At 34.9% G+C, this 72089-nt stretch overlaps 5 protein-coding genes across 9 annotated transcripts; all 5 read right to left on the reverse strand.

The window, feature by feature from the left end:
• Positions 1 to 1548: 1548 nt before the first annotated feature.
• On the reverse strand, positions 1549 to 4646 carry LOC112034348 (reticulon-like protein B22). Its single transcript, XM_065780914.1, has 4 exons — positions 4323 to 4646; positions 4104 to 4245; positions 3444 to 3513; positions 1549 to 1939 (listed from the first exon to the last, which is right to left on the reverse strand). Exons 1-4 carry the CDS (start codon positions 4541 to 4543, stop codon positions 1830 to 1832), a joined length of 543 nt encoding a protein of 180 aa, XP_065636986.1. The 5' UTR covers positions 4544 to 4646; the 3' UTR covers positions 1549 to 1829.
• A 1064-nt stretch (positions 4647 to 5710) lies between these two features.
• Positions 5711 to 19274, reverse strand: LOC112034336 (pumilio homolog 5). Of its 2 annotated transcripts, none has more exons than XM_065780915.1 (10): positions 19050 to 19274; positions 16272 to 17018; positions 12919 to 14369; positions 12650 to 12791; positions 12423 to 12530; positions 10212 to 10424; positions 10013 to 10123; positions 9724 to 9918; positions 8279 to 8449; positions 5711 to 6015 (listed from the first exon to the last, which is right to left on the reverse strand). In XM_065780915.1, exons 2-9 carry the CDS (start codon positions 16917 to 16919, stop codon positions 8309 to 8311), a joined length of 3009 nt encoding a protein of 1002 aa, XP_065636987.1. In that variant the 5' UTR covers positions 16920 to 17018; positions 19050 to 19274; the 3' UTR covers positions 5711 to 6015; positions 8279 to 8308. The 2 variants fall into 2 exon arrangements, with proteins under 2 accessions (XP_065636987.1, XP_023922918.2); XM_024067150.2 differs by lacking the exon at positions 5711 to 6015 and adding an exon at positions 7054 to 7347.
• Positions 19275 to 31908: 12634 nt separating this feature from the next.
• LOC111987065 (uncharacterized) lies at positions 31909 to 36766 on the reverse strand. The gene is given in 7 exon segments (XM_065780916.1): positions 31909 to 32364; positions 32367 to 32427; positions 33411 to 33615; positions 33780 to 34047; positions 34050 to 34205; positions 35193 to 35663; positions 36144 to 36766. Coding segments are annotated over 6 exon segments (1311 nt in total). The 5' UTR covers positions 35632 to 35663; positions 36144 to 36766; the 3' UTR covers positions 31909 to 32182.
• A 7788-nt stretch (positions 36767 to 44554) lies between these two features.
• LOC136070670 (uncharacterized) lies at positions 44555 to 50012 on the reverse strand. Of its 3 annotated transcripts, none has more exons than XM_065780918.1 (6): positions 49880 to 50012; positions 48515 to 48775; positions 45899 to 46050; positions 45588 to 45755; positions 45248 to 45384; positions 44555 to 44920 (listed from the first exon to the last, which is right to left on the reverse strand). In XM_065780918.1, exons 2-6 carry the CDS (start codon positions 48766 to 48768, stop codon positions 44753 to 44755), a joined length of 879 nt encoding a protein of 292 aa, XP_065636990.1. In that variant the 5' UTR covers positions 48769 to 48775; positions 49880 to 50012; the 3' UTR covers positions 44555 to 44752. The 3 variants fall into 3 exon arrangements, with proteins under 3 accessions (XP_065636990.1, XP_065636989.1, XP_065636991.1); XM_065780917.1 differs by lacking the exon at positions 49880 to 50012 and adding an exon at positions 49494 to 49690; XM_065780919.1 differs by lacking the exons at positions 45588 to 45755; positions 49880 to 50012 and adding an exon at positions 49494 to 49667.
• A 2140-nt stretch (positions 50013 to 52152) lies between these two features.
• Positions 52153 to 56868, reverse strand: LOC111987070 (uncharacterized). 2 transcript variants are annotated; one of them, XM_065780920.1, is made up of 6 exons: positions 56562 to 56868; positions 56346 to 56381; positions 54995 to 55963; positions 54447 to 54647; positions 54020 to 54215; positions 52153 to 52668 (listed from the first exon to the last, which is right to left on the reverse strand). In XM_065780920.1, exons 3-6 carry the CDS (start codon positions 55871 to 55873, stop codon positions 52487 to 52489), a joined length of 1458 nt encoding a protein of 485 aa, XP_065636992.1. In that variant the 5' UTR covers positions 55874 to 55963; positions 56346 to 56381; positions 56562 to 56868; the 3' UTR covers positions 52153 to 52486. The 2 variants fall into 2 exon arrangements, with proteins under 2 accessions (XP_065636992.1, XP_023874533.1); XM_024018765.2 differs by lacking the exon at positions 56346 to 56381 and having other exon boundaries at positions 56562 to 56867.
• Positions 56869 to 72089: the final 15221 nt, after the last annotated feature.

Consider the following 72089-nt stretch of genomic DNA (forward strand, 5'->3'; position numbering starts at 1 on the left):
ATTTTACATTGAGTCAAACATAGCCTTATAGACTTTAAAAATATCTTAAAATAAAAGGTTTCTTTTAAAGTACAATTAAAAGAAACATCGATAGGTCTACTATTTATATATTTTGCTTTCCCTTATAATAAGTGGCACGAAATTCCAGCCTAATTTCTCTCTATAAAGAGAACAAGCTGAAGCTAACATCATTGAATTACAAGATATACATAAAATACTAACTGAATGTTTGATTTGTCACATACTTCATATGAATAAAATTAATTTTTTCAAATAAAGACTTAAATTGGTTAAATTAATCTTTTTGTCAAAATTCAAGGATGGTATTTACAAGATTTCATTTATGAAATAATAAATTTAAAGAAGACAGTGAAAGAAAGAGCATATTATAAAATGCAAAAAGAGCATATCATAAAAAGTACAAAGAATAAAAAAGTTCTTGTTAACAAGCACCTTAAAGTTGTAGGTTGAGAAATAATATATATTTAATAATGAGCCAAAATGTATATTTTTTGAAGATAAAAATTCACTTATCAATAATTAATTGATTTGCAAGTACAAATTCAATGTGATCTATGGGGGGAAAAGGGCCCAACCCAACATAATGGGCTGAAAGCCCATAGGAGAGCTATTTTACGACCGAGAAGAAGAAGATGGAAAAGGCAGGGCCCATCTGGAAGTGGGACCCTCAGAAAGAAGAATTATTACAATCCGAAGAGGATACCTCCTGTCCGAAGAGGTTGTAATTCTCTGACGCAAATATTATAAATCAATTGAGTGTGTGAAAGGCCAAAATGATCTTCCGAGGACTCCACCTGATCAAGATAAGCTCTGAGTATGCTGTGAAACGATAAGGATGGAGAAATATCTAAGGGGAAAGCTGCTACCACCGTATTTAATACACTGCAGCAACTTTTTTGGCCGCATTTATGTGGAGAAGACCTCTGAACAGTGCATCCTAACCTACTGCCACTCACACAGAGCTAAAAGAAGATGTTTGACGTGACATATACTCAAGCAAGCTCATGGATGAGAAACAAGTGGACGATGGGGATGAGGAGAAGGGTTACTATATAAAGGAAGGAGGCTCCTAACAAGAAAGGAGGAGGAAAAAGAAGAACAAGAGAGAGAGAGAGAAAACTTGACTGTAACCCTAAGACCTTTGTTCATCAGATAAATAATAATATAGCTCCTCGAATTTTCAGGTTTTACGTGTAAATTCATGTTAGTTTGTGTTTGAAAGTTGTGATTCGTTGTTACCAACTCAATACTTAACCTAGCTCTTTCACCCATATTCTACAAATTTATTGTTTTGGGCTTGGGCCACAAATCCTAACCCTACGTGATCTTTTAAGCTTTTCTGGAGATGTGTATATAATATTTAGTATATAGTTTGATTTTATTTTTATTTTTAAGAAAATATAAAAACATCATTAAATGAAGTGTCTAATGCACCTTAGCTTGTGCTTGCAGGACACTCATTAACCAAAACTTAAAAAGAAGAAGGGAGAACAGTAGCATCTCCATTGGGTATTAGGATCATCCACATTTAAAATAGCTACATTTCATTGCTAAGATTAGATATTACAAATATAACAATGTATTAAAGTACCACGTTATTTAAAATTTTAAATAATGTGAGACTTTACCCATTGTTAGATCCAAAAATATATCTTATTAAAAAGAAGATCCAAAAAAATAAAATCTTAAACCTGAAATTGGTTCTCTACAGCTAACTCTTTTGTTAACACTTATCGAGTGAGACTGCCTACATGATAAATTACAAATATAACAATGGCCATACATGATAAATTAAAAAAACAAGCAGACTACATGATATCCTGCTCTGAAGTATCTGTATTGCCATTTCTTCCCCTCAGAAACTGAGACACTGATTGAGACGTCTCTGCTAACATGTACAGACAAAACAAGCACAACCCTGATGCAAGAAGAAAAAAAATATACAAATAAGTCGCTGAAATTTCAAGCGAGATTCAAAGATACATAAAAGCTTTGAGATCTATAAATGTAACATGGATATATCAGAAAAATAAGCCTGACTAAAATGGAAGACAATCCAAACAAATGAACTTTGAATATTTTAAGCAAGTTATAATGTCTTCCCTAGCTTATGTATGATTCCTTTTTGAAGAGTTTTTTCTACACTTTTGAGAACCATAATAGGGCTTCGGAATTTTCCTTTAACCTACACAAATATTTTCCTTTAAAAAGACTGCCATAAGACCAACTATGCTCTATGATATTGAATATTGGTTTGTTTAGAAACATGTTCTAAAATAAGTGTGGCTGAAATGAGTATTGAAATGAATAAGTGAAAATACAAGACAGAGATATTCAAAATGAAGAGATTTGCTTAAAGATAGCAATGACCCTTATTAATGAAAAGACGAGGAAGAGTCACTTGAGATGGTTTGGTCGTGTGCAAAGAAGAGCAAAATATGCATCAAAGAAGAAGAGTGAGTTGATTCAAGTCGAGGAAATGTAAAAAGATGGAGGATGACCTAAAATGATATTCGTAGTAAAAAATGACGTGACAGAGAAGGAGCTTAGAAAAAGTGATTTTGCATAGGATAGAATGGCGGGAAAAAATAAATATGGCCATCTTTGATTAGCTTGTTGAGAGCCATAGCTGACCCCAAAGTTTTAGGAGTATAGCATCCAAATTTTAACTGTTTTGTTAACTAGGCATTAGACATTACATGCATGACAGCATGGATGGTATAGAAATAAAATTCTTAAAGCTAACACGGAAAGTTTGATATGGAAACTACAACAAAATTAGACAAGGCTTCAGAATTGGCAGTCATAATGATATCAGATCAAATTGGTGAAATCTAAGTATGATTCCTACACAGCAGGCACTCCATGAGTAGCAGATCAAATTGGCTAGCATCAATATTGATCTAGGACAGCAGGAGGTCCCAACTTTCTAACCTTATTTATTATGGCCAAACATTAACATGCAACATTACCCAAATATATGTATAATATAAAATTGCACTATGCACAGCAAGTCCACATCCAGGAAGCCAGCTGCCTCTCAAGCATTTGAAAAAATGATTCTTCCTTTCATTACACGGTTCCTAGCAACAGTGTAACATATTCTCCAAGAGAAAATGTACCAGAACCATTTCCCACTATTACAAGGTAGCAAAAAAGATGGCATCATAAAATAATACGAGTAGACAATCAGACTCACCACATACATGTACAAACAGAGATTTATACCAGAAAAAGAAGAATGAGCTAGACAGATGAGTCTAGGGCATCAACCACAATGTATCTACAAATTAAAGACTTCATTGCATCTTTGTTGAAGAAAGTTATTAAAATCATGCGCCACCCATAAAAATTTGCTAACATTGATGTAAAACAATTCAGATTGTCATCAAGTTTTGATGTACATGTAAGCAGCGACATACCAGCATAGGCAACCGTAACACCTGAAACTAATCTTCCCAAAGCTGATAGTATGTAAAGACAAATCACCACCTGAAGAAAGAATTACATCATATATAAATTATCAGGTTAGCTATCCACAACAACCATAACTAAAAAGGAAAAAAAAGAAGTTACTAATTTCATTCTCTGATGACATTAACTACAATATTGATAGAATGAAATGCTAGGAAGCACAGACACAGGTGCAGGTACAGGTACGACACGAGCAATTTCTGAAAAATTATAACATGACACGGTGGGTACGACACCCCAAATGAAGTGTCCATGCTTCCTAGATGAAATGAGCCACATCCGCACCTAATAAGAGAAGAAGAGGGGGAAAAGAGGAGGGGAAGGGTTCCTAATAATTTTGAAGCAGGGATTGAGTGCTTCACTAAAATTCCATCTTGCAAGTGGCGCAAAATTCTCACAAACAAATTCCACCATTAAAGTTGATGTTTACAAGTGAACATGAGTGAATATTTGCAAACACAACTGATCCAATCAAGCAAGTGGATTGGACATTCAATTCAATCATCATACAACAAAGTAGACCCCAATTCCGTGCTGCTATTCTTACAAATCTAACAATCATCATACTGTAAAACAAAATATAAACAAAGGAAAAGAGAGAGAGAGACCTTGAAAAAGAGGCGCTTGTCATGGCCAGTGGCAGCAACCCTAAGAACAGACTCGGCAGCACCAATGGTATTAGCTAACCAAGCCACTATGCTATTGGCTGTGTCCTGAGATATCTGCCACTCCAGTGGGTCTACGGGAACCCTATATTTATCAATCAATTAGCAAAGGAATTCGTAAAAATCATAGTAATTAATTAAGCAAAGAAGAAGAGGAAGTACTGGATGGTGAGTTGGCGGAAGAGGAGGCCGAGAATGGCGAGAGAGCAAAGGAGGACGATGAGTACGTCCGATATCAAAGACACGACGCTGGCTCCTCGATAGGCGCAGTGATAGTAAACCAAACTACCGCTTACAATTACTCCAATCAATATCAACGCTCGAGATTTCTCACTCTGCCTCCTCCTCTTTTCTCTCTTTGCTGTGCTGTTGCTATCCATCATCTCTTTCCTTCTTTCTGTTACTCTACTTCTTCTTCATCTTCATCTTCCTTCCTTTCTTCTCCTTCTTGTTTCCACATCTGGACATTTTGGACTCATTCAAACCCCAATATATATATATATATATAAAATGCCGCAGTGGGTCGGGTCAAATAATCAAACTTTTGACCCACCCACCTATGCAATTACATTGCCTACTTCTACTTTTATTATTCAGCCTATCTAATTTTTCATTCTAATATATATATATATATATATATCAAATTTTTAGCTCTCATTTTTCATTTTCACAATAGAGGGAGGGATTTAAACTTGGATGTCTCCAAATTTAAAAACGCTAAGATGTTCCTATCACATTAGCCCAAATTTCAACAACTTGTCATTCTTGTAAGGTGATTTTTTGGTGGTTTCTAATACCAGTTATGTATGAAATTGTTTCTCTTTCTCATACTTTTCATAGATTTGAAGTTTCTCATGTTCATTGGAATAGCAATAGCCTTATTCGTTTGTTGGCAAAACATGCTCAGGGTATTGAGCATTATGTTACCTAGATTAAAGAGAACTCTTGTTTTCTAGAATACTCTCCAACGATGTATTCTCTTTCGGTTAATTTTTAAAAGTTCCAATTTCCTATCCAAAAAATACCAACAACAACAACAACTTGTCATTCTTGTATCTCCAATCTAATAAGCTTTTTATTTACTTATAGCCCATAACTTATTATTATTTACCATTTACATCCATCCATCTCATATACACTTTTATTTCTGTTTCTATTACCATTTCTTTTATTTTTTATTTTTTACATACTGTATACGAAATATACTGTTTCCAAACTATCACATATAAAATTAATTTTTTAAGATTTAGTATATTTTTAAAATCATAATTATATATTATAAGAAATTCATACTTCATTCCATCTCGTCAACCATTACCAACATCATAAATTCATCAAATGTTTGTTCAGAGCCGAAATTGAACATTCCCAATTAATATAGTTTCTTTTTCTAAATTTGATTTATAAAAATAAAAGTCCAACTGACTGATCAACTCCCATATTCGTTTTTTTCCTCACTTCAATTACCTAGCAGCCACGCAACGGCTTGCAAGAACAAGCTTTCCTTTATAGCATAATAATTAACGGAAATTCAACAAGAAGGATAAAGATTATTGCACAAGCAACCACATAATTTCCAGGCAGTGAGATTACTTTGATCAATGATTTATTGATAGTTTCTATACATATATATACATAGACACACTTTGATGATTTTTAATTACATAAATATACTTGGCAGCCAACAACAGCAGAAGCAGCAGCAATAATGGGATTACATTTGAAAAAAAGAATGAGATCAGTTTTTGCCCATCTTAAAGTTTTTCTACTACCGACTATCTGCTTCCCACCTGCATTTAACTTGGAAGCAATGCTGTCCCATTCTGAGTACCTTCAGATTCAGAGGCTTGACTTTCTGCATGTTACAAAATCAACTTGCCTATCTAATATTTCATTCTAATATATATATATATATATATATCAAATTTTTAGCTCTCATTTTTCATTTTCACAATAGAGGGAGGGATTTAAACTTGGATGTCTCCAAATTTAAAAACGTTAAGATGTTCCTATCACATTAGCCCAAATTTCAGCAACTTGTCATTCTTCTAAGGTGATTCTTTGGTGGTTTCTAATATCGGTTATGTATGAAATTGTTTCTCTTTCTCATACTTTTCATAGATTTGAAGTTTCTCATGTTCATTGGAACAGCAATAGCCTTATTCATTTGTTGGCAAAACATGCTCAGGGTGTTAAGCATTATGTTACTTAGATTAAAGAGAACTCTTGTTTTCTAGAATCTTCTCAAACGATGTATTCTCTTTCAGTTAATTTTTAAAAGTTCCAATTTCCTATCCCAAAAAACCAAAAACAAAAAACAAAAAACAAAAAAACAAAAACAACAACAACAACTTGTCATTCTTGTATCTTCAATCTAATAAGCTTTTTATTTACTTATAGCCCATATTTTATTGTTATTTACCATTTACATCCATCCATCTCATATACACTTCTATTTCTGTTTCTATTACTATTTCTTTTATTTTTTTATTTTTTACATAATGTATACCAAATATACTGTTTCAAAATTATCACCATATATATATATATATATAACATTAATTTTTTAAGATTTAGTATATTTTTATAATCATAATTTTATATTATAAGAAATTCATACTTCATTCCATCTCGTCAACCATTACCAACATCATAAATTCATCAAATGTTTGTTCAGAGCCGAAATTGATCATTCCTAATTAATATAGTTTCTTTTTCTATATTTGATTTATATAAATAAAAGTCCAAAAACTGACTGATCAACTCCCATATTCGTTTTTTTCCTCACTTCAATTACCTAGCAGCCACGCAATGGCTTGCAAGAACAAGCTTTCCTTTATAGCATAATAATTAACGGAAATTCAACAAGAAGAATAAAGATTATTGCACAAGAAACCACATAATTTCCAGGCAGTGAGATTACTTTGATCAATGATTTATTGATAGTTTCTATACATATATATATACATAGACACACTTTGATGATTTTTAATTACATAAATATACTTGGCAGCCAACAACAGCAGAAGCAGCAGCAATAATGGGATTACATTTGAAAAAAAGAATGAGATCAGTTTTTGCCCATCTTAAAGTTTTTCTACTACCGACTATCTGCTTCCCACCTACATTTAACTTGGAAGCGATGCTGTCCCATTCTGAGTACCTTCAGATTCAGAGGCTTGACTTTCTGCATGTTACAAAATCAACAACAGAAGATATTTATAATCTTATCAAGAAAGCCACAGTTTAGGTGCAGCCCACCATCCAAGGCAAATATTCGTTTCATTTTTAACATAGAAAAAGATCCTGTGCTTGTGGAGTGCATCTGGGTGTGAGTATGCATCACAGAGAGAGAGATGCTGTTCTATTGAACTACCAATTTCGAAAGCCCAATTGCAACAAAGTGATGTGTGCACAAGCCATTTACCAAAGTATACGCTAAGATGAATAAGATCAAAATGGCAATCAGTATTTACGAGACTTTCTACTAAATGTATCTATTATGTCTTCATGAATGATGGTAAGTTATATTGCATACAACTAGATCAATTGATCAGTCTTTTGACAAAGAATTTTGAAAATATCACTACATCAATTTAAACAACATTGAGGCTAACTGCAACAAGTCAGTTGAAATAAAAAGAGAACCAAGTTAGTGTTCCTTCTTGTTCAGTAACAAGCCTGTATTCTGACTGATCAAAGGAAAAACTGCAGTGTGGAGTTTGATAGACAGCTTGAGCATTAAAAAAAAAAAAAAAATTATAGCATTAACAATTATTCTGACTTTGTCATAGAGGTGAGAGGACAAGCGGATGTAATGGTCAGAGATATGGAATCATACATTAATCGGCCAATACCTTTCTATTGCAACCGATGTAGAACTCATAGTATGTTCAAAGAGGACTCATGATGACAACTATTTTGCATATTTGGACCCCTTTGGTCTGAATGTTAAATAAGTATTTTCGCTCAAGCCATGTTTAATTGTGTGCAAATAAGTGTGTGTACATGTACAAAGCCAAGCTAAGCTTTAGTCCCATTTCCTTATAGATAAAATGGACGCCAAATAATCATGGATTTAAATATGCACATGGATTAAAGAGAGACAATTTTCACACCTTCACCAATGAGTTGTTCAAATCGAGCAACTATGTGTTCCCGTAAGTGTATTTCTTCAATGCTTGTAGATGAACTCTTACACGATTTAGCAATATTTCCCGCTGTTTATCATTGCTCATTTCAAGAATCTTCTGGACCACATAATTTGCAAATTGGTCCTTCATCATTGCCTAGTAAATAAAAATTGAAACAACAAAAAGCTTTAGTACTAGGAAAAAAAGGTTCCAACTTCCAAGATGCAAAATAATGTATTTCCATATTATAATTCCCAAGACTAGCAAACTATGAACAATGTCCAGAAATGTCCATATTTTACATCACAACAAGCTCATTAAAGAGAGAAGAATATGCAATCACACTGAGTAAACCCCTTTTTTTCCCATTGGTAAGTTACACATGCACTCAATGGATCTTAAACCCATGACCACACCATGTAAGGAGGAAGTATTTGAGCTAAAGCTCACTGGTGCACATCAAGTAAAACACAACATTATTTCGTTTTTTCAGCACTTTAAAGAGTTTACAACAAGCTAAGGGAAGAGAAAATGGGTTCACATTAACAATAAAAGTACAAATAAAGTATCATTAGGATATACGGGGAAAAGCATCTCAGCAGTTAAAAGACACAAGAATTAAGTACTCAATGGAATCGGGAATGCATCAGTATTGAAAACTAAAGCAAAACAAATTAAAAGTTAATTAATTTAATGTCAAATTAGCCATATCTAATCTGTAGCTGGTGGAGACATGAGGAAAAGCACCAGAATGGTATATCTTATTTGCTACATTGTGAGATCTAAATTTCTTGGCAGTAGTTCTAAAAACTAATATGGAATTGGGTGGGCCAAGTTCGATTTTTATTTTCCCGATGGGGGACCAGAGAGAAGGGGGTGGGGGGGGGGGGGGGGGGGGGCACCTTGGCAATTTTTCTTAACAAATTTGATTTCTTGAAACTTTTTTTTTATGGTAAGTTACACATGCACCCATTGGGTCTTTGATCTACGGCCTCACCCTATACCTTGCTGATATAACTTTCTGTTAATGTTTATACATGATTCCTGGTAACTAAAAGCACGGCTTAAGAGTTGCCTAAGAAAAAAGGCATGATTTGAGATATCTTCATAGGTAGCATCTAAAAGCAGCAGTTATCAACATGCCTGGTTTGGGGCTATATATTTGCACTAATCCTGGATCCGGTTTCTATCAAAAATAAATAAAAAAGCCTGGAATTAGATCCATACTTAACTGTTACCCTGGGAAACAGTTGAATCCAATATAAACTGGCTTGGGTCAGCTGACCTAAGTGAGTCAAGACTAAAGATCTGGCCAAGCCAAAGTACTAGGTAAGACTATCAGGACTGAATTACGAATGATATTATCTTCCTGTATCTGCTTTTAAGTTGATTTACCCTAGGCCAAAAAAAAAAAAAAAAAAAAGGTTTACCAATAAAGTATCATTTTCCTCAGATTGCCCAATAATCTCCTCAATCAAGAGCTCTTGTTCAGTAGTATCTCCATGCTCCAAACATTTCTCAACAACATTTGAAGCGTACTTATGCTGACTCATTTGTACAATTTTCCCAGACAACTTCTTGATAATTTGACTTCTTGCATGCAGCTTTCCCATCTCCAAAACATGCTGCAACCAGTATGATCCATCATAGTTTCCACGATTCACCGAGGGAAAGTTAATGCTATTTATATAAATTTTTTGAAAAGTAGGTAAGACCAACCTGTGTGACATAATTGCCATACTGATCTTGAGCAAGGACATATGCCGACTCTAAGATTTCATCCACAATAGATTGAATATGCAGCTCATCTGAACAATGCTCCAAAACTCTCTATCACAAATCAAACATAAAAAATTCAATACCAAGACACAACACAGTATGATTAGAGCCTCTGCAACCAGCAAATTTTTTTATTTACCTGAATGACACGGCAACCATAAGGATGGGTAGAAAGTGTGGTGACATGACCTTGAAAAGCAGAAATAATAAATCCAATTTTCTCTGTAGGGACACATTCTATACATTTCTGTATAACATGATTTCCATTTTGATCAAGTACACATTTCATAACATGTCCATCAAGCTCATGCACAAGTTGTATTTTCTGATCAAGCTCAATAACTTCAAGGGCCTAAAATAAAAATCCAGCACAGGATCAAGAGTCAATGAGAATGCTATTGAAGTGGAGACAATTTTACAGTAGGATCAGTGAGGGCCATGGCCCCCAAAGGCCCCTAAATTTTATTTTTTAAGTAGTGAAACTTTATATTAATTTTATTTGAATCCCTTTATAATAATGTTTATACCCCCAAAATTTTGACATATTTCAATATATCCTAGCAACAAATCAATACATTCACTGTGGCACCCCAATTTACAATTTGCTAGACCCATCCTTGGAAAAGTAAGATTGAATAAATAATGGTAATGTTATATAGCATTCAAATTGATTCTTCAAATTCACTCTCAAACTAATACAAAAACATTTTTGATAAGTAACAATGCTTCATTGAAATAAAAACTAAGCTTTACAAAAACCCAGAGCACACAGGCAGTGCACTATGGATATCAGAACAAAAGACTAAAATGCATAAAAATTACAAAAACATATGGTGTATAAAGCGAAAATTCTGTTTTATCACTCCAAAAAGGTAAGCTCAAGAATATAGTATACAACCCAGGATATAGATTACGGGAAAATATTTTCTTTCACTTGTTTACATCCACTATTTTACATCAATATCCACAATTGATGCAGGGGTGTCCACATTTTAAAACATGAAAATGGATGTTAAAAAATGAGTGTAGGAGTATCATTGCCCATTTATTACGATAAACTAAATTATTCAAAAAGAAAAAAGAAAAGAAAAGAAAAGCACTGCAACTATGAAAGTAGTCCACCTCTTTTAAAATGTGATTCCTGAGAAGATTCCTAAGATCTATCTAAAAGATCAGCAACACGATCTATAGATACAAAAGATCATGCATTTTTTCAGAAGACATCATGCACATGATAATTGTGTCAAAAATTATTCTCTATTAATAATATTATATGACAACAGAATTAATAAATTCAAGGGGGAAGAAATGCAGATTCAATTAAAATCCAAATATTAAATGTTTTTAATGTATATCTCAAATTCAGCGATCAGGAACTCAAAGAAACTTCAGGAAAGATATTATGCACTTTTATTACTTCCCCAAAACAAGGTTTCAAGAAAGAAGGCTATTGATGTAATTTAAAACTTCTTGATAAATTACTGATTCTCCCAATAGCTTAAATTGTTAGAAAATGATGAATTTAATCACATAACTATAATTCTAACACTCCCCCTTATATGTGAACCCAAACTCCCCCTTAAAAAGTGGACCCAACACATGGAATTTTTAACATTTCAAATGGGAGGTAAAATGAAGACAAGGATCAAACTCAAACCTCCTGCTATGATATCATGATAAATTCCCGATTCACCCAAAATTTTAAGCTATTAGGAGATGATGAATCTAATCACTTAATCATAATTATAACACCTCTCAATCATTCAAGTGCACCCTGAGGATAGAAGCCATAAAACCAACCTTCCTAGTGAGAAACCAATGACTCATTAATCTATCATAGAGATAGTGAAAAGGGAAGATTAATTAGGTTGACCATTGTCAGACTGTGAATTCAACCAAACATGATTGTCTCTCCAGCAGAGAAACATTAAACAAACTCACTGCCAATCATATACCTCTGTCCCAAGAAAATTCACTAGCCATTATACTAAGCAGCCATTCACAAAACACAAACTTGACAAAAGTAAATTTCCATCCCAAATTTACAGGAAAATTAAATTTCTTTGACTAACATATCTCTTCTTCTAAATCCTTAGGAAAATTCTGTCAGGAAGGAAACTTTAGTGATGCAATCTTGAAATCTACCACTGTTATGGACCCTACATGCTATCTCCATCCCTAAGCTTTTATTGTACCACATGGAGGTCAAAAAGCATCAACTTAGGATTCTTTTTCTTTTTTTGTTTTCCCTCTTTAAAATGTTAGTGCATAATCTTAAGATCCATCAGCAATGGGCAGCACATTTGGTGGAATTATAAGCCTGCACATCTATCATCACATTCTAACATACCTTCTGGATTACACGACAACCATACATCTGCAAACTTAAGGACAACATCATTCCTGCAAGTTGATCTGCAAGTTCCTTTCTCTGCTCAAGACTTCCATGTTCAAAAAACTGTAAAATACCAACATGACTTAATAATCAAGCCAGCCATTCAGAAAGTTAACGTCAAACAAAAACATACACGATTATAGAAATCTACAATGTGATGCACATGAATTTGGAAAGCATACCTTTTGGATAACGTAATTACCAAAAACATCTGTCATTAATTTTGAAGCATGTGGAAGAACTTCTTTGAAAACAGATGCCTTGTCTTCACCACTGCAATATTCCAGCTTCTGCTGAATAAATCGACTCCCATGTTGATCAACACTGACATTAAACACAAATGAAAAATTATTATTTTTAGAATGGAAACGATACATGAATCACATTATTTAGATCAAGGGAAAGAAAAGAACAAAAAATATAATTTAGAATAGATACTACAGAACCTTGCCTGAATTCTACAATACGCCCTGCAATATCAGAGAGTTCAAACTTCCGTGCATTGCTGGACTTCAGCTCTTCAAGAAAAGAGTGCCTTTTGGGTTCCTCCAAGCTGTAGAGTCCTCTTTGCCCTTGCCATCCAGAATATACTCCTGCATTTCTAACTGAACCTTGTGGAAACCTCATTTCATTTCGCCGACCTGGATGATTCATTCCTCCCACCGGAGATGATGGCAATAGTGGACTAGAAAGAGGTGATGCTGGAAATTGTGTCATGATACCCAAGTTAGGACTTCGTAAATAGCCACTATTAGTTGCTCCCATGTTTCTTGGACTCATTATGCTCAGACTTCCATTTGCTGTATGCTGAAGTTTCTGGTCACTCATATAAGAAGCAACGTTTGACTCTTTTTGTAAAGCAAAAGGATCAAACTGGCCCTCTGTGACACCTGTTGATGCCAACCGAGAATGAAACGCAATGCTATATGCATTATCAAAAGGATGCGGATAGTATTGCACATGATGCGCATCCACAAAAGAAGGTTGAAGCATTATCCCTTGCTGCCCATAAGGCCTATTCAGATGTTGCACATCACCTACAAGTGGGAAACCTTCCCCTGTTGAAGCACCAACAGTTCGACGACTAAAGCTTGGGCCAGAAGTGGCATCAAATGGTAGAGGAATGGCACCATTAGAAGTGTATCCAGCCATATATGGGGGAAGATGTGCTGGACTCACAGCATATCCACCCACACTGTATTGAGGAGTAAATGACCCTGGTGGATAAAAATTGGGGTAATATGGATTTCCTGACGTCATATAAGCTGCTGCTGTTGTATATAAGGGAGGTGTGAGTCCAGGAGAATGCAATGAAGGCTGTACCCCAAGAGAGGAGAAATGGGGATGACCATTTGGAACTTTTTCCATAACAACATGTGAACGATTCATTCCTGGAGAAATTACTTGAGCCTGGACCCCCTGAAATTGATATGGAGTACCGCGTTGTGAAGAAGGATGGTGGTGCAGCACATTCCTCCCATAAGATTGTGGCTCTTCCTGTTTGTTCCTATTACTCTCTGCATTGGATGCTCTAGTTTCCTTTCTTGAAACATCTGGCCCAAGGGCTCCACTAATTGACGCATCATCCTTTAAAACAACATCTTTCCTGTTTGATTCATTGCCTTCTTGTGTTGGTGAGTTCCCTATACTGTCAGGACTCGTCAAAGAGGTCACTAAAGGACTATTATTGGATATCAATCCAACAGCATGTGCATCAAGAGCACAAGACTCTGAACAAACATCAGTAGGGCCTGAATTTGTTTCTGGTAGCTTTGAAATATTAACAGAAGAAACATTCAATGAAATTGCAAGGACATCAGAATCAACTGATTCCTCTGCTGTTGCATGGCCTGCTGAACGAGACAGATTATATACTGGAGAAGGAGTACGGGGAAAGTCTTCCTACAAATCCACCAAGAAAATGTAGAGGATAAGTTCAGACAGAAATGGGATACTGTCTGTAAATAAAAAACAAATAGCAAACTATGAATCAAAGGGCTAGTATTCATCATGTAAAATCAGGCATTAAAATCCATTAGCACGACAATATGTAACTTTTTTTGATAAGTTAGCAAGACATTGTTTAACTTGAAATTACAAAAATATGTCACAAATGGAAAAGGCTACAATCGGGTGACAAGAACTGATAAAGATTTAGAGCACCAAATGCTAGAAGTCAAAGTAAATAGACAATTTGACAAGCAAGCAACTAAAATTAATGAGGTAATGGTTGAATAATATAGAACTCGTTATCTTTTGGATGGTTAGTTGCCACCACAAGATCAAAAAACAGAAAACATCAATGAAGCTTTTGTGTTCTATCAATCTCACTCAATCAAAGATCCCAGAACTTCAGAAACCAGTGATGCCAGCTTCTGAAAGATTATGATATGAAAAATTATATGTTCAACTTTATGTATTCTTTTATCCATAGAGCCCATTGAATGTACAGAAAAATCCCAAGAAATTTTTTTTATGGGAAACAATTTCCCAGACTATTTCTTTGTTTCACCCTTCTGCCATAAACAAATGTCAAACATAATTCTGTATTGATCAAAGTATAAAACACATGGCTCAACACCAATAAAAGATCATTAGATCTTCTCAATCTTAATGTAGACTCTGACAATTTCCAATTTGTTGCAAATTGAGTTTCAATCCTAGCTAAGAGATTATCCATGCCAAAAAAAAAATTGGATCATCTTTTAAATGACACCTCTAGCAGTGCACCACACCACACACAGAATGGCCCTCTCTCAATCTTTCTTTTTTGTTGGTGTATGAATTAATTGGGACAAGAGAGGGAGTGAGTGATGTGGCTCGGGCTAGGAACTTTGGTTTTGAGAAATGGGATTAAGTTGCTAAGAGAATGTAAAGTGGAAACACAACTCTTCAAGAGGACACTCTTGGAAAGAATAGTTCTAGGCTGTACTTTTAGAACTCAGATCACAACTGATTACAAAATACAATAGCCTTGCCTACTTATAGTTGGAAAGAATGCATGCTATTGCCTAACCTTACAACATAGGCTCCTAGAATCTGGTTGACTAATTGTGTAACTAACTAGCTAACACTTTTTTTTTTTTAATGACATAGGAGAACTTTACTCAGAACAGTTGCACGTTGCAGAGCATACTATACAACTAACTAGCTAACACTTATCTCGAACAACTTTGGTTACAATATGCACAGACTTAAACCTGTTCCAAAAAATCAAGTACCAGCAGCTGCAAGGATGCACTGCATCAGTTAGATATACTCCTAATGGGCATTCTTATTACTTTCCAATGATACCCTTCTATTTAAGTGCTTTTTAAGACAACTGATAGGATAGTTGTGGAAAGTGAAGCATGATGCCAATGTCAACACTTTCTCTTTTTATAATACTAGAAAACTTAAATTCACATATATCCCAAAAGAACGACACAAATAGATTCTTTTCTCTCTTTTTTTTTTGGTTTTTTTTTTTTGGTGGGGGAGGGGGTGGTTTGTTATGTAAACCATCTATAAGAACAAATACATTTCTAGCCCTCAAATACAAGTTTTCTGAAATTCATGAGGTAATCCATACGAAAGCAAACTGATGGTATTTTTCTTTTCCTATCTCCTTGTTAACTTTACCTACTTGAATTGTTGGATATTAGGAACTTTCTTTTGTGATATTCAAGATGGAAAAGAGGGGAAGGGGTTAAACCCACTTAATCAAATATGAACAACAGAACATTCAAAAGCACTTTAAAGCTTAATGGTTGTTGATTGAGAATAATGCATATTAGAATCCAAAACACTTACTGAATTCTATACCTGTATCAGATCAACCAAACTTTTATGACGACTAGCCAAAGAAACTGTGTTCTGTCCAGGTATATGTGCAGTAATACTTTCAGCCAAATTGTTGGAAGCTGGCCTTGGTGATGTATCATTCTCAGACTCCTCCTTGTGAGTAGAAAGGGAGACCTGAGACAAATGTAAGGATCCATTGCCATTGTCATCTACTGAAGTTAATCTCCGATTATTGCCAAAAACACCCATATGGCGCATCAGGCGTTGATTCTCTTGTGAGATAAGAGGTGGAGGAAGTCTTGGGTTTAAGTTGATGTTAGAGCTGTAGTATGCAACATATGCTGGATCAGAGCGCAGTTCTTCCTCAGACATGCAATTTTCAATTGCACTGCTTAAATTAGCCAAGCTTGAATTCGGATCAGAGTTCTGTTGCATTAAGATATTCTTAATAGCTGCAAGTGAACCTTCCATGCTTGGTGGAGCACTACCACTTCTATTGGGTATTATGTCTGCTTGACCTCCATTAACTCTTTGCACCTTCGAGAGTAATCCCAACTGCTCTGCCGCCATATTTTTCGATGGAGATCCAAAAGTCGCAGCATCCTTAGAAGAGTGCCACTTTCTATCTCCGCTGCTTTCCACCATTCTCACAGGGCTCTCAGTTGTCATCCTGCTTTTTTGATTAAATATTGAGTTCACAGTTTACTTTGCACCGTAGTTGAGCAAACTCAATCCAATGCTCCATGTGACAATTTACAGTGTCTGGCTCTGGCCATATTTTAGCAAATTGAAAATGAAAACGAAAGTCAATTTGGTAATAAACTCACAGATTCTGACAGGAAAAATAGCTAAATATAAGGGTGCAAAAAGAACTATCTTAAGACATCACCAAAAAGGGACACATAACATATGCAAAGAAAGAAATGACATCATCAATTACAAGCCAGTTCATATCAAGCATACTTTGAAGACTTGATCAGAGATTATCATACTATTTCACGACTTTGTGGTGATACTGATGCAGAAATTTCAAAATGTTTATCCACATCTAATTTCCTGATGCATAAACTGGATGGCCAGTGTTCCACAGAGGCAAATTTGTATTACAACATCCACAATAATTCCATCACAATGAGTCTACTCGGGTAAAGACTAATACACATCTAAACAACAGTTACCTTAACAACAGCCATAAATTAATACAGCTTTAATGATAATACCCAATAGCACAAACAAAAAACAGTAATGTCGAAACATAGCAGCAATCCATCTCAAATATGTCTTCTCCATAAAAAAAAAGTATCTTTCATAGCAAGCACTGAATGAACAATCATCCATGCAAATACTAGAATTCACCAGCTTTAGATAGAGTGGTCCACCTGTCAACATTATATTATAAACTCAGTTCCTACTTCATTATATTGTCCACTCTTGAGTTGAAATTCATATTTCTACATAATTTCTATGAAGGTCTAATGTGACAGGCAATGTCTTCATAAATTAATACAGCTTTAATGATAATACCCAATAGCACAAACAAAAAACAGTAATGTCGAAACATAGCAGCAATCCATCTCAAATATGTCTTCTCCATAAAAAAAAAGTATCTTTCATAGCAAGCACTGAATGAACAATCATCCATGCAAATACTAGAATTCACCAGCTTTAGATAGAGTGGTCCACCTGTCAACATTATATTATAAACTCAGTTCCTACTTCATTATATTGTCCACTCTTGAGTTGAAATTCATATTTCTACATAATTTCTATGAAGGTCTAATGTGACAGGCAATGTCTTTTATCTTCCTTTTGTAGGTTACATTGATGATATTCAATAGTAATTCTTTAGGAGAATCATTCATATAAAATTTAACTTATTTTGGTGTGGGCGGGCAGGGTGGTACTCAGTTACTAATCCAAAACATAAATTGGAGAAATCAATTATGATTTCCCCCGGCATTCATATTATCTAGGCTCAGGTCTATCAAATACAATGCCTATACATATACCTCTCCCACAGATATATCATCTGTTTTATGGCACAGGTACTGACATGTGTTGAGTCCGTGTCCGGGCCATACTTGGATTAAAAATAATAACAATTTTTTTTTTTTTTTTGGCTGCGTGCCTGTCTAAGACTTTGGTGCCTGTGTTAGACATGTATTCGATGAGGGTACTCTGCCGAAAATGGCGTGTCTGTGCTTCATTGCTTTGATCACTAATAGTCCATAAGAAACAAGTTCATACATGTTGAATTGTCTCCATTACATAGGCCACTTCGGTTTTGACAACGCTATTTCAGTAATGTTTTCACAATAATCATAATTGGGTCTTTCAACCTTGTTAAGTTTACAGCTATAAAAGCTCCTTAAAATCATTAGGAGCAACAAAAACTCAAGCGAATTCAAGTCAAATTTCATCAACATTTTAACATAAAATGGTCACATAACAGTTTTACATTACCCCACACATCAGTTAAACACCAAAATTTAAAACACAGCCAACTTGAGAGGAAAGTTCATCAAAACAAAACAAAACCATTAATCATAGAGCTGAAAACATAAATCCCATGAAACTATTAATCAACAACTCAAACCCAAAAGAGAAAGAAAAAAAAAATTCAGGAAACAGTAAATGAGACATAATTTGAAAATATTAGAGAAGAAAACAACGTTAACCCCCAAGAAGGCCGTAACTGGTTTGAACAAGAAGAACATCACAAAGAAGAAGAAGTACGAGAATTAAAAGATAAAAAGCAGAACTTTATAGGACAGTCTTAAAGCATTGAGAGAGTCTCACCAGGTAAAGAAGATACAATCCTCAAAGTCAGGAACAAAAACCCCCAAGTCTGTTAGAAGCTCTTTATCTGTATGAAGAAGAAGTAGGGACACGTTTAAGAATTAGAAAGACAAAGTCTTTGAGAAAGAGTTTGTTGGGTTTGGAGAAAATAAGATAACTTGCTTGCCACAACCATAACCAGTTGCAGTTGAGGTTTAGCCCAAGGCAAAGGTGTGACTTGAAATATGAATATCAAAACCTTTTTAATTTATTTTATTACTTTTTCTTTTTTTTTTTGGTGTTGCTATTAAAAAACACAAAGAGGAATAAATAAATGGAAGTAAATAATGGGTGCACAAAGTACGTGAAATGGCATTAATGCCATCCCACACATTTCATGGGTGGAATTGGAAATCGCTGCAAATTTGGGCATGGAGTTGGGGTGTTTTTCGTCATAAAGAAATGTAGACACGCGATCATTGATTCAGCTTTTTTCGATGTTTTTCAGTTTTGAAATGCTAGCTCCCAACACGTGTCTGTGTTGAGTCTATTCCTTTCCTGGCTGTGATCAGTAAGAATGGTTTCGAAGTAACCCTGGACCTTCGTATTGAATTTGTTTGAGGATAGCTTGTCGTTGAAAATTAAAAATTAAAAATATTATAATAAAATAATTTTTAAAATGTAAATAATACTATAAGACTCAATTTTAAAGTTATTTTTATTAAAAAAAGTACTTATGAATCTTATAAACAGTATACAAGATTTACATAAATTAAACACAAACTAACGATGCCTACTTAAAAACGCAATCCAAACTATGTTTTAATTGGTCCTTCAAACCCTAGAATTCCAAATAAGCTTCAAACAAAAGTGATTATGTTACGTGTACTAATAAGTTGTTATAATCATATAAATAATATATAAGCATAGAGAGAGAGAGAAAGAGAGAGAGAGGAATCATTGGAATCTCCCTAACCAACAGTGAGTTGGTCATGAAATAATGTCTCTTTCTTAATAGAGCACCCATATGTTTGTAACAATTTTCGTTTTGAAATTTTATTTACTTACAAATTACAATAAGTTAATGGATTATATGATTAAAATACGTTGTACATCATATGTATGAGCTGGCATGTGTATTTTTAAATTATTTTGAAGAAAAAACTATCACAGCTCAAATTAATATTTTATCTTCTTGTAAATTCTGTTTTGGATATGCTAATTTTATGACATTTATATTATATGGATATTGCTAATTTAGGCCAACCTAAGAAAAAAAAAAATCAAGAAATGAGAAATCAACCAATATAGGATTATGAGAATTCTATGGTTCATTTTTCGTTGTTTAGCATTTTGATGGTGCTAGGAATAGGATACATGTATAGTTAGAAGAAAAAAATATACAATATCCCATTTGATGTATATTATGATTACAAAATTTATCAACTCTAATAGAAACGTATACTTTGACATGACTACTTCAAAGTTCAAATAAGAGCCCTCGACAATTAATATCTCCATGAAGGCAGTTCATAAGTTTAAGCCTTGTAATTAATTTAAATTTATGCTTCCTTCCTATATGAATTTAGATCATTCCCAGTTTCTTCCTCACTTATTGCCTTTGCCCCCATTTGAAATGGTAAATTTATTTGTATATTGCTTTGAAATAGCAAGGCAAACAGTCCCTAAAGGATGTAGATAATGCCCACCCAGTTGGGAATATATATATAGGTAAGTTCTTCATTCATTAAATTGATAACAATATGTCAAATTAGCAAACCCCAGGTCTGAGATTAAGCAAAGCTCAATTGTTCATGCTTAGGGGCAATTTTGTACTTATGGAATATTAGAATATTAATGGAGAATAAACTATTTTTAGATTATGAAAAACGTATGAATAAAGCAAAGGTAACCACAGATATCTCCACCGTCGATCCTGTTTTTAGTCAAATGGTTAACTTATTTTGTTCTTGAGAGAGAATCAATGGCTGATGCTGCATTTAAGCAAAACAGTTCAAGTTCGTCATCCATATTCCATACATGATACAACAACCTACAAACAAAACAAATCTCTAGGTCTAGGGTTGGTACTTGGTACCCCCTGTTTTTGATGTAGGAGGAATAACTTCACCAACACCGTTCACTATATCTTTTATATATATATATATATATATATATGATACTTCTTCATCTTTATTTTTAAACTACTCCTTTAACTCATCCTTCCTGTTTTCAAAACACCATCATTTTATTCTTTTAAATTAAAACCAACAAATTTTCAACTTTACGATTGGATGGGAGGAGGCAAAGAAAAGAGTAGAATCATTGGAACAAATAGCGGTTAAAATATATTACTTAATTATTTGGTCATTTTCCCCCTCTATTTTTCACTTATCTTTTCCTCTCATTTTCTCTTCATTCCAAACATCTAGTTTTTGGTGTAAGAATTACACTCTAAATTTCTTAACTTTATTATCAGATAAAGATACTAATCAATTTTTGGTGTAGGTAAGAATTGAAATTCAGATCTCTTATTCAACTATCAAAGACTTTACTAGTTGATATAACTGAAACCCACGTATAATAAAGGGTTAATAAAAGATGACAACAATGATTGTGTTTTTATTTTTATTTTACTTTTACAATTTGTGTTTATTATATATAGTTATCTACCTTGAAGCTGTAACTTTTGATTATTTTATTGCCTTTCTTATATGAAGCTCAATTATTAGGCATGATCTTTTTAAAGTTGGAACTTGTCAAATAAGAAAAAGGAGAAAGAGAAGTAGGGTTTTCACTATAAATGTCTAGCCAAGGTAAGAAACTTTGCTACCAATAATTTCCATTAGATTTTTTTTTTTTTTTTTTTTGGATAGGAATTTCCATTAGAATTATTCAACTTATTTAGCAAATTAATCTTTTCAAATTGTGTCAATTATGCTAGTGATGACACTTCCTTATCTATTAGTTATACTAAAGTTATCAGATTCTAATATGACTCATTGGTTTGGTGTTAAGTGTTAACACAATATGAGCAGACACTAGCATCAATTATAGTTGAAACGTGTAACAATCATAATAATTGATAAGGGGAATTTTTAATTGAAAAAATAAAAGTTGATCTCCAAAGACCCGTCAGCTCTATTATGCAAGCTGAAGATAGTAAGCTGAAGGTAGTAAGCTGAAGGGTAAGCTGAAGGTAGTAAGCTGAAGGTAGTAAGCTGAAGGTAGTAAGCTGAAGGTAGTAAGCTGAAGATAGTAAGCTGAAGGTAGTAAGCTGAAGGTAGTAAGCTGAAGGTAGTAAGCTGAAGGTAGTAAGCTGAAGGGTTGAAGGTAGTAAGCTGAAGATAGTAAGCTGAAGGTAGTAAGCTGAAGGTAGTAAGCTGAAGGGCAAGCTGAAGGCAGTAAGCTGAAGATAATAAAGCTGACGACCCTAAAGCTGACGACCCTAACGAGGTCGTAGGCAAAGCTGACGACCTTAAAGCTGACACCCTAACGAGGTAGTAGGCAAAGCTGACGACCTTAAAGCTGACAACCCTAACGAGGTCGTAGGCAAAGCTGACGACCTTAAACTGACGACCCTAACGAGGTCGTAGGCAAAGCTGACGACCCTAACGAGGTCGTAGGCAAAGCTGACGACCCTAAAGCTGACGACCTTAACGAGGTCGTAGGCAAAGCTGACGACCCTGATGAGGCAGTAGGCGAAGCTGATGACCCTAATGAGGGAGTAGGCAAAGCTGACGGCTCTAAAGCTGACGGCTCCAATGTATTCTTGACTTGATCACCACGCATGAATGATAAAAAGATGACTTGCTTTCCACGTTCAATATTAGAGTCCTATAAGGAAAGGATTCCGTAATCTACGCTCATAAGGATTCCTATAAGGAAAAGACTTCTACTCCAAGGAAGAGAGGTCCACCCTCTACTACTATAAAAACCCCAATACCCTCACAAGCCAAGGTACGCATAATTGACCCCGCTCTAGCGCTTTAGAGTTGTGAGAAGTTCTAACTTGACCTTCGGAGGGTATTTGGCCGGTACCATACCGGTACTCCTCTTAAGGCCTTCAGCTTTTGTGTTGTGCAGGTGCTGTTTCGAGTGTGCGAGGACCGTGTGGCTCACTGGTGGTTTTTTCGGCATCATCAGTTGGCGCCGTCTGTGGGAAAGATTTTTACAACTTGTAAGCCATATTATCGCTTCCCGGACAAAGAGTTGCATGGTACTTACTCGCTCGATGGCGACCACTAACAACGTTCAAGGAGACGAACCACGCCCAATTGCACTCGAGAGACAGGTGCAGACTCTCATTGCAACCGTGGAACGCCTCACTAAGCAAAACAACGATCTGGAGGAACAGTTATGCCAGAAAAATGCAGGTCACGGCACTCAAGAGCAGGACCAAGAAGGCACCAGTGCCGATAGAAGAGAACGAGAAAGGCTGGAAGGCAGTAATGCTCCTAGTAGACCGGAGCGTCAAAATCTGAGCATGCCATCCCTCACGGATGCAACTCAACCACACATTGCCATGGAGATACAGGCAATAAAGGAACAAATGGAGGTCATGATGAATGCCCTCAAAGGACGGGTATCTAGCGACCTTGACGATCTGGTAAATCGCACGACTCGCCGTTCACTGCAGCTGTCAATTCCTTCCCCCTACCACATAAATTTCGCATGCCGCATATAGACAGTTACGACGGAGTGAAGGACCCTCTGGATCACCTAGAGACCTTCAAGACCTTGATGCACCTTCAAGGGGTAGCGGACGAAATCATGTGTAGGGCCTTCCCTACAACGCTGAAGGGCCCCGCAAGGGTATGGTTCAGCCGACTGACGCCGAACTCCATCAGCACTTTCAAGGAGCTAAGCGCTCAGTTCACTACACACTTTATTGGGGGACACAGGTATAAGAAGTCCACGGCATGCTTGATGAGTATCAAGCAACGAGAGGACGAGACGCTGAGATCCTACATAACACGCTTCAATAAGGAAGCGCTATCGATGACGAAGCCGACGACAAAATACTTGTAGCAGCCTTCACAAATGGGTTGCGAAAGGGTAAGTTTTTGTTCTCACTATACAAAAATGACCCCAAGACCATGTCGAAGTACTCTACAGGGCCACCAAGTACATGAATGCTGAAGACGCGCTTCTGACTCGAGAGAAGAGAGAAAGACAGGAGGATACGCGACAGGACAGAGGGCGGAAGATGGCGAGAACTGGAGATGCTGGACGGACAGAAGCTACACCACCCATGGAACACCAAGCACCTACGGAAGTACTACCAGTAAAAAGGATGGCATGAAGAGCGGCACCCCTTTATTTCTAGTTTACCTTAGTGAATTTTAGTTATACTTAGTTTTTCTATTTACTTTAGTTTTTGCTACAAAGCCCAAAGGGCAGGTTTTCGTTTTAAGAACTACTTTTTCTATGAATGCATGGTTTATTATAATAAGAGGAGTTTATTTAGACATGGCCAAAGTCGCCTACGGGTGGACGGTCACTATGTTAAGTCACCTACGGGTAGACGCATGGCCAAAAAGTCGCCTACGGGTGGACGGTCACTACGCTAAGTCACCTACGGGTAGACGATTACTATGCTAAGTCACCTACGGGTAGACGCATGGCCAAAAAGTCGCCTACGGGTGGACGGTCACTACGCTAAGTCACCTACGGGTGGACGGTCACTATGTTAAGTCACCTACGGGTAGACGCATGGCCAAAAAGTCGCCTACGGGTGGACGGTCACTACGCTAAGTCACCTACGGGTAGACGGTCACTATGCTAAGTCACCTACGGGTAGACTAATGGCCAAAAAGTCGCCTACGGGTGGACGGTCACTATGTTAAGTCACCTACGGGTAGACGCATGGCCAAAAAGTCGCCTACGGGTGGACGGTCACTACGCTAAGTCACCTACGGGTAGACGGTCACTATGCTAAGTCACCTACGGGTAGACGCATGGCCAAAGTCGCCTACGGGTGGACAGTCACTACGCTAAGTCACCTACGGGTAGACGGTCACTACGCTAAGTCACCTATGGGTAGACGGTCGCTACGCTAAGCAACCTACGGGTAGACACGTGGTCAAAGTTGCCTACGGGTGAATAGTCATTACGTTAAGTCACCTACGGGTAGACGTATGACCGAAGTCGTCTATGGGTAGATGATCACCATACTAAGTCGACTACAAGTGGACGACCAAAATGGTGATGAGGTACCAACACTTAGTCACCTCAATAAGTCCACAAAGTGGACGACCCTATTAAATCCACAAGGTGGACGACATTGATGAGTCCAAAGTGGACGACCTCAAACTGAGAGAATGAAAAATTATTAAGTCCACAAAGTGGACGAGTTTATCATTGAGTCTATTGCTAAGTCCACAAAGTGGACAAATTTATTACCAAGTCTACAAAGTAGACGAGCGTAAGTCCACAAAGTGGACGGGCCTATTGCCAAGTCTACAAAGTAGACGAGTTTAATATAAATCCACAAACTTGACCAAAGTCTACAAAGCAAATCAGCCTAAGTTCACAAAATGGACAGGCATATTACCAAGTCTACGAAGTAGATGAGCCTAAGTCCACAAAGCGGACGACCCCTCAAAAATGAATGAACTTATCCACAAAGTGGTTAAATGTATGACTTGTCCCACAAGTGGACGAGTCCATCAAGTAAAAGCAAGCTAATGCCATTATCCACAAATGGATGGATTCGTGAACAAATCCATAACAGGCTGGGAAAGGACGACGCTATCATCTTTTAGGTCTGCCACGAACTTGGTAAGATCGTCACCTTCCTCAAAAATAGTGTCGCCCACGGGTGTTGACTATAGAGGCTCATCCAAAACAGAACCGATCAATTCGGCCACATGCTCAAGCATTTAATAAAGGCTGCTCGAGGCGTCACACATAAGTGACCTTTCTGACGATGTTAACTCCATAACCCGGCAACTAAAGCTGACGAGGTTATGGAGTGGGGGGCAACTGATAAGGGGAATTTTTAATTGAAAAAATAAAAGTTGATCTCCAAAGACCCGTCAGCTCTATTATGCAAGCTGAAGATAGTAAGCTGAAGGTAGTAAGCTGAAGGGTAAGCTGAAGGTAGTAAGCTGAAGGTAGTAAGCTGAAGGTAGTAAGCTGAAGGTAGTAAGCTGAAGGTAGTAAGCTGAAGGTAGTAAGCTGAAGGGTTGAAGGTAGTAAGCTGAAGATAGTAAGCTGAAGGTAGTAAGCTGAAGGTAGTAAGCTGAAGGGCAAGCTGAAGGCAGTAAGCTGAAGATAATAAAGCTGACGACCCTAAAGCTGACGACCCTAACGAGGTCGTAGGCAAAGCTGACGACCTTAAAGCTGACACCCTAACGAGGTGTAGGCAAAGCTGACGACCTTAAAGCTGACAACCCTAACGAGGTCGTAGGCAAAGCTGACGACCTTAAACTGACGACCCTAACGAGGTCGTAGGCAAAGCTGACGACCCTAACGAGGTCGTAGGCAAAGCTGACGACCCTAAAGCTGACGACCTTAACGAGGTCGTAGGCAAAGCTGACGACCCTGATGAGGCAGTAGGCGAAGCTGATGACCCTAATGAGGGAGTAGGCAAAGCTGACGGCTCTAAAGCTGACGGCTCCAATGTATTCTTGACTTGATCACCACGCATGAATGATAAAAAGATGACTTGCTTTCCACGTTCAATATTAGAGTCCTATAAGGAAAGGATTCCGTAATCTACGCTCATAAGGATTCCTATAAGGAAAAGACTTCTACTCCAAGGAAGAGAGGTCCACCCTCTACTACTATAAAAACCCCAATACCCTCACAAGCCAAGGTACGCATAATTGACCCCGCTCTAGCGCTTTAGAGTTGTGAGAAGTTCTAACTTGACCTTCGGAGGGTATTTGGCCGGTACCATACCGGTACTCCTCTTAAGGCCTTCAGCTTTTGTGTTGTGCAGGTGCTGTTTCGAGTGTGCGAGGACCGTGTGGCTCACTGGTGGTTTTTTCGGCATCATCAATAATGGTTCCCAATTATGTATATTTTACTTCAGCAAAAAAAAAAAAAAAAATTATGTATATTGTACAACGAGTACGAACAATAATAATAAAATGAGTGTGATGCCAGAATGCGATGTATTTTTAAACTGCACTCTCCACAAGTCCAAATCAAAGACAACTAATAATGATCAAACACTGAAGCAACTCTATAATTTAAGGCCACCCTTAATTCCCATTTTCAACCATTAAATTAAAACTCATCATATTAACCTTGGTATGTTTTAAGTAAAAAAAAAAAAAGAGTAGAGCAGAACAGATGCCTCTTAACCAAGAGCACAGATTAAAAAAAGAAGACCTTGGCATGCATATATGTATATGCATACCCTTGTCCTAGCCAGCTTAGCTGGAGTATTGACAAATGTGAAATGATTCTTGGATGGGTCCAGTGGAAGGACAAAATGATGATGACCCAAATCTTGAGAAAGTATACAGTATTTTCGTATTACCACATTAGCTGCCTACGAAAATTTCAGGGCAAAATTGTCACTGCAAAAATGACAATTTTGCCCTGAAATTTTTTCAACTCCCGCCAGTTGTCAATCATCAATTGGGTATGAAATACAAAATGGAGTGCTGACGTGGTAATACAGAAACACTGTATACTTGTGTAGGGGAGGGCTCACTGCTCAGGTAGGTTGTCTTCACTTGGGCTTGGTTTGTTTGCATTAATTGCATGTGTGAATTGTGATGGGACTTGTCTATCTTTTTCATAGGCAATGAGATACATAGATGATGATCCTAAATTGTCTTTGGCTAAAGCCTAGCACCAAAAACTTTCGGAAAGCTTGCTTAGATATCATAATTATTGTAATATAAAGGGTTTTGTAACCGTTGACTTACTCTGCTAAAATTAAAAGTTATTTTGTTAAAAGTATATAGAAAAAAAAAAAAAAAAAGTTAAAAGTTGACTTTTAGAACAATGAGACTCATTTAACAGTGCAATATGACTTATTTTATTTTAGGAGTAAAAATAAACTAAAAAGTAAAATAAACTAACTTTTAGCATGACTACAAGAAAAATTAAACTGTATTTGAGATGAATTAATTCTAAATGAGATTTATGTAAGATTTAAGATATATAAGATATCTTCTAGTGTGAAAGGGTTTTACAATAGGGGAAAGCTCGCATAAAAGAGTAAACACATGTTCACATCGTAACATGTCTAGTTAGTGACACTTGCTACTCAACACAAGCCATTTCCATTTAAATATAACAAAATTAGAACATAGGTCTTACTTTACAAAGTAGAACATAGTTAAGTAGGTGAAAGTTCAAATCAATAAAGTGAAGCTAGATCAGCGTAATTGGTTGACCAAATAAGAGCATGATTACCACCATCTACTCTAAAATATGCCAGGTACCTTTGTATCGGTTACAGATGATCACATAGAATATATACAAATCGAGGAACAAACGTACTTATACGCAACACATTCAAATTGGATTAGATTTAACAGCATCATATCAGCATCATTTGTTGGGGGAGATAAATATTTGGAAAGCTTTTTTGAGAAATTAATATAACATATAAAGACATATTTTAATCCAAAATACCTAACCCTATAAGTATGTGCTCAATTATATTATATTAACCACTCATACTTTTCAACATTATTTAATGTGGGATTTTACTTACACATGTAAACCCAACAATCTCCCTCTAACATGTGAGTCTCTGTCTCATTGTGGGCAATGAACAATCAATCATATTCACTCTCCCTTGCCTAATGGGCTTTTTTTTACACTAGTGCATCATTAATAAGCCTCCACTTGCCAACCCTGCATGTCTTTCATTCTTCATGGGAACCTCGCACTTCACCGTTATTTAGCACTATTGGCAATAATATTCTTTTGTTAGGTCTTTTCCCAATATTGTTTGCGTGGGCTTTTTGGACTTGCTTAGTGCAATATATCGTCTCCACTCCAACTACGAAAGGGACCTGCCCTACTTTATTCACGAAAGGGCTTTTAGTACACACACCTCGTTCTCGCTCCAACTGCAAAAGGAACTTTGTTAACCTTGCCTCCTTTGCCCCACATTATCATGGGCTCTGAAACCATTTGTTGGGGAGATAAACACTTTGGAGAGCTTTCTTGAATAATTAATATAACATATAGAAACAAACTTTAACTCAAAAGGCCAAAACCCTATGAGTATGAGCTAAATTATGTTCTATTAATCACTCATTCTTCTCATCATTATCCAATGTGAGACTTCACTAATGTGTAAACCCAACATCATTGACACAGCATAATTTGAAAGCCACTGGTAGTTTGAAGTTTGAACAAAAAAAAGCAACTCCACACTTTCATACTCAATTGCCTAAGAAGTTATAATAAATTGTTTATAGTCTTTTATTTCATTTCTCACTTGTTAGTGTTTTAAATGAAGGTATCCATAATTTGAATTCTTCCTCTTTCACTAATCATTGAATTATCAAATAATATTAAAAAAAAAAAGTCACAAGAAATTAGCCAAACAAGAATAAACTGATGTTAAGGAATAAATTAATTGCATCCATATTAATGAGTAAGATGCAGATGAAGTCCAAAATCAAGCCAAAAATATTTTAGGAGTAGAAAAGTTAAATATTATTTACAATATTTGCTCTAATACAACTATAAAAAGATTTTAAGTTTAGAGCAGTGGTATCACATATTACACTTGGCATCATCACCATTATCACATATTACATTTGGCATCATCACCATTATCACATATTACACTTTACACTTTACCCTCTAAAGTCTAAACAATGTCTCATTTTACACTTACCCCCCTAAACTATACCCCTTTTACACTTAACCCCATAAACTATATCACCTTTAACACTTACCCCTCTAGAGTATGATAGTACGCACTTCTCTAAACAATTATCCATGGGATGGGGGGCAAAGTGTTACACAGGTAATAGTTTATGGGGGTGAGTGTATGTTCTCATAGTTTAGGAGAGTAAGTGTAAAATGAGATATATTTTAGGGGGGGGGGGGGAGTGGAGGTAAAGTGTAAAGTCTAAGTTTTGAACCTCCTTAACCAAAAATCAATTGGTGTTTTGGCTTGATAATAAAAAGTAATCATAGTCAACACCATAGACTAAATTTATTCTATCTAAAAAAAAAAAAAAAAAAAAAACTCTTGATGTAAGAATCTAAGAGTGAAAAAATTATTCAACACAATGAGAGGGCAAACAAATGGTCCTCCCAACTAATACTATTAAAGAATTTTGGATCCTTTGAAATTAGCAGTCGTTAAGAAATGTCTTTTTTATTGGTCAGAGGACAACATGACTATTCTCTTGCTGTATTAAATAACTTTCTCCTAAGGATGCACCATGAGTTAATCACCGCTCTCCCCCCTATCTTTCTTGCCTACTACGAACATCCTAAGTCTTAAAAGTGTTTTTTCAAATAATTTCTCCTAAGGGTGCACCTTAAATCAATCACCATTCTCTTTTCTTATTATTCTTTCCTACTACCAAGACCCTAAGACTTAGAAGTTATAACTTTTTCCTTTTGTATTAAATAATTTCTTCTAAGGGTGCATCCTAAATCAGTTATCCCTCTCTCTGCCCCTATTATTCTTCCCTACTACCAAGACCTTAAGACTTAAAAAAGTTAAAGTTCTTTTTTCTTTAATGGAGATTGATGCTTTTTTCAATTGTGTTTTTTTTTTTTTTCCTTTCCTTCCCCCTTTTCCATTTCTTTGGTTTCTTTTTACTTCCAAATTTCTTAAACGGTTAAACCCCTTTAGCTAAATGTTGCTAGATTTGGTTTTGGGGTGTGTGGTGGCAAAGAAATGCCAAGGAAGAGGAAGAAGCATGATCTTTAAAAGCCAAATTGTTGAGAGAACTTACAAAATAAGATGTTTAATTACGATGATTTTGAGGCTTTGGACTATAATCATTATTAATTTAAAAATAGACCAAAAGTCTAGTGGCTTAATAATACATCCAATTATCCGAGAACATATTTTCAAATCCCTCCAATTGTTGTAAGCCAAAAATAAAAAAAAAAAATTGTAAGAATTAGCAAATCAAAGGAAAAAAAATGCAAACAACATTCAAGTGAATTTTCACAGCTTCCATAAGAAAACTACATGAAAAAGAAGAAGAAGAAAACATCACATTCCCAACCCCAAAAATAGAAAAATAATGCCATTTCCTGAATCCTAATTGAGATAAAAGAACTTGTACTTGAAGTTTGAACCTCATTTAAAGCCGAATAGGCTAGTTGGTGTTTTTCTTTCCTACCAGAAGCCCAATATCCTTTCCGCATGCAATTGATGAAACCAATGTAAGGTCACGAACAAAAAGCAAAAGCCCAAGATCCTTCTCGAAATTGATGCAACTAAGGTTAAAGCAAAAGTCAAGAGCAAGTTACAACAAACAAACAAACATAAAAATACAGAAAGAAAAAAAGGTTAAATAAAAGTCTAGCCTATTGGAAGTTGTAACTTTGCATGTTGGAACCAATAAAACCTGCAACTAAATGTTGATCTTCCTTGGTCAAAAAAGTATCAAAAGAAATTTCGTTACAAAAATTTGTGACGGGAAGACTACCATAGCATTCTCTTTTTATATAAAAAAATATAGTCTCTGGAATGGTGAACATATCTCATGCATCAAACAGTTGCAAGTCTCACAAAAGCTCTACTAGGACCCGCCACATGTTATGAGAAGAATGTTATGTTACTTACACCTCCCGATACATGAGATAATTACTGCCACAAATGAAATCAAACCAGTTGATTTTTATATAATTTAGAAATTTGTTAGCAACCACCTAAAAATAATTTTGAAAAAAAAGGCACTAAATTATACACTACAAGAAATATCCATAACAATCATCTGCACTGCAACACCAACATGGTTATACAAAAGTTACATACTCTCTAAACATTTTAACGATTTTGTCAGATGATACACAGCAGAGAGCCCTTTCAGCTAAAACGTTAGCCGTTCCTACCAGGAGGATATGAGAATTCCTTTGCAGCATTAACAAAAGGACCAAAATGGGGTTCACTTGCAGCTAACCATCAAACAAAAACAAAAACAAAAACCCGCTTTCTCTACCCATCTTAACACCACAGCTAACAGCTACTATTATTAACAAGGGAAAAGGGTGGGAGAGGGGTCTCTCCTTAACTTCCCATCTGATAAATCAAGCTTTTTCATCTTTTCTTCACACCAAAATAACTGCTCTTTGGTGATCCTCACCATTCTGAGAACCCTATATAAGACTTTCACATCGACGAGGCTAAACAATAGCTGAATCTCTTCATGTGTCTGGGCCAAGAGTTCTTCTTCCCGCCTTTCCTCTTTTTTCTTAGTTCCTTCAGTCTTATCCCTTTCTGCAGTTCAACGGACACAATTATAGAAAATATTCCAGCCATCAAAAGTTTTAAGTTAGTAAAGCAAGATGATTTTTAGCAAATTTTATTCAACATGCAAANCACACCAAAATAACTGCTCTTTGGTTATCCTCACCATTCTGAGAACCCTATATAAGACTTTCACATCGACGAGGCTAAACAATAGCTGAATCTCTTCATGTGTCTGGGCCAAGAGTTCTTCTTCCCGCCTTTCCTCTTTTTTCTAGTTCCTTCAGTCTTATCCCTTTCTGCAGTTCAACGGACACAATTATAGAAAATATTCCAGCCATCAAAAGTTTTAAGTTAGTAAAGCAAGATGATTTTTAGCAAATTTTATTCAACATGCAAACAGTTACTAGCATGGATTATGAACTTTTAAGTTGTTGCTTCATGTCAAAAAGGAAGATGTTATTCATTCTCTAAGTTAGTGAAGCAAGATGATTTTTGGCAAATTTCATTCAATGAACTTTAAATTTGTTGCTTCATGTCAACAAAAGATGTTATTCATTGAATGTTCAATGACCAATGAATTTTTAATTAGTTTGTTTTATTATTATTTATACTCTTTTCTGGAAAATTTTACATCAATTGTTACTCAGCTCAACCAAAAGCAAGTTGCACCATCATCCAAAATATGTTATAAGCACTGTAGAAAGAACTTTAGTATATTCAAACATTGGTACAAGAATTGCAGAACTATCGTGTTGCTCTTTGCATTTCATGCAAACTGAGAACAGGTTGAAAGCAGCCATTCAAACAAGAATTAATGATTTGAACAAAGGGCAGTGTGACTCTCAAACAAACAGTGCATTTAATAATACTGATAGGATATTACATGATTGGGAAGGTTTAATGACAACAAGCATTTCCCCACTATTACTCCTAAGAAGACTTGCTTATGGTTATATCGGATAAAGATGTTAGCATAGAAAGTTGAAATACAGGATATATCGTAACCTTACCTTCTCAAGAGCAGATTGAATCTGTTGAAGAGGGGTTGCAATCTGGTTCTGATTTCCAAACAGCTGAAGAACACCACTAGATTTTTTCTTGTCCATCTTCAGGAACAAGTGGAAAGTGAGGATTGAGCTCTCAAGGATTCTGATGAGATCTGGGGCGAGGACTGTCAGATCTGATTCTTCTTCATCCATTACTTTCTTACTGAACCTGAACAGATAATTGAAGCAATTACTTAACAGCCCAGTTTGGCAAGTAAAGCATACTCATTTGCTAAATATGATCTAGTTACTGTACCAAGTGAAGCAATAATCATGAAAGAGTCACATCATCTTCTCGAATTGAAATGATCAAAGTTTTATGGATTAATTCACAAGAATTTACCTTTTATATTTGGCACCTGGAGCAGTTTAGGCAAAGTATTCCTTGATCGAGCATAAATTTCTGCCCTGAGACCTTCCTCAAAGGGTTCATTCTCAATAAACCTTTGTAATAGAACCTGGAATTGTTGAAACTGCTGAGCACTGTGAATATAACTGGTGGGATTATCAGGTTGGCATGTGATTTTCTGACTTAGTTGAGTGTATTGGCAGTGAAGTGCTTCCCAAGTCAAGCAAATTTGAGCTACATATGCTGTTTCAAATCTTGGTATGGGTCATGACCTGGCTGCTGAAGATGCTCGGTTTCATCATCAGGTTCTTCAATCTTCTTCAAAGAAAGACAGCGAAGAGGTGATGGGAGCTTCTTAGATGCAGATCTTGGTGATGGAATTGCAGGGGTCTGAGATCCTGGAAGACAACCTTTATTTGTGAAGAGGATTTAAAAAATCTGTCTTACAAAGTTACAATTACAAAGCAAATTTATAGGAAGCTGGAGAATAAATTAAATAAACTGGAGATGATTTATGACAAAAGCAAAAGAAAGGTAATACACATCAATATCATATACGTAATTTTTTTATCAGTAAATTTTTCATTACTTATCAAAAAAATTATATATATATATATATATATTAGGTAGGTGACTCTACGGAGCAAACAGTTGCAACCCAGGTATGAAAGCAAGCACCAGATAGACATGCTTGTTTGTTTGTCCAATGTTGTCAAGGGCAAATTCATTCTCTATATCCCAGAAAAGGGCCAGGAAGCCAAAAAGGTGCTTTACTTCCAAAATGCGTTTTTTAAATCGTTTCAGATGTTTTAGTATGTCTTCCTGTCCCTCTTACAATTGCCTTCTAGACTTAAATCATAGCAAAACCATTTTTTTAATAGTAAATCAAAACAAATCTATTAAAATCCAGCTTCAACATTAAAGCATAGGAACGAGCATTTACACCTTTTCATGATTCAATTTTCAAACAATCTGATATCGTGTTTTATTTGTGAATCCCATCTTGCACAAAATTGATGCCTTGGTGAAACAGCATAGCGAATTTAATAGGTTTTATAATGATACTAAAATTGACTAAACAATATTTGAAACTGGAAGCTCAATTGGATTTCATCAAGTCCGACTCTGAGCTCACTCCAAACTCATGGGAGCTCAAATCAATCAAGTTTCTAGTATTCTGAAGCTTGTCTAGTCAGCTAAGTTTGATCAATTCTTTGAATACTATTACTATTATTTCACCGGGCATTAAATATTTAGAACTCACAGATGGCACATGTAAGAAAAGTATATATTTTGCTAATTAGAAAATACAAATAAGTTAGTCACTTTCGAAACAAGAAATACCACTCGTTAAAGAATTGATGCATTCAAAGACATCATCTATAAAAGCAAGCTACCTTTACTAACTTCATTGAGCTGCTGCCTGCTCATCCGATCAAAGAACAACATCCGATCACAGTACTTGTCATACACAGCATCAAACCCACACCACCACTGCCGAGCTTCTGCTTCAACATCCCTCCACTCACTAGAGCTTGTCTCACCTTCCTCCTCCTCATCCTCTTCCTCTTCTGCACATGACTCTTCTTCTGGAATCAACACCATGAAACTATTTCTTCTCAGCTCTTTTAACCTCCTCTTCACCTCATTTGTGATAAAATCATCATCATCGTCCTCGGCTTCAGCAACAGGATCAGCATTAGCTGATTTATTCAAATCATCACCAGCATTGTCTTTCTTTGGCTCTTCATACTCTGGCACTGGCTTATCCTCTAAATCTTTTTCTGGGACTGGTTTGTGAGCTTTTCTGAATTTTTTTACTTTAAAGAAATCCATGTTCAGCTACCGTTCTTCACTAATAAGCTTTTCTGTTGCCAAGAGTATCAATAAGATTCTTTCTTCAAAATCACACTAGTACACAAAAGCAACTTTGTAGACACAGAACAATTTTCTTATTCTAGGAATAAAACGTCTAATAGACCAAACGTGAAACCCTAGAGTAAAAAATTTGCCTAATTAAATCATAAACAAACAAATCCCCAAGTTTTTTTTTAATGGAAAATCCAGAATCTGATAAGCAAGAAACCTTTCAAATCCAAATTCCTCTTAACAAGGAGTCAGTGATCAAATACCAGAAAAACAAAAGTACACTTACTTTGAAGCTGACATCAGATTCAAAATAAATTCTTTTGAGAAAGAAGGCAACTTTCCCAATTATGATGCAACCTCAAAATACAAGTAGATTTTTATGGGTCACAAAACTGAACTAGAGCACAATTGGTTACAGAAAATACTAAGTACTCAATCCATTAAATGCTTGAAAGACTCAGAATAGATGAAGCATTTACCTTTTGGTGAACAATGTGAATGTGGGTGCACTTACAGAGACCACAACCCAAAGGACTTGTCAAAGGTTTGCAGATCCCTCCAGCATTTTATTGCTTAAAGGAGAACACTTTTTGTGAGCAACAGTACGCAACAAACCTCTACAATGATCGGCATTGACAATGATCAGAAACAAGATTTCCCAACTTCTTCACTGTTGAGTGCTCAAAAGGCACATCTTTGGGCAGCATTGCACAGAAAAGCAAAAATAACAAAAACCCAACAAGAACCCTCAATGCCTCTCACAAAATAAAAAACCCATTTTGTGAGAAGAGAGAAGTGAAGAATGGCTTGAAAGAGAAACCCTAGAAGAAGAAGAAGAAGAAGAAGAAGAGTAATGAGGGAGTGAAAAGACAACAGTGAATGTGAAGGTGTTGTAATGTGTTGTGACAGTGAGCAATAAATTGAGTTGATTTGCATTTCCAATAAAATCTTGGTTTTTATAGTAATAGGAGAAGTGTAAGTAATTGAGTTAAGTAGTAATTAAGAAGATAGTAATAAAAATTAAAGAAGCTGGATTTATTATTATTATTATGGTAAAATGGAGTGGAGTGAGATTGAAAACACAAAACCCAAAGAAAACAGAACAGTGGACAGGACTGAGACAGAGTCCTCGTACAGAGAAAGAGAATATTGTCAGAAAAGAAAAAAGAAAAGAGAAAAGATCCACTACACTAAAACTACTAATACACTATCATTTCTTTTCTTTTTTTTTGAGAAACTATCATTTCTTATTATTATTATTTTGTTATAACGAGGCCGTTTGGACCATAGTTATTGATTCCGTTCCGTTCCGGCCGGAACGGCCGGAATTTTTCGTACCGGTATGCAAACCGGTACCGGAATACTTACATTCCACCTCGGGTCAAATTCCGGGTCATTCCGGTCCATTCCGGCCATTCCGGTCAATTCCGGCCAATTCCGGCCGAGATGCAAATTCCGGCCGGTACCGGATTTGGCCTATTATTAAAAAAGAAAAAAAAAAAAGAAAAAAAAGAGTAAAGGTCCAATGAGTGTTGGTAATTCTTGGGAGTTCTTTTGATGATGAATTTGATCATTCTCTCATGGATGATGATGAGGAGGAGGAGTAAATCTTGTATTTTTTATATTTAGTTATTGTCTTGTAAATCTTCTTATTGTGTGATTATATTGATGTTTAAGACTTAAGAGTTAAGACTAAATGATTTGTATTATTTGATATTTAGTTATTTATTTATTAAAATTGACAATTTTATGTTCAACAAGAATATATATAAATTATTTTTTAAGAACCCCGAAACACCCTGAAACGGTACGCCGAAATCGGCCGGTACCGAAATATTCCATTCCACTGGACAAACCGAAACGGGGTCCGAAACGGTATTATAACAATGGTGGACTCAGCGTTTTGCTGAGTCACGTTTCACGTTTTGCCCTTTTTTTTTTTTTTTTTTTTTTTTTTCCGGAAAAGTGAACAGTAAAATCACATGATTTTACTGTTCAGAGACAAAAACACTGTTCATGCACTGTTTTGGCACTGTTCACGCACTAAAAAATATTAAAAATGGGTCCCACGGTATTATTTACACATTTAAAAATTATTTTGCTACAGTATTTTCAGTTTTCAGTTTTCAGTTTTCAGTTTCATCAACAATAAGTTCAATCCAAACAGACCCGTCTCAAAAAAGCCGCGCTAATAAAGGCGTTTTGATTTGTGTCCGGATCTCACCAAATGACGCTTCTGCCCTTCCTCTATCTCCTCCAACCCAATCAAATTCATGCCCATTGCCATTGTCCAACTTGTTTTCGAATGAATTTAGATCATTTTCCGCTATGCTTAATTCGTACTTGCTTTTTTATTTTTTATCCATAAAGTAAGGGTGCAATTTAAGTCCCTAACCAAAGTGATGGACGAACTTACACCCAAAAAGTTCAATACAATGAATTTGTAGAGAATGAGTTGGAAAACTGGGTTTTAACGAGTTGAACAACAAGAATAATGAATTCAGGTGACAAGAAAATGAAGATAAACTGATTTAAGCTAAAGAAAATCGTTTTCAGCACAGTCCGAGGAGATCAGTTCTTATATATTGATTCTCAAGTTTGATTACAAGTTTTGTTCTTGGTTGTTATAGTGTTTTTTCTCTCTCTAATTCTCGATCTCTTTCTCTCATTGCCACCTTCTTCTTTTATACTCTCTTTCCCTTTCATCTTTACCTTTCATGTGCAGGCCTGATGGTTGGTGTTGATACTTGTCCCATAAGCATCTTCTTGAAGTCTTCATGTAGTAGCTGTAAGGCTGAAAACCATTGTTAAAGTATCATTAATGAGGGTAGAGGGTTAGCTGCAGAGCAATTAATGCAGTGATAGCAGCTTTCTCCTTAAATATTTTAGGACTCTCCCTTGTCCTATGTAATGCTTATCTGTACCAACAAAATTTCCAAGAGCGTTCCCTTGGACGACAGACCACCTCTTCGAACCTTGGCTTTGGTCAGCCGAGGAGGCATTCATCCTCGGCCCACCCTCTTGGGCCCTTATGACTAAAACTAACTTTTTCATTTACTAACACAGACTCCTTTGACAACATTTACTTCTCCTTGGACGACTTTTCGTCCTCGGATTAGACTCTAGGCTCAATATATACATAGATAATGANTAAGGAGAAAGCTGTTACCATCACATCAATTGTTCTGCAACTAACCCTCTGGCTGCATTAATATAGAGGTGATACCTGAACAGTGGTTTTCAACCTTATAGCTACTACATGAAGTCTTCAAGAAGATGCTGATGGGACAAGTATCAACACCAATCGTCTAGCCTGCACGTAGAGGATAAAGATGAAAGGGGAAGAGAGTATAAAAGAAGAAAGAGGCAATGAGAGAAAGAGATCAAGAATTAGAGAGAGAAAAAGCACTATAGCAATCAAGAACAAAACTTATAATCAAACTTGAGGATCAATATACAAGAACTAATCTCCTTAGACTGTGCCAAGAACGATTTTCTTTAGCTGAAATCGGTTTATCTTCCTTTTCTTGTCACCTAAATTCATTATTCTTGTTGTCTAACTCATTAAAGCCCAGTTTTCCAGCCCACTCTCTACAAAGTCATTGTATTAGGCTTTTTAGGCCTAAGTTCGTCTATCACTTGGGCTAGGGACTCAAATTGCGCCCTTACACATACCATCTATATTTGTACGATGATTTTTTTTTTATAGACTTTTATATGATTTAAAGATAATTTTAAAATTTAGGTTTAATAGGAAAAAACTTAAGAACAATTCAGTAAAAATATATCTCCAACTATACTTAAAATGCATATAAAATAGGACACTCTCTTATTAATTCATGTTTTCAAATAAAACTTTTTCAAAATTTAAAAAAGAAAAAGAAAATTATGAGACAAAAAAAAAAAAAAAAAAAAAACCAGTATCATTGGACACGTAAAACATGTATGATAAGGTTAGTGTGTGTGTGTGTATATAAACGTAACTTATTTATTTCACTACATAAGAATTTAATTTATCTCCGTATAAGAGGGGGAAAAAAAGAAAAAGAAAAACGAGAGATATCACCTTATTGTACTTCAAAATATGCAGGAAAACCTTAGTTATTATTTATCTATCATTTTCCAAAAAATTAAGGGTAACCATGTTGTAAAAAGCGGAAGCTAAAATTTACCGAGATTGATTGTGAAAATATTTTAGGCCTAAGAAAGATTTCCAAACAAATAATAGAAATGAAGAAAATTAAAGAAAATAGACACAAAACATCTTACATGGTTTAACAATAGCTTACATCAACAGGCAACAACAAACAAATTTCACTATAACAAATTTGGGATAATACAAATTGGTATAGAGGTATTCTCATAAACCCAAATCCCAAATACACCCAAATAACTCTTTCTCTCAAATACAAAACCAAAGAACCAAAGGTTCACAAATACCAAATATGAATTGCGCACAAACCAAAGAGAGAGCCATAAATCAAATCCAAAAGTTGCAAGAAACTAAGAGAGAGCAAATCATCAAATCGCAAAACCAAAACTAAGCGGCAATAAACCTCTCTCATTATTCCAAATTGCAACCCACAAATATCAAAGAACCAAAACAAGAGAAAGCCTCTTTATCTCACACACTCTTTGCATAGCAGCACTATATATAGAAGACTTGAGTTGGCTAGCATATCCAAATCCAAGAATGACTAAACTTATTTTCCATGTACAAAAGGAGAATCACTCATATTCCAAATAGAACTCTAAATCAAGTGGTAGACAAGACTTATAATAGATCTTGATAACTTCAAACAACAATAATCCAAAAAGAATAAAATTCATTTCTTATCCAAATCCAACAAGGAGTTGAACTCCTAATTCAATCCATATTCTACAAACCAAGTTGAGGTAGTCTCTCTTAAGACGATATACACCATTTACATGAGACTTTTTCCTTTTTATTTTAAAAAAAAACAGTAGAATATTTGGTAAGCCATTCCCAGATACTACAACAACAACTTGATTAATTTAACCATCATATTACAAGTCTACATTAGTAAAAGTAATGCAAGAAGCTATAGCACACATTCATTGATACCCAAGCTTGACCAGTTTAATTATCCTCTTCTAATTAGACTCAATAGATTTCCCAACTTCTTCACAACACAACACAACACAACACTTTAAGATTTTGGGTTAGTTTATCTTTATCCAACAACTCACAAGTCTCCTTTGTGAGGAAAAAATATTTTTATGTATGTCTTCTATCTCTATCTAAAGCCACTCCTAGGGGCTTGGAACACATGATGGAATTAATCTTGGGTTTGGGCTCCGCATGATAGTTTCGTATCATGAAGAAGAATATAAGTATAAGCTATCCTATCCCTAACCAACTACACTACAATGGATTTGTGAAAATGGTTTTATACCATCCATTTCTATTTTTGAGAATTTGTAATTAACTTGCAAGTGTCAATTATAATTATTATTGGTAGCCTTTTAGTTTGTTTGACAAGTAAAGTCTTCACAAGTACAAAGCGACATATTCACCATCATTCAATGGAACAAATAGGATAATTATAAGGAAGGCAAGGCTCGTAGTCCTCCCCTCAAAAGTAATTATAACTATGGGCTCTACAGCCCTAAAATAAAATACAAATTCTCCAAGGATCACGGCTTATCTTAGCATTTGAACTCTAATTATCACATTAAATGTTATGGACATGTCCTGTTCTTCTGCATATTGGGTCTATTACTCCGATACACGAGAAAATACACATTATTTCAGGTGCATGTTTTCTCTCACTCACAGTTGGTGGGACCCACCTAGCTGTGAGTGGGAGGAAGTATACACCCGGATCAGGATATACTTCCTCCTAATATACATCCCTTTTATTGGCTTCACAAAACAAACAACTGACATGTCTACTACCATGATTTAGGTCAAGTCAATGCCAAAAATATCTCTCTATACTTTATAAATATTCCCCCACTATTGAAATAGGCCTAAGAAGCTCTATGAATTGAAACTCTTCCATTTTTCATCTTCTCTACTAATTTTTTGACTTAATCATCATAGCCTTTTTGGCCACCCGCCTTCAGGTGACCTAGGTTGGTTTGAGACCATCTTTTTTAGCAAATGATTGGCTCTGTTAGGAGTTCATCACAATTCAATTGTATTAGAAGTTCTTCCTGTTCCATTATGTCCCTCAAATTTCATCCACCCACAATAACAAACCTTTAGTCTCAAAATTTGAAATCATCTATACAAATGATCCACAGACTTATCAAGGTTACTTTAATGTATTCTTTTATGCCATTATATCTTATCCAAAATTAGACATTTTGCTGTTTAATTAGTTATATTGTTCATTATTTTTATTGTGCTGGTGTTATTTTAAATATTCTTAAATCCCTTTCATCTTTGTGACTTGAATCAAATCACACTTCCTCACTAGTACATTAATTGATTTTATTTGCACATGATAAGTCAATTATGAGGGTGTCCCACTATAAATAAATAAATAAAATTAATTATAGTCGCATATTCTTTATTCACCCACCACAACATATTCCCTTGAGCTCTTACAACCACACATTCTCTATTCATCCACGACCACATATTCCTTTAGACTCTTATGGTCACACATCTCTCTATAAAAAGGAAGATCCATTTTCCAAAAGGGGGGGGGGGGTTCTCTCTCTCGGGGTTCTCTCTCTCTCTCTCTCTCTCTCTCTCTCTCTCTCTCTTTAATTCTACTAGGACTCTAGCCCTCTTAGGAACTATCTTTAACTTGCCCAAGGTGATCTTCTGGAGTATTCTCTTTAACCCTTTTAGATATATACTCTTTAACTTGGCCGAGGAAACTATCCTGAGGATTTCATTTGGCCGAGGAGACCTTTAGGAGCACTCTCTCTAACCCTCTCAAACACACTTTTTAACTTGGCCAAATAGACTAGCTTAAGGACTTCCTTTGGCTGAGGAGACATTCCGGAGTACTCTCTCTAATCCTCTCAGGTACACACTCTCTCTGACTTTGCTATGGAGACTAACCGGACAACTCCCTTTGGTTGAGGAGACCTTCTTAAGTACTCTATTTGACTTTCTTAGATACACACTCCCTGACTTGGCCGATGAGACTAGCTGAAGGACTTCATTTGGTCAAGGAAACCTTTTAGAGTACTCTCTCTAACCCTCTTAAACACACTCTTTGACTTGGTCGTGGAGATTTGCTTGAGGACTCCCTTTGCCCGATGACATTTTCCCAAGGACTATCTTTGATGCTCTCAAGTACACACTCTTTGATCCTCTTGAGTACACTATCTTTGACCCTTTCAAGCACCTTCTCCCGAGGACACCCCCCCAATGACTCATGATGTACTGAGCTTCAGTAGACACTCCTTCAATTAATAAATTTATTGTAGGAAAGTCAACCAAACCAAATTTGAACCCACTACAATATATATTGGTATTTCCAATTATCAAATTTAATATTCTTATTTCAATTACATTCATTTTATGGACACAACTACTTAATAGCTCATCTTTTCAAAAAAAGAAAAAGAAAAAGAAAAAACTTAGTAGCCCAACATTTAGTATCAATATAGCATAGCCTAGTCTTATAGCAATCACATGAAAAATTTTCTCTAGCTTAATAAGTATTTTATGATCACATAATGCTCCTAATGCACTTTTTAACTATATCCACCATGCTCTTATCGTATGATTCATACAATTTTTAATTCCTCCATCCTTATGGATTATTGATCCAAGATATCAAAAACATTAATTCATTGAATTCTCCTAATCAAGTTTTACAACATTTCTATCTTTGTTTTTCCTTGTACTAAACCTACATTAGGTTTTTTTTCATGTACTCTGTTATAAATGTTCTTAACCTAAAAATTTTAGATTCTAAAACATTCATCCAAGTTTCCATCTTAAAATCTCTCAACTTACCCGTATTGCCTCGCCCTTAGGTGAAATTTGCCACAATCAATTTATAAAATTTGCTCCCATCCCACACCCTACCTAATACTCATGCACATGCATAGACATGTTCCACCCTGCCTGACTTTGGATAACAGTTCTTTATATCATCTGTCCCCAGAACCGGCTCTAAATTTTAGCCAACTGAGACAATTGCTTCAGACCCCAGGTGGAAGAAAATTCTAATGCCTGCCATATCATCCGTCTCCAGAACCGGCTCTAAATTTTAGCCAACTGAGACAATTGCTTCAGACCCCAGGTGGAAGAAAATTCTAATGCCTGCCATATTTTTACCTTGATTTATTTTAGTAGAAACTTCGTCCATAGAAAACTACTATGTGATAAATATCCTAATTGGAATCATACTAGCTTACTAACAACATATTATACCTGCTTTATTTATCCAAAAAGAGGAGGAAAAAAGTGTTATATGATCATCCCACAATTGTTGATAGTTGCTAAAAAGGTTAAAATATGTATATATATATATATATATATTTTTTTTTTTTGTTGATAATTTGATTGTTACAATGAGGGAAGAGAGATTTGAACTTTGAACTTCTTTATTAAGAACACTAGGAAGTGTTAGTTGAACTACAAGATTCTTGACAAAACATATATATATATATATATATATTTCAGTTGAAAGTAACCAAAAGATGGTTATAACCTTAGACCTTTGAATATTTTCCGTACAAAAAACTTAATATGATCGATATCTATCTTAGGAAGACACTGAAGTAGCAACTACAACTGATGGCACCCATTCTCTTTATCACAGAAGCCTATTGAGGAACTTGTCGAACAAGATTGTTGAACGTGTTCCACAAAACTAACTAATGTGCAAATGCTTTAGCTAAAATAGGGACTCAACAATCTTGTAATTTTGTTGTTTATGATAACCCACCATACTTGGAGAATTTAATATCCTTTGATAGGCTAAACTTGTTCGTGTTTAATACATTTTGAGTCTGTTAACCAAAAAAAGTAGCAACTGCAACCGATATACAGTTTCTCTTTTCTCTATACATTCATTGTATAGGGATAAGCAAGAGTTATATTCATATTTACAAATATGTGCGTGATCCAGGAATATGAATTTGAAGTGGGCTAGTAACCTAACCAAGCAGATGGTATAAGCTGAAACTTGTTCTTGGCACATGCCAATACATCATAGTAATCTACATGACTAAAGCAGTCTCGGAAATCGGTGAAGAGCTTTTCAAACACCCTCCATTGGACTTTGGTTGATCTTGAGTACGGGTATGGGAGAAAAACCTGCAAGTGATAGAGGCAGAGTAATCAACATCTCTATGGATTTAATAGTTACAAAAAGAAAATACGTGGGACACATTAAATTATTGTGATTGTAGCAACTAGCAACAACAATGTGCACATATTTATCTTTGCAGCACAATTTATCCATCACCTTCTCAAGGGAGAATCCTCTCACTCTCTCCATATATATATATATATATGTGTGTGTGTGTGTGTTTGTGTACAGTGTTTCATTATTCTACTCAAGAAATCTCAGTATCTCTAGAATGGTTTTGTAGCTACTAGTATGTCACAGAAAGACACGAATTTCTGAAAGGTATAGCTTACATCACCCTCTTGTGCAAAACTTTTAAGCAACCAAAATGTGTTCTCGTTTTCATCCAAACTGTCAAGAACAGCAAGCCAGATTTGTGAAGCAAGCTCATGGGCCATGTCATTTGATTTCCCACAAGCAATAAATTGATCTGCCAAAACACAATGAGATCCAGTTAGTGAATATTGAGCACTCAGGGTTCTGGGCACCCCATTGAGAAACTAATGACTGTTAAGTCACTGATGCAATGACTTTTTTTTTTTGATAGATATCACTGATGCAATGACTTGAGATAACAAGTTACATGAAGCCTAGTAAAGGCTTGTTGATGAGTGATGACTGGATTTCACTTACAGATTTGGTCCAAATTGTCTTTGTTAAAACAGACATTATCACTAAATGGAACATACAAGGATGATGGGCTTGATAAGAGACGGAGATACAAAGCAATAAACTTCAGAAATTTGGACACTGACAATACAAGTACATCACGGCAAATGAGTGGAAGGCAGAAGCAAGGACCTTCAAAATCACATTAAACAACATGCAACCATAAGGAACAAGCAGGTGCTGGCTTATAAGATGTTTATCTGACATACAATGGATGAAATGCAAGAAAGGAATTGACACTTAGCTCAACTCATAAATAAAGATAGAAGACACACCAATTATGGTTCCATGAAGGATTGCCGACGGAGGTGCCATAGAGGAAAGTTCAAGTTGCTCCTTCAAAAACAAATAAGTGTGTCCAACAAGCTCGTCTATGTCACCATCAAGAGCAAAGCTGTGTTTACTTATGTATAAAGCTGTGAATCTCCTGAAGAAATTTAGTGAGGCTGTTATAATGCTAGTAAAGCTTATAATAATAAAATTTTGGTGCCTGAAAGCAACTATTTCCTGTTATTGAAACAAATATAAGAGAGAATGTATATATTTTTCATTCTCTGTTAGTCTATTTCTTTAGCATCTTTCATTAGTTTTCATTATGAGTGGTGCTTTGCTTCGGGGGTTACAGATAGTACTTCTGTTCAAAAAATTTCATAGAGTCAATTCATATGTAGATATTTTTTTCCATTTGTAATTCTTTAGGTTACTTCGTGTCATTTTTCATGAAGTAATCTCTTTTAAATAAAATTATTCTTACCAATCAAAAAAAAAAAAAAAAATTATAATTAGTGGTAAAGCTAGAATAATTCTCCAAAGAGAGGCCAGTGTTATACATTGACATAACAAATGTTAGTTGACATTGATAATAATGTGACAAGGTGACAGGTGTTACAAACTGATCCACCCTAACGTATATCTTGCATAAGTTTGAAATTGATGAACACTACTTATTCAAAAGGGTAGCAATTAACTATCACTTCATTTAATGGAATGCATAAAAATGACATTGATAGTTTGAGAAGAATATAATTATAAGAAATATATTTTATTTCAAATATAGGACTGTAATATGGAGAAAAGTTACCTTTGAATTGAAAAATACTAGTATGATTAAAGGAGGTAATGTATCAGGGGAGAAAAAGAGGGCCGTGTATTTTTATAGAAGTAAAATGGTCAAAATCATGACTAAGGGGGGGATTCAGAAAGCCAGGGGGGTCCATCCCTCCAATTCCCCCCTCCCACTTTCATCTTTTTTTCTCTCCCCAGCTACTGACAACCGTTCCTAAGATAGGTCCATAGAGATAGAGTATATGTTACTCAAAAGAAAAGATGACTTGCAAGCAACATGCCACCGAGCGTTGTAAAAGCTATGAGAGAAAGGAAACTTCTATTAGAAGCTGACACAATTTTGGGAAGTTTCCTAAGAGTATCTAGCTTAAGGAGCTGGAACCAATACTGTCAATTTCAGCTTTTGATTTTTTGGGTAATTTTCTGTTTTGGACTTGCAGTGTGTTTCTTGTGCTTGGGTCAGTTTGTTGGTCTTATAAATGTCCTCTTAGGTCCAGGTATAGTTGATTAGGACTTAGGAGAAACTTGATCAGCAGGTTAGTTGATAGTAGCCTATAAGTGATGTATTGGCTAATGAAGAAACATTGAAATCCCAGCTACTTCGCTTGATGTGCAATGCATCTTTCTTAATTCTAATTGTGATCAATAAGAACCCTCTAACTCTGATGCCTAGACCTTCGCTCTTTACTACCCACCATTTTTATCATCTCCATTTCAAGTTTCCCACAGCTAATATTTACTTTCCAGCTTGTTTTCAAGCAACATGCACCCAAATCCCTGGCAGTTGACCTTTATTCAACAATTAACCTCAATTATAAGACCAGTCTCAAGATCCAGACTTTGTTAATCTGTTGCATCTCATCTTACTATAGGAAGAACAAAATTTTAGTCCAAATCAGTATGATGGAAAATTCCTCTAACTCACTATGTAGAGATTCAAATGATCATCCACGCATACTTTGCTTTGTTTAAATGGCTCAATAGATCATGTGATTAAAAAACACTTGAATGGTTATTTAAATTGCCATGTAAGATACTGCAGATTTCTACAAACCGAAATGAAGAAAATTTTGTCCCTACAAGAATGCAATCTCATATATATTTTGCACAATAGAGTGAATTTGCAAAACACATTACAAGTGTTCGTGTTTATTTTATTTTTGATAAGTAAAGTGGTCGTGTTTTAAACAATTGATTCCATTTCACAAGTAGTGGGTCAAGGTCAACTTATGAAACAAGAAAATTTATATTGTAGAGTGATGTACTAGAACAAGTAGACTTCAGAGATAAATGCCTAACAAGAAGTAGCCATTCTCACATGATTAAATACCACTAGATTTTTTCATCTTGAAGAGCAAGATGTCCATCAAACACCATATCAACCAGGGGAAGCAATCTTTGCATACTTTTTGTAATACTATATTTCCTTAAATGACCTTTCATGGAGACAAATGGGGTCCAAGGAGAGACAGGCAACTTTTAGTTTTGGAAGAAAAGGAAAATCCAAGATACACACAATATATCCATTACTGTTACGACAGTGCATCTTCATTTTTATCATACGCAGATAATCAAAATTTAGCCAATCATGCTCTATCAAATACATTAAGATAATCAAGCTAAGCCTAAAGGCCCTAAACCATCAGCCAAAATAATTCCTAGCTGCATGCTAGAATATTGGAAGCTCATGTCCCGGAGAAGGCAATCCATATTCTATCAATTTTAGTCTTTCTCCAAGCCATTAAAATAAAAACTAAATATTGCAACAAGAATTTCTGAGCAATGATTTGTCATATGAAGAACACTAACAAGCAACTCAACTTTACCTTCTGCTCAACCCTCGAGGGATAGGTCCAGGCCACCTTTTAGCTTGGCCAGCCAATGGATAAGTCTTGATTAGAGCAGCTTGCCACAAGCATTCTCCACGAAACAGATTAGCCCATTGCTTTTTCACACAAGATATTTGTGCCCAATCTGAGATAGGAACTCGAATGAAAATTTCTATCAGGAGATGATCAGGAAGCTTTTCAACTGAATTATCAACTGATGTTATAGTGTCATCATCTATCTTATCTGTCATTAGAATTCTGCAAAAAATGAGCCAAAGTCAAAAGTATATAAATACAAAAGAATTAATGTGCCACTCGAAAAGTTTCTACTGCAAGTTCAGATTGAGAAAAAAAAAGGGAAAAACATTGCTATCCAAATAGGCCGTTATAAATGATGTGAAAGAAGAAGTTTAAGATAATTGTTTTTTCTTTTTTAAGTAAAAAAGTAGAGTTTCCATGTTTACCAAAATGGGGATAAAATTTCCATGAAAATGACTAACAAGAAAAGAAAGAAAAAAAAAAAATGATGGATTTTTTTGAGTTCCACAAAAATGACTATATATTTAAATTTCCTTTTGAAAGTCATAAGGCCCCAATTGTATCATGAAGTGACATTTCAAGCTGCTGTCAGTACAAAGCCTTAATCTGAAATTCTGAATCTGAACTGATTGGGTAAAAGCACCACAGAGATGGCTCCACCCCCCCCAAAAAAAAAAAAAAAAGAAAAGATAAAGAAATCAATTCCCAACTAAAGATTATGTTTCTAGTTTTTCATTTGCAAGACATCAAATACCGCACTATTAAAATTTTTTATTTTAATCTCCAATTGTAAATTTATTGGTTTCTTTTCATTTCAAGCAGAGGGGATTAACATATCATATGAAGACTCATGAACTCATTTCTATAAAAGATCTCAAATTTAGCTCCTAGAAATAAGAATATGGAAAAATAAATCAACTGAAAACTGGACACATACCCTCCTGACATTTAAACTGAATTACAAAGAACCCATGTTTTGTTTGATCAAATAAATCCAAATTTTGCTACTTTTCCACAAAAAACACCAAACAGTTCGCAAGAAAAACGAAAGAAAGAAAAACCCATTAAACAGAACAGAGGGATAACTCTTGTAATCACATGGGAAAGTGGAAATATTCAAAAACTATATACAGGAAATGAATCTTAAGTACCCACAAAAGAAAAATTTACACCAACCAAATGAAAAAAGAGAGACGAGAGTTCTTATGATTTTCATAGAATTATGATGACTCAATGGCATAAGTTGAATAAAACAACTGGGAAAGCGAATTATTGAAAGCAAAAACCAAATTGAAAATAAACATTAAAACTATGTACATGTACCTGAGAGAAATAGGCAAAAAGCTTTTGAGTTTTCAGCTGAGAGTATGCAAAGCGGAAGGCAAGAGACAAAGAGTGGCAGCGCAGGTTATATGACGTGAGTTGTGTTGGTGAGGCTCGAGTTTTTTTTTTTAATTATATTTTCTCAATTTTAAATGGACTCCTATTTTTTGTTGCTCATATTTTTTTTATTGAATTGATTAGTTTTTTTTATTCATTTATTTTCTCTTTTTGTATTACTAGTCAAATGTCACTTTGGTCATCAGAAAGGTGAAAGGTGCATATCAATTTTAATCGATAAATTAACCCAAATTTTAAAAACCTTTTAATATAAACAATGACACGCAACTACCTAAAGAGAACCCCTTTATGTCAAGCTATAAATTTTGCAAAAGACATGTTCCAAGTTTTAAAATAATAAAACCCTCCATGTTTTGGGAAGCCTAAAAACCTTTTAAGCCCTTTTATCATCCATTTATTTGGCAAATTTGTTTTATATTTGATTAGTTTGTACAAGTAGATGAATCAACAATTTATTGGATATGGGTTCACAAATTATCCTTGTCATCCATATTATAAGTCGATTATAAACAATATTTGTTACTTCTTCAAATCGGCTTGATGTAGAATAGACACTACATGCTTTCTTGGAGCAGCATGGGTACAAGAAGTCACAACGCAAGATCAAAAGAGAGTACCAGTAGAAGTTATTAGAGTAACAGTGTCGAAATTGCATGAAAATTGGCAAATTGAAAGGAAATAGCGTTCTAACCCAGATTCATGATGCCATGATCGTCGCCAAAAGTTAGGTGAATTCCTTCATTAAGGCCCTAAAAACAATGTTTTTGCTATTTATAGTAATATTTGTTTTTCTTTAATAACTTTTAGTTTAAAAGTCAAAATAAAGTCTCGTCTGCTTTAGGATGATCTTAAGGTCAATAGTTTATGATTTTGTATTTAACTCAATTTTGCCATTTCTAGTAAATTTTGGTATTTTGTCACCTAATCGCGTAATTAGTGCGAATTAGGGTTTTAGACTTTTTTTTTTTTCTCAATATTTATCTGTTTTGTAGCCGTTAGAAGCAAATCATACTATTATCAATAAACGTAGACTTTGTCAAATTATTTCTCTGGTGATTAACTACTAGGAACTAATAGTTTAGTTTGTGTCCTACTAAGAGAGCATCGTGTGTGCTTTATTTAATCTTCCATGACATCATCGTGTCAATATTTTTTCAATTAATGAAATAAGTTGGGACTTAGGAATGCATTTGGCTAGGATCAGTATTTCCATATATTCAAGAAAAGTATGATTTATCCTAAATCAAAGATAACTAAACAATTTAATCAAAAAAAAGAAAAAGAAAAAAAAAAGATAGCTGAGCAATATAATAAGAAGATAATGTTGCTCGTATTACACAAGTCATAGGAGATTATATCAAAGGTGACAGAGCCAAAATTATACATTAAAAAAAATGTAAAACAGCCAAACACATTTCACTGAAATTCACACACTCCAAAAGATGAAAAGAACGGTATCATGGTAACATTGATATCAAACGGATAGGATCCAATGACAAAGTCGGTGGATTTATTCCCTACAACATTACCCATTATAAAATTTAAGAATGTGATATGTATAACATTAGAATGCATCAACTCAAACATCATTCATCATGAATAATAAATTTAAGCTCAGGGCTAGATACTTATGAGGTGGACAGGAGTGACTCAAGGCCTAAGCCACTTAAGCTTAGGCCTTAGACCCCCTATTTGTCCCAATTTTTTAAAAAGGGTTTTAAGACTCCTGTTAAATAAATTAAACGTAATATTCGGGTAAATAAAACAACTTGTGGAATCAAACTTCTACATGTAATATTTTTTTGAAATGCAAATTAAGCTATTAGAAAATCTCCATTTATTAACCCCAAAAAAAAAAAAAAAAAAACTATTCGTGTGGGACCTTTTTTTTAACTTAAAGGAGACTTCTCAAGCTGAAAACTAAAGCAAATATTTGAGCCAAACACATTGTTAGTCAAGAGAAAAATAGAAAATAAAAAATGAGACATGGGTTAGAGTTTTGACTGATAGGTATTGAATTTGAAAAACTGAGTTTCGAGCAATGCTCAAACCAAACACCCCTAAGCATCTTCACACTCTTTTTATGTCATTAGTAGACAACTATACTTATACACAAATTATTTTTCAAACAAAACAGACAACTGAAAATGAACTCATCCAAATACACTAGACAAACCATTTGATAAGTACTAAAGTAATATTTGAACTTGAAATATTTGATTCATGCCAACTAAATTTAATTTTTATTATTCTGTTGCATATATACATGTAGAAGTCCCAATGAATCTTAGTATATTTACATCATATTATACTTACTGGTTTGACAATCACAGATGAATAGGATTAAGATAGAAACAATAGACTAAGTTGCCTGTGTGGCATTAAGTATATCCCTTTAGACAGATAGAAGATGAAACAATCTGAAATAGCTTTTTTACAGTTATAAATCTAAGATGTGGAATCTGTATCAGAATCCAGACATGTCTGTGAAGCATCAGAAAGATGCCAAATTGCAGACAACTAGAATTATCACCGTAGACTGGAGAATAAGTCTTCAAGTGCAGCATACAAGGGCTCAGCAGCCTTTGGTCTGCTCACCATCCCAAGAAGAATATCTGATGTGGAGAGATAAGGATCACCATAAAAACGTAAATTGGTATCCATCCTTGTTGCAACAACATTCCCTTCCAATGACACTCCCACAAATGCGCCTGCCATAGTTTGCAAGTGTTTATCAACTTTCAGGCTACCGCAAAATTACTTTAAAATGCACAAATCATACTAGAATGGGGAAAAGTACAGAAAGCAACATCCTTGAGTAGCACTATCTTGCAAAAATGAATATTTATTTATTTCTTTATTTTAGGCTGATCTCTAAAACTAAATATTTTGGTATCTTCCTCTAGTCTCTTCACTATTTGCATTTATTTTAGGCTCTCAATCTTTAAAAAATCCTTACGCTTCCAATTCAGTTCAAAACTTTAAGATGTTGACAACTATTAAAACAATCAAGAAGATTTAATCTTAAAAGAATCAAAGATATAAAGCAGACACGAAAACAACAAGAATAAATTAAGTAATGCTGTTATGGTCGCATAGGAGAATACAAGATAACCCACAATTTAATGAAATTAGAAATATGATATATATCTTGCCTCCCTCACGTGAAAGAAACTGTCCTAACAGAACCATGCCTTCCCCCACCCACCCCACTACCAAATGCCAGAACAGAAACATGTGGACATCTAACTGTTGTAATTCTACCACAAATCACTAGAATATAGGTAGGTTAGTATTGACTAATGTGCTAGCATCCAATTAAGATATTTTTCAAAACAATTTCCTTTAGTTTTAAGTCCAACAATTCATGGAGCCAATGCCCAAACTTAATCAATTGGATTAAGGTTTAGTAAAGTCACTAATTGATATGAAGCCATAAACAGGAACCATATGAGGAAGCAAGTTCCAATGTTCCCACAATTTTTCTCCCTTTTCAAGAGATTGCAAAATCAACAAATAGCAGAAAATGATTGAACAAAAGAAGCCTACGGCATGCTTTCAATAGCCCAAAGAACAATCCTTAGCCATTTGGATGTCAACTGTCAGTAGATTCCAAGGATTTGAACAAGATTTTAGAAACATTCAGTGCTGCTTTTCACTCTCCCCCTTGTTTTTCTCTCTTACACTTGTTTGATCATTGTATTTTGAATTGATTGTACTTCTCTCTTAGTACACTACCGGTGTACTAGGTTTGCTTTTTTCTAACAAAATTTTTTGTTTATCAAAAAAAAAAAAAAAGAAAAAAAGAAAGAAAGAAGATTTTAGGAACATTGAGATCACGCCCAATGATAATATAATAAAAGGTTCGCAGTTTGTAACCTCTAAAGATCTTCATTTTTTCTTTTTATGTTAAGCCATCATACAGAACCTCTGAAGATCTTCATTTTTTCTTTTCATGTTAAGCCATCATACACAATAGCACGTTAAATACATGTATAATTCTAATTATTCATATAACCAAAAGTCACAGACACACACAAAGCTTAAATCATGACACAATACCTTTGCTACAACTGTATGTATAGCACATTCCAGAACCTCTATCTCCAGCACGAAGATCTGCTTCCAGCACTCTCCCTACAGGTCCGGCTGCAGCACTACAACCAGCACCAAGAGAAAAATGCATGCGACTACAAAATGTCTTCACAGCTTTTGAATCATGAAGCACAATTATGAAGTCCATGAGCTCTCCTCCAATCTGGGAGCACATAATAAGTACAATGATTAGCTGTAACATAAATTGAAGAAGTCTTGATAAACAATTAGAATTTCTCAAATAGTTAGAAGGAACTCTTGCCAAACTTGTGCATATCCTAGATTTTTTTTTTTTTCAGGCCTTCTACCTAAGATTGACACTTACAAACATTATAGTAGTAATAATAACAAAAAGAAATGAACACTAGAAGTAACATGACAATTTTGTTGTTACCTGAGCACCCCATCCTAAACCAACAGAGAATATGGCTGATGGGGCAGACCATGATCCATCTGACCTTCGAGAAATGACCAAGCCTGTGCCAAGTTTGTAAGCAAGTAGAACACCAGCTTTAGCTACAGTTAAAATTGCCAGGCCTTTTGCTCCTTTCAAAATTGCTAAGGGTATCGACTTGTCAGGATTCAACCTAGCAACCTGTCAATTCCAATCAAAACTATAAAGTTAGGAAAAAAAAAAAAAAAAAAAAGAAAAAAGAAAAGAAGGAAAACCGCTTTACAAAGGACTGCATATTTAGAATGTTGATGCAAAGTATGAATTTCTAAAATACCATTATAGTCCAGTTGACAAGTAGGTGAAAAGAAGCAAAGAGTAAACACAGAAACAAAGCTCCAAAATAGAATCTATGACCTAGCAAGAACTACCCGTTAGAATTTTGCAATCCTATCTCTTTGACATTACAAAGCAGGAAAGAGATGTTAGCTTTACAAAGATAAAACAAGTTGACATGTAAAATTAAGCTGAGATGCAAATGAAAAACAAACCTGGCAATAGCTTCTCAAAGTATTGGAGGCCTTGTATATCTCATGTTCCATAGACAAACCAAGTGGAAGATTCAACCATCCTCTTGTGCAAGTCCAATCTATCACATCATGCTTTGCTACTTGCACGGCATTGCTGATGCTGTTAATAAGAACACCCTGTAATGGATCAAGCCTATCATAGCAGGCATCACAGACCCTCTGGGGATCCCTCTCCCTGAACTTAACAGGTAACAAACACCTCCCCTTGGTACATACCCTGCAGAAAACTCCTCCACAAAACCGACAATGATGTCTGCCACGAGTAAGTGCAGTGAAAGGAGCAGTGCACTGCATGCAAACTGTAGTAGAACTATCCGGCAGCCAGTCAGGAGGCTCAGCCTCCAATACATCCTTGTAAACACTATAATTAACCCCACTTGATCCACTGGGCTCAAGGAGTGGTGGGGCACTAGGTATGTAAACGGAGGAGTTCAAGAAGGTATCACCATCCTTTGCGGACCCAAGAAATGAAACATTTGAAGTAGGGAGTAGCGACTGCTGATTTGGAATGAAACTCGGAAGTTTGCCCCGGCCAGTCACAATGGCAAATATACCATTGAGCACATTCTTCAAGTTAACCTCAGGATGATGCATGCTATTATTATTATAAGGTTGCATCGAATTACAAGTGTCATCGCTTGAATCATATCCTTCTTCTCCATCAACAGCAAAATCATCCTCATAAAACGTGTGATCCGGTGGAGAGGACTTTTTTGAGTTTGAGTCCCATGGAGAGTCAGCGTAGTCATCAACATAGTGGAATTGGGCATTATTATTATCCTTTTCAACAACCTTAGAAAGTGAAGAATAAGAAACCCTGGTTGAATCAAAGTTTGCCATGGCCCATACACACGCTTTTCTTTCTTTTTCTACAATTAAAAGAAAAGCCAACCCCAGCAGACAGAGCTCAGCAAAGGCCTAAGCAAAGCACTGAAATTTGAACATAGATGCCCCTCTCAGCTCAGCAACAAATATAATAAGACAAAAATTATAAAACAATAAAACAAAGCAAACCCATTAAATTCATAAACCCAATAATTCAGATGGGGTCGTAGCCTAGGATTGGAATTATAAATTAAAATTAATTTCCATAACATTGGTGCCCATCTCATCTACAAATACAAGACAAGACAGATTCAATAATAAAGCTTAGTATTCAATTCAATTCAAATGAGCTTGGCAATCATGTTAAGGTCCTAGAACAAGAAGAACATAGAAAGAATTAGGGTTTTGAAAACGGTAGAGACATCCCATCATGTTCTATAGACTGACTGGGGTTACCTTAATTTCAAGGAAATTAAAAATACGATACCTTATTATTAGACTTGGAATTCGATGAATCCGTTTTCTAATTCTCAGTGCAAAAGCAAAACACAAATAGAAAGAAATACAATCAAGAAGGATCAAATAAATTCAGATCTAAGATCCGAATAAGAATGAGAAATTAGAAAATACGAACGAACGAACGGAGACAGCAAAGCAAAATCGGAATCAAAGAGATAGTTTGAATTTAATAAAGAGGAAGTACCTGAATGATGTGCTACAGCAGATTTGAGGTTGAAATTAGAGCCTTACACCTTTGCCCAGACCCTAATCCTAATTTGTGAGGGTTTTGGTTTTGTCGCAGTTGGAGTTGGGGAAAAGAAAGGGAGAAAAAGAACATAAAACTACTGAGAGGTGAGGAAGAAACAAACAAAAACAAATTTCTATGATTTGGTTAAGAATCGAATAGTTTGAAAACTAACATGTGTGTTACTGTTACGTGAGCGAGTGGTCCTATTTTCTAAACAGTGTTTTTTAAAAAAAATCCGGTCCAAACGAAAGGAGGGAGGAGAAGGATTTTAAGATTTCGATTATGTTGACCACGTTGTCACAATTCCTTTTTTGTCGAGTTTTTTTCTTCCTCCTCTTTTAGAAAAGATAATTGCCAGCCAAAAACTATTAAAAGTCTATCCAAGTTAGATAACGTACCTTACGATTTCTTTCTTTCGTTCTACACTTTGTAGAGTACTACACGCCAAGCCTGAGTCCTTGGTCTAGGTCCGCTATTACAGTTACTGGGCTACACTTTAAGGGCCCATTCAAAAAGCTATACCCAAACCCAAATCCAAACCTTTATAAGTCCGTCCAATCTTCCCCTCTCTTTCTAAAAATATTTGTTTATTTCATGCTCGTTGGCTTTAAATTGCTTCTTTTTGTTGATTCCTGGACTGAATTACTGTTGTTGCTTCTTTTCAGTTCTTTTGCTAATACTGTTGTTGGGTATTGTTTGATAGTTTTTTTTTTTGGATTGAATTTTGTGAATTCTTATCTGGGTTCTTGTGAATTTTATGTTTGGACATAAACAAAGAGTGTGTGTTACTGTTATCTCTATTGTGACTTGTAAAACTAATTAGCAAACATGTCTGAGTTCTTGGGACTGCCATCATAGTATCAGCAATTAAATATATAACAAGCATGCTATATGACCAGATTGTGCTCGTAATTGCAAAAACAAAGCCATATGATTCTTAGCTGATGATTTAATCAATAGTTTCACTGTCAGTTTCTTGTGTAGTTCCAATCAGCTTCGGTTTTATATTTTTGCACAATGTTTTTGAGAGCCAAAACCTACTAGATTTTGGCAATAAGATCTTGTAGATGAATTAGCTGTTTATAAACACAAATGAATGTTCTACCTTGGATCTCTCTCTCGATATACTTGATGCAATTTATGTGCAAGGAGTTGTAATACTTATATGTCAACTTTCTTATCCTGACAGGCAGGAGGAATTTTTGAGGGATGTAATGCAGTTTTTGACCCTCTGTGGACATACTCATCTCATTCCTCAAGGTGGGTTAGCTGAGTTCCCTGATGCCGTTTTCAATGCTAAGCGCCTTGACCTTTTCAACTTGTATAGAGAAGTCAATTCTTTACCTTATTACAAGTTATTGAAAATATGCCAAGAATTAGCTTTTAAAAAGTTGGTCCCTCAAGTGGTTTCACGAGGAGGCTTTCATGTTGGGAATGGCTTCAATTGGAAAGGACAAGTTTTCTCAAAGATGCGTAATCACACATTGACCAATAGAATGACTGTATGGTTTTTCAACTTCATTGTTTTCCTCTTTATTCTTGAGATGCTTTATGTTGCATGATATGCAATTGAAGTTTAGACCTTAATTACAAAATTAATATTATGTCACATTGCGTAGTAAATGCCTTTTGTGATTGCAAGCTAGCTTATTTAATTGGGAAAATTTGAAGTATCTGGGAGATGGTGTTTGCTAATGATGATTTTTTACTACTTGTTTTCAAAATATTCTTGACACAAATTTATTTTCAATATTTTCTGTTGAGCTTTATGACAACTTGAGGGGGCTATATAGGCTGAAAGTAACTCTGGCAGTTTATTTATATTTATTTTTAAATTGCGATTTTCTCTTGGGATTGGTTTCATATGATGTTATTCTTTCATACTTCAAATTTCATTAACCTGTTGTAACTTACAAGGATTTTGGAAAACTTTTGGACGACTCAAGTTGTATTTCTGCTGATAATTAGGGTGTGGGAAATACACTAAAAAGGCATTACGAAACTTATCTTCTAGAATATGAACTGACTCATGATAATGTAGATGGAGAATGCTGCTTGTTGTGTCACAGGTCTCTCTCTCTCTCTCTCTCTCTCTCTCTCTCTCTCTCTCTCTCTCCATGTTGCTGTTTTAAGAATCGAATAGTTTGAAAACTAACATGTGTGTTACTGTTACGTGAGCGAGTGGTCCTATTTTCTAAACAGTGTTTTTTAAAAAAAATCCGGTCCAAACGAAAGGAGGGAGGAGAAGGATTTTAAGATTTCGATTATGTTGACCACGTTGTCACAATTCCTTTTTTGTCGAGTTTTTTTCTTCCTCCTCTTTTAGAAAAGATAATTGCCAGCCAAAAACTATTAAAAGTCTATCCAAGTTAGATAACGTACCTTACGATTTCTTTCTTTCGTTCTACACTTTGTAGAGTACTACACGCCAAGCCTGAGTCCTTGGTCTAGGTCCGCTATTACAGTTACTGGGCTACACTTTAAGGGCCCATTCAAAAAGCTATACCCAAACCCAAATCCAAACCTTTATAAGTCCGTCCAATCTTCCCCTCTCTTTCTAAAAATATTTGTTTATTTCATGCTCGTTGGCTTTAAATTGCTTCTTTTTGTTGATTCCTGGACTGAATTACTGTTGTTGCTTCTTTTCAGTTCTTTTGCTAATACTGTTGTTGGGTATTGTTTGATAGTTTTTTTTTTTGGATTGAATTTTGTGAATTCTTATCTGGGTTCTTGTGAATTTTATGTTTGGACATAAACAAAGAGTGTGTGTTACTGTTATCTCTATTGTGACTTGTAAAACTAATTAGCAAACATGTCTGAGTTCTTGGGACTGCCATCATAGTATCAGCAATTAAATATATAACAAGCATGCTATATGACCAGATTGTGCTCGTAATTGCAAAAACAAAGCCATATGATTCTTAGCTGATGATTTAATCAATAGTTTCACTGTCAGTTTCTTGTGTAGTTCCAATCAGCTTCGGTTTTATATTTTTGCACAATGTTTTTGAGAGCCAAAACCTACTAGATTTTGGCAATAAGATCTTGTAGATGAATTAGCTGTTTATAAACACAAATGAATGTTCTACCTTGGATCTCTCTCTCGATATACTTGATGCAATTTATGTGCAAGGAGTTGTAATACTTATATGTCAACTTTCTTATCCTGACAGGCAGGAGGAATTTTTGAGGGATGTAATGCAGTTTTTGACCCTCTGTGGACATACTCATCTCATTCCTCAAGGTGGGTTAGCTGAGTTCCCTGATGCCGTTTTCAATGCTAAGCGCCTTGACCTTTTCAACTTGTATAGAGAAGTCAATTCTTTACCTTATTACAAGTTATTGAAAATATGCCAAGAATTAGCTTTTAAAAAGTTGGTCCCTCAAGTGGTTTCACGAGGAGGCTTTCATGTTGGGAATGGCTTCAATTGGAAAGGACAAGTTTTCTCAAAGATGCGTAATCACACATTGACCAATAGAATGACTGTATGGTTTTTCAACTTCATTGTTTTCCTCTTTATTCTTGAGATGCTTTATGTTGCATGATATGCAATTGAAGTTTAGACCTTAATTACAAAATTAATATTATGTCACATTGCGTAGTAAATGCCTTTTGTGATTGCAAGCTAGCTTATTTAATTGGGAAAATTTGAAGTATCTGGGAGATGGTGTTTGCTAATGATGATTTTTTACTACTTGTTTTCAAAATATTCTTGACACAAATTTATTTTCAATATTTTCTGTTGAGCTTTATGACAACTTGAGGGGGCTATATAGGCTGAAAGTAACTCTGGCAGTTTATTTATATTTATTTTTAAATTGCGATTTTCTCTTGGGATTGGTTTCATATGATGTTATTCTTTCATACTTCAAATTTCATTAACCTGTTGTAACTTACAAGGATTTTGGAAAACTTTTGGACGACTCAAGTTGTATTTCTGCTGATAATTAGGGTGTGGGAAATACACTAAAAAGGCATTACGAAACTTATCTTCTAGAATATGAACTGACTCATGATAATGTAGATGGAGAATGCTGCTTGTTGTGTCACAGGTCTCTCTCTCTCTCTCTCTCTCTCTCTCTCTCTCTCTCTCTCTCCATGTTGCTGTTTACTGTATGCATGCACACAAAACTGAATGCCTTAATAATTTGAGTCTGCATGATATAATAGTAGTGCAGCTGGTGACTAGTTGAACTGCGGAATATGTGGCGAGTGGGCTCACTTTGGCTGTGATATGACATCAAGAGACTTTATCGAGTTAGCATAACTTTCACATGCATTCTCTTTATTTATTTCTCCACTAGTGTGGAAAACACTAAAGGCTATAATGGTGTATAAACTAATCAAGTTGTTATTGATTGCTTAATCAGCTGCCAGAGCATTTTCAGGTCCAAACCTGTCTATTGGAAGCCATATCCTTGAAGTCATGTAAAAAGTTTATAATTATCACTTTGATCCAATTGCCATTTAGAGTTCAACTGTAGAGGTGATGGCTGAAGTTGCTCTCAGTTTGGCTCATATTAAGGCATACTTCCATAACATATTTTGATACAACTTATAGAGCACATGCTCTTGGGCATTCTGACATTAATCCACAACAAAGTGAAATAGACATTTTACTATTTAAAATATAACAACATTATCCATATTATTCACCTAGATTGAAACTTCTAATAGTTCTGTTCATACTATAATTAAAAACTAATTAGAGCATTGGCATCATGTGTGCCAAAAATATTTGGCATTTGGCACACTAAACACAAAAAACCATGCCTCGTGAGGTGTTAGGGAGCTACTCATTTGATAAGCATTGCTTTTAGCCATTTGATAAGCATTGTATGATTAGCATTGTTAATTGAGTAGTGGCTGTGCTGAGTTGTGTTCAGTTAGTTAGTTGCATTCTGTTAGTCAATTAGTAGTTGCTGTGCTGAGTTAGTTAGTTGCATTGGTTGGGTAGTTTAGGCGAGAAAATGAGATTGAATTGTATAAGAGGAGATTTCAGATGTTGAATGGGGATTATCCAGAAAATTAACCACTTGCTCTTCCTAGTTCTCCCTAAGTCGAGATAGATAAAGTGAGTTGTGTAAGAAATAATAAAAAATTAATAAAGAAATAATATTTAAATGAAAAGCTAAAGAACCAATAAATTAAAAGTGAGTTAAATTGATTTTAATAGGTTTTTCTTTGTTGGGATTTGTTGCTTGCAAAAAGTTGAGACACAAATAGATTTGTTTCCTGTAATTGGGTTTATTTCATTTTTAATTGAAAGTGGGTCTTGATTTTGAGCTTTTATACTGTAACAATTTGTGACATATTATTTATCTTCATTATTGTGAGTGGGTTCCTTAACTGGGTTGATTTATCTTTTGTTTTGATGAATTCCAAACAAATATTTATTCATTATGTTGTAAGATTAGAGAAATTAAATGACAAAACAAAAAGCTCAATTTTTTTGTTTCTCTAATAATGTTGTTTTTTCGATGACAGAGATGAGAAGAGTTGTTTCTGCAGAGTTGTATAGATCATCATTATTTGAGCTTTTGGGTTTATTTTGACTTTTCTATTGTATTTTGCTTGTATTTAAAAGCTTTGTAAATTATCAAGTGATGTAAGGTTACACTCCATTAAAGTAGAAAGCTATTTTTATTTAGAGGTTAGTAAAACTAAATATGTTTGTAGGGTGCAGTATTTTGGATGAAATATACTTGTTCACCTTGTTTTTACTAATGTGTAGAGTTTCGTTCCACGTTTGGGAGATTGCTGATTCAATTATTGTACCTTCAATTATCTAGACATGATTGTTATCTCTATTTAAACGTGAAATATGGTGAGGGGGTAGTCCTTGATGTTGTTCCCAAACAAACTCTTAGTATAAAAATCCTGTTTGTTTGTTTGTTTTTTTTTTTTTTTAAATTTACTTAACCACTTGTCAAAAGCTCACATCAAATTATCTATAGATACATAAGCTGACATAGGTGTCTTTTGGGGTTCATTAGGAAAATTTTGGGTCTTATGCTAACACATCGCAAACACTCGCCATTCTTATTTTCATATATATTTTTTAATGCTTTGTCTCTCTTCTTTGTGTGTACTTCTACTGATACAGCAAAATTTTACAAGAAACTTGAGTTATCAGCTCGTCATATATTGAAATAAAATAAGATTATATCAGAGCTCATTACAACTCAAAACAAGATTGTTGCGAAAATGTCATTAGATTTTATTGTGTCCCTATACTGTGTTTCTTTATTCATTTTTCACATATTTGGGTTGCGTAAAAATAAGGGGATCTCCAAAGGCAACTCAATGGCATCGCTTGTCTTGTTCATGCACCCTTATAATGGTACATGAATGATTGATGATTGACAACCTTTAACATAATCTGCAAACACAACACGACTAGTCAATGTTTATTATATAAGTGTTTTGACACGGGATGATGGCTCATGAGATTGAACCATCAAGACAAGGATCGCCCCTATTAAATCTCTTGCATGAACTGCAAGATGAGCCCTGATTGGAAACATACAAGACAATGTAGGGAGGACACGTAAAATCACAAAACAAACAAAAAAAATTGCACGTTAGATCTGAATGATCAAGTAAAAGCAGTTATTACCTGAGTCATATTTTCCTTGCTCCATGACCTTTTCTCCAACTCCAGTTTTAGTTTACCATGTTCAAACTAGTCAGCAAAACTGAACTCAAACCTCCTCCCATCATCAAGCCCTTAGATTACTCTTAACACTGATGGTAGTGTCCTAGCCAATCCTGGTAATAAATAAATAAAACTATGCCTTTCGTTTTTGTACTCCCTATATAAATAAATAAAACTCCCCAAACATAAAAAATGCATTCTTTTCTTATTACATTATATGCAATAGGTCCCCTACTTCTCAATGGCTGACCCCATCAAGATTAAGGTAGCGAAAATGTTTAGTCGATTCCTCGATGGCTCCTTCCTAAATTCCCATCACGCACTCCAAAAGATGAAAAGAACGGTATTATGGTAAAATTGATGTCAAATGGATAGGATCCAATGACAAAGTTGGTGGATTTATTCCCTACAACATTACCAATTATAAAATTTAAGAATGTGATGTGTATAACATTAGAATGCATCAACTCAAACATCATTCATCATGAATAATAAATTTAAGCTTAGGGCTCTTATGAGGTGGATAGGGGTGACTCAAGGCCTAAGCCACTTAAGCTTAGGCCTTAGACCCCCTATTTGTCCCAATTTTTTAAAAGGGTTTTAAGACCCCCACTAAATAAATAAAATGTCAAAGTTGTACAATAAAACCCAAATTTGTAATTGATTTTTTTTTTTTAAAGAAAAAAAATATATAATGTTGCATTCTTTCCTCATCCTCAAAAAGCCCCTAAAATATTTAGCCAATAGAAATTCAACACAATTGAAATCTTAAATTGCTTTAACAAGAAAAAAAAAAGTTTTGAGTTTGTCATAAACATTCCAAACAATCATTGATAATCAATTTCCTAACAATTAGTAAAAGAGATATTAATAAAATTTAAATACAAAAACTATACAAGCAATTTTACATCTTAAAAAAGGTCAAAAAATATAAAAAGATGAATAAATAATATTTAAATATTAAAAAGTCTACTAAATTTTTCTCTCTAGTTGGAGTTGCTTTGTCCCCCACCCATTATTTGACAACTCATAAAACCATCCATATATATTATTTAAAACAAGTTATATAACTTATTAAATAGGTCATGTATGTAAAAATACATTTACATTATTTTATTAATTGCCACGTAGTGGGTTGAAGGAAATTCCCTCCAAAAGTTAGGAGTTAAAATTTTCCTCTCCACCCTAGAGTTTTCAATTACTTATAAAGTCATCCGGTGAGTGACTGATATTTTTAAAATTGCTTTATTTGTTATGGTTTCATGCCTATAATAGATAGTCTTCATAAATATGAGATGCACATATAAAAACTTATGGATGATATAGTGTTCTTGAAGAACTAGTTTCATATATTATGTTGTCTTGTAATTTCTCTAACTTATATTGCCATTTCTTTTGTTTTACAACAAAAACTCATTGATGTGAAGATTTGTTGAGAATAAAAGAAACTTTATATTTATTAAAAATATTATTTTAAAACCAACCATTTTAATTGACTTAAAATTCCCTTATTGCTGTTTGTTATGGTTCCAAACTTCGAATAACTAAATTAAGGATAAATAAAAGAATTTATTTCTTGATTAAATATATATTATTTGGAGAGAGAGAGAGAGAGAGAGAGAGAGAAGGACCCAATCCATTTCCCTTAATAATTCCCAACAAAATTGTAGACACAGAAGAGAATGATGGGCTCTTCCACAATACAAGAATCAGCCCAGTGGGCCAAACCGTGGGTTGCAAAACAAAAGCTTAATGTGTAGAAAAATATATATTGTGTTTACTGTTTGCTCTATTGCCATGTTGTGAGAAAGGAAGCTGTGGTAGAGATGGAAATGGGATGGGGCAGGACGGGGCCGAAGGATGAGATCTTTGCCCCCCGCCTCGCATGTATTTTTCTTATCTTATCTCCGTCTTGTCCCGCATGACGGGGAAAATTTCTTGCCCTGTCCCCGCCTCTTAAGGCCCTGTGAAGACCTTCCCTACACCATAAAACTTTATTTCTTATTGATTTTTCTTACAACTATTACCATTTTTTCAAATAAAATGAAATGTTTCAATAATAAAAATATACTTGAAATTATAAATACATTTATCTTATCAAATCAAACTAATTTTTAGCAAAAACTAAATAATATTATCTAAATGTTTAACAAGATAATATCACAACAAAAATCTCATAGTATGACACAATAAAATAGTCCAAACTCCTAATACATAACAAAATAAAAATTGCCTAGTTCTTCAAAAAGAATCTCCACTTTCTTCCATCATTGTGACACCACTTTCTTCTTCATCATCATAATCATCTAGGATATTTTGGAATGTATCTTCAATTCCATCTATGGTAGATGAAGAACCTTAAAAAAAGATAAAATAAATTCAATCAAACAATTGAAAAATATAATGAAGAATGCAGCAACATAAATCATTGCATAATTAAACTAGTAAATTTAATTACCATTAATTTCAGCCCATAACCAATTTTGAGCACACATTAATGCCTCCACAGTCTTTTGATGAAGTTTACTGGGATGTGGACTTAACAATCAACCACTTTTGCTAAATGATGACTCTGAGGCAACAGTTGATACTGGAATGGCAAGGATATCCCTTGCAATATGTTGCAAAGTAGGATACTTTGGCCCATTAGATTTCCACAATGCCAAAATATCAAAATCCACAGTTCTTGGCATTAAATCATCCTCAAGGTAATGGTCCAACTCCAATTTAATATTCCCACCCATTTTTTTTTCTGACTAAGATATCTTTCTAAGTCCATAAAGGAGTCATCAACTTGCAAATCCTCTCCTACGCAAGGGCCACAAGTACATTCCCTACCCATTCTCTCGTAACTGTAGTCACGAATCATTTCATAAAAAATATCTCTAACCCTTGGAATTTCATTATCAGCTTCATCACCATAAATTATTGGAAAATAATATTATAACAATTCAATTTTATATCTTGGGTCTAAAATGGTTGCCACGTCCATAACACCATGAATCACATTCCAATAACAATCAAATTTTTCCAACATTTTAAATGCCATACACCTAATCACATCATTTGCGCTTGTAAACCAAAAATTCAAAGCTATTTTTATTTGACACACCTTTTGGTAATTTGCTTTTTTAATTGTTAATCTCCGGTTACTGTCCCACATTAGGTAACATGCGGTAAGCACAAGGCCATAAGACACGGTATAATGAGATTTACAATTGATCAACTCCATAAAAGAACATAAATATTTACATTATTTAGCACTGACGTTAAGCGTCAATAATTTTCAGGAATCTAGTAACTGGGACAACCTAACATAATGGTTTAGGTAAATGATTATTATTATTTTTAAATATTCGAAGCCGAGTATCAACTTATCTTATCAAATTAAAAATAATAGATTAAATAAAACTTAGGCACTGTAACTTAAGTTCTTAAGTTGAATTCAATCATATTGTTCTATTGATCAATGCATTAAAATTAGTGTGGTTGTTTTTTTTTTTTTAAAAAAAAGAAAAGAAATTTAACCATATAATTTATTAGTCAACAAAACCACAAAAATTGAATTCAATTAGAGAGTCTAACAAACAACACCTAAAATAAAAAAAAGGTTTTGATGGAATAGATTAGGCTAACCAACACTCACTCATGCATTAGCTTACTGTAATAGTGGGAGAGTTTGTGCATTTCAATTAATTAGTAAATGTCACTTCTTAAAGCATTACAATAATACAAGTGGTGTTAATTAACATCAATCTTTGACAAAATCCACATGCTCAATTTTATCTTAACACACCTTTTCAATTGAATTAAAACAGAGATTAACTACAAAACAGTTTAGGATAACTAACACTCATGCATTAGTCAGTATTTGGCTAACAAATATAGTGGGAGAGTCCAAATACAACATAAAAATATTTCTTATAACTATTCCTTTGCCAAAAGTTCTGTGCAACGATTTTGTTCACATTGTCTATGCCGAAGTTTCACCACCTTAAACGATGGAGGAACAATCTCTCATCAGAAATTGAAACACTACATTAAGTGGTACATATAAATTGAGTTATCAAGTGAATATGTCTATAACTGATTAGACATCTGCGTTTATAACGAATTTTTGGACACTAGCTCAGACTATAATTAATGGCTAATTAAGCCCAATCTATCTCATAAAAAAAAAAAAAAAAAAAACAAAAAGCCCAATATGACTCAAAAAGAAATTGCGCCCCACTCTGTGAGATAATCTCTAATATGAATGGCCGCGCTTTCACTTCATTGGGGTCCAGCTCCTCATGTAAAGGTTGAAGAAGGGGGTACTATGTCGGACATTAGGTGTTCTTAAGAATCATAACTTTTGTGGCACACCTTTTGAAAAATTGGTATGTCGGCAAATTGTGACAAATTATGAGTAACTGTTTATTACTTTTATATAATTTATATTATTTAATATAATTTAAATTTTTTAATAGAAAATGTTAATGAATATCAAAATATTTAATAATCTATTTAAAGAAAATTTTAACACAATTTTTATGAGAAATGAAAAAAACTTTCTTAAAATGGACTGTGAACCATTACCTTAAGAACACCCGTTAATCAGTGGCGGCTCCATAAATTTTTCTCAGGGGTTCTTTAAGAGGTATAAATTATAAAATCTAATAAAAAGAGATTCATATATTAATAACAACAACAATAAAAAAAAAAAACACACACACACACACAAAAATATATAAAGTTTACAATTACCTTTTACGAGTTTTTATATTTTGAAATCGATGCATGATAGTCTTATTATCAATACTACAAATTACATCTCTTTTAATGCATACAACCAAATAATCATTCATCCACTGAATGTAAAACAAATTATGGAGTAAAATTTAATTTTAGGGGAAACTGCACTTTACCCACCTGTGGTTTGGCCCGTTTTAACAGTGCCTACCCGTGATTTGAAATTTGTCACTTAACCTACCTGAGGTGACCTTCGTTAGACCCCCGTTACCCATCTCTTCCTTTTCATCGTTAAAAATAGGGGTAAATGTGTCTTTTTTATTATTTTTTTTATGTCTCTCTCCTTTTTTCTCCCCTTCTTCTTCTTCTTTTTCTTCACAATCAAAACCCAGAAATGTTCACAGAAAAAAAAAAAAAAAATCCAGAAATGTGCATTTAACATTCTTACCCAATGCCAATTGCAATTGCCAAACATATTTTTACAATGACAAGAAAATCAATACACCTATAGTCAAATCAAAGCCACAAATCCATGTGAACATATACCCACAGATTCGCTAGCCTTCTATTGCTAAATCCAAAAATTGACTGGATAATTCTTCATAGAACAATCACGAAATAAAACTCTAACTCTCTTTCTTTTGCTGGGTTCTCTAAAAAAAACCCAGATATTCAAGTAAAAAAAAAAAAAAAAAATCTACAAAAAAACACCCAGCAATCTGTTCAAATTTTTTGGGTTTAATGGATTTCTCATTTCTCATTAATCTAAGAACAACCATTATTCTACATTTAAACATTAAAAAAAAAAAATCAATCTTTATTCCAATACCATAGTGGCACCCAACTCCTTGAGCTTAGCGAGAATGGGATAAACCTCTTCTTTGGTGAGACCTTTCTTCAATGCCACAGGGACTTTCTCAACCAATTCCTTGGCCTCCAAACCCAAATCCGTGAATGTCCTCACCTTCTTTATGATTTTTTCTTTTCCTTTTCTTCAGTTTCTCAGCAAACAAACAGAGAATGAAGAAACAGATCTCAACCCCTCACTCTTTGAACCGATTCTTGAAGCCCTAACTCGAGCCGACTTCAAGTTCTGCACGCCGGTCCAAGCCGCCACAATCCACTTACTCTGTAGCTACAAGGACGTCGTCGTCGATGCCGCCATCGACTCTGGCAAAACCCTAGCCTTCGTGGTCCCACTCGTGGAGATCCTCTGCCGCAACAAAACTCCTCCTAAACCAAACCGGGTTTGAAATCAATTGAAGCAAGTAAACTAATCACATTTAAATTTCACTGATATAGTAACCTTTTATTCCTTTTCCTCCATTTTCTCAGGAAACAAACAGAGAATAAGGAAATAAAATTTCCAAAATCTCCCCAAAAACTTTGAATAAAGCGACTGAAACTAGCAAACTAATCAAACTTAAATTCTCACTGACACACATTAACTTTCTATTTTCCTTTCCTTCAGTTTCTCAGCAACCAATTAAAGAATAAAGACACCGAATTTCTGCAATCTCTCTAAAAGCTTCTGTTGAAGTTGCGGGAGTAGATGAAATCAGCAATGGGGGCAATTTCGTAGTTAGATTCCAAGTCCATGGCCGAAGATCAAGTTGATATAGAGGAAATGGGTTTGAGGCTCCAAGGTAGAGAGAGGGAGAGAGCTCCTTTCTTTTTTTTTTTTTTAGGGTTTTATTTGGGTTTTAATTTTGGCTTATATTAAAGAAGATTTTTTAACAGAAATGGCAGAAGTGGGTAATGAGGGTTTAACAGAGGTTACCTCAGGTGGATTAAGTGACAAATTTCAAATCACAAGTAAGCACTATTTAAACTGGTTAAATTGCAAGTGGGTAAAGTACAATTTCTCCTTTATTTTATTAGGCTTCGAGTAAAAGAAGAAACAAAAGGTGTGTCAATATCAGAAGGATCTCGAGATGGGAGGCAAAGGCTTAAAGGCAGAGAGAGCCACGTGCACATTCAAAGCCACGCGTATATATCAACTGCATGTAGTGTCTCTGAGAGTCAGTCAGAACTAGCGCGTCACCGCTAACTTTAATTTTCACCAACCACGTGTACAATATATTGAGTGTCAAATCTCACACCCCCACGTGATAGGTGGACGCGTGGCTGTTCCTTATTGATTATTTTTTTTTTTGGGGTTCAAACATTCATGGAGGGATATTCAACTCACTCTCACACAAGCACGAGCTTGTGTTATGACTAATGTCCAGTGGTTAAGGGAGAGAAGTCCGTGCGGTTGCCGGTTTTATTGTTGTTTGTCTTGTTTTTTTTTTTTGTACCGACCTTAACCATTAGGCAAAACCGTTAATAGAGCTACCCTAATTATTGTTACAAATTTATTTGTGGAAAGGAATCAATGTGGTCTATATAAATTCTGGTTTGTTTCGCTTCTAATAGGATAATCTTGTGTGTGAAAATGGAGAAATTATAAGATCCACATGGTAGACAAGTGATATGGTTCACCATTCTACTAAAAAATTGCCACTTGTTTAAAATTATTAGTTAGAAAATTTTTTTAAACAGAAATTAATTACTGACTCAGCAATTTTAAACAAGTGAAAGTTTTTTAGTGGAATGGTGAATAAGTGACGTGGTCCACCAGAGGACTCTATAATTTCTCTTGAAAATGATTGTGGTGTTTTGTTCTTATTATTCTTCATCATTTTTGAATTCTAAGCATATTCTTATTTGGTTTTAAAATGTAAGAGCAATTGCATAAACACTCTTATATAATAGAAAAAAAATATTATAAGCTCAAAATTCACCAACATTAAAAGCCATGTAATTTTGTAAAGTTGTATAAAAATCACTATTGTTATAGTAAACGTGTAACTTTGCTTTATTTTAAAAATACATAGTTATTATAGCAACTATGTATATTTACACTAATACTATTAATTGTAATGCTTTAAGAAGTGACAATTACAAATTGAAATGTAGCTTCGTGAATATGTCTATTCCATCAAAACCTTTTTTTTTATTATTTATTTTAGGTGTTGTTTGTTAGACTCTCTAATTGAATTCAATTATCGTGGTTTTGTTGACTAATAAATTATATGGTTAAATTTCATTTAAAAAAAAAATGACTACACTAATTTTAATGCATTGATCAATAGAACAATATGATTGAATTCAACTTGAGAACTTAAGTTATGATGTCTAAGTTTTATTTAATCTATTATTTTGTAATTTGATAAGATAAGTTGATACTCGGCTTCGAATATTTAAAAAAAAAAAAATCATTTACCTAAACCATTATGTTAGGTTGTCCCAGTTACTAGATTCGTGGAAATTATTGACGCTTAATGTTAGTGCTAAATAATGTAAATATTTATGTTATTTAATGGAGTTGATCAATTGTAAATCTCATTATACCATGTCTTATGGCCTTGTGCTTACCGCATGTTACCTAATGTGGGACAGTAACCGGAGATTAACAATTAAAAAAAGGAAATTCATTTGGGGGAACAGCAGGATCAATAAAAGAGAAAGGATGGGAAAATTCTGCAAAAACAGTAGGAGTAATATCTGGAACAGAATTCTGAGGTGGAAAAATAAGAGAAGAATTGGAAATAGAAGATATGATAGGTTTAGAAGTCCAATGTTTGATAGGAAAAATGAACTCCTTAAAAATGACATCCCTAGACAAGAAAACAGTCTTAGAAGCTAAATCATACAATTTATAACCTTTGGTACCAAAAGGATAGCCAATAAAAATGCACGCTTTAGCTCTAGGATCAAATTTTGTTCAATGTCTAGTTAAGGTTGAAGCATAACGCAGACAGCCAAAAGATTCAAGATGATTATAGGTAGGAGGATGACCCAAGAGTTTCTCATAAGGAGTAAGATTTTGTAACAATAGACTAGGAAACCTATTAATGAGATATGTTGCTGTCAAAACACAATCTCCCCAAAATTTCTAAGGCAAATTAGCCTGAAATCTTAAGGCTCTAGTAACATTTAAAAGATGCCTATGTTTTCTTTCAACCACAGCATTTTGCTGTGGAGTTTCAACACATGACAGTTGATGAATGATACCTTTAGAAGCATAAAAAGAAGAAAGAGAAAAATT

The sequence above is a fragment of the Quercus suber genome, unplaced genomic scaffold, assembly GCF_002906115.3.
Source record: "Quercus suber isolate HL8 unplaced genomic scaffold, Cork oak 2.0 scaffold_250, whole genome shotgun sequence".
NCBI classification, from domain to species: domain Eukaryota; kingdom Viridiplantae; phylum Streptophyta; class Magnoliopsida; order Fagales; family Fagaceae; genus Quercus; species Quercus suber.

Bases quoted from the DNA above. Each gene is read 5' to 3' on its own strand.
- LOC112034348 (XM_065780914.1), bottom strand. From the start codon at position 4,543: ATGATGGATAGCAACAGCACAGCAAAGAGAGAAAAGAGGAGGAGGCAG. The intron at 4,246-4,322 runs GTACTTCCTCTT...TGATAAATATAG, and splicing joins TTCCGCCAACTCACCATCCA to GGTTCCCGTAGACCCACTGG. The intron at 3,514-4,103 runs GTCTCTCTCTCT...TTCTTTCTTCAG, and splicing joins ACAAGCGCCTCTTTTTCAAG to GTGGTGATTTGTCTTTACAT.
- LOC111987070 (XM_065780920.1), bottom strand. From the start codon at position 55,873: ATGGCAAACTTTGATTCAACCAGGGTTTCTTATTCTTCACTTTCTAAG. The intron at 54,648-54,994 runs GTTTGTTTTTCA...TGGAATTGACAG, and splicing joins CTTTGAGAAGCTATTGCCAG to GTTGCTAGGTTGAATCCTGA. The intron at 54,216-54,446 runs GTAACAACAAAA...ATGTGCTCCCAG, and splicing joins GTTTAGGATGGGGTGCTCAG to ATTGGAGGAGAGCTCATGGA.
- LOC136070670 (XM_065780917.1), bottom strand. The intron at 46,051-48,514 runs GTAAAGTTGAGT...AAATTTCTTCAG, and splicing joins CCTCGAGGGTTGAGCAGAAG to GAGATTCACAGCTTTATACA. The intron at 45,385-45,587 runs GTAAGTGAAATC...GTGTTTTGGCAG, and splicing joins AGACAATTTGGACCAAATCT to ATCAATTTATTGCTTGTGGG.
- LOC112034336 (XM_065780915.1), bottom strand. From the start codon at position 16,919: ATGACAACTGAGAGCCCTGTGAGAATGGTGGAAAGCAGCGGAGATAGA. The intron at 12,531-12,649 runs GTATGCTTTCCA...GGTATTTTACAG, and splicing joins GTAATTACGTTATCCAAAAG to TTTTTTGAACATGGAAGTCT. The intron at 10,425-12,422 runs GTATGTTAGAAT...TTTTTATTTTAG, and splicing joins GTTGTCGTGTAATCCAGAAG to GCCCTTGAAGTTATTGAGCT.